The sequence below is a fragment of the Coffea eugenioides genome, chromosome 2 (assembly GCF_003713205.1).
Source record: "Coffea eugenioides isolate CCC68of chromosome 2, Ceug_1.0, whole genome shotgun sequence".
NCBI lineage: Eukaryota > Viridiplantae > Streptophyta > Magnoliopsida > Gentianales > Rubiaceae > Coffea > Coffea eugenioides.
In genome coordinates, this window is record NC_040036.1 from 57,786,742 (window position 1) to 57,858,830 (window position 72,089).

General features: G+C 41.5%; 4 protein-coding genes across 4 annotated transcripts; 2 read left to right on the forward strand and 2 right to left on the reverse strand.

Annotated features, from left to right (window-relative positions):
- Positions 1 to 9,521: 9,521 nt before the first annotated feature.
- Positions 9,522 to 10,319, reverse strand: LOC113759952. Its single transcript, XM_027302530.1, has one exon. The coding sequence runs from the start codon at positions 10,317 to 10,319 to the stop codon at positions 9,522 to 9,524; it is 798 nt and encodes a 265-aa protein (XP_027158331.1).
- Positions 10,320 to 22,360: 12,041 nt separating this feature from the next.
- Positions 22,361 to 24,842, forward strand: LOC113759953. The gene is made up of 2 exons (XM_027302531.1): positions 22,361 to 22,653; positions 23,819 to 24,842. The coding sequence occupies exons 1-2, from the start codon at positions 22,361 to 22,363 to the stop codon at positions 24,840 to 24,842; spliced, it is 1,317 nt and encodes a 438-aa protein (XP_027158332.1).
- Positions 24,843 to 31,682: 6,840 nt separating this feature from the next.
- LOC113759954 lies at positions 31,683 to 33,943 on the forward strand. The gene is made up of 7 exons (XM_027302533.1): positions 31,683 to 31,878; positions 31,958 to 32,220; positions 32,307 to 32,510; positions 32,806 to 32,907; positions 33,073 to 33,330; positions 33,460 to 33,632; positions 33,787 to 33,943. The coding sequence occupies exons 1-7, from the start codon at positions 31,683 to 31,685 to the stop codon at positions 33,941 to 33,943; spliced, it is 1,353 nt and encodes a 450-aa protein (XP_027158334.1).
- A 6,493-nt stretch (positions 33,944 to 40,436) lies between these two features.
- On the reverse strand, positions 40,437 to 41,198 carry LOC113759955. The gene has a single exon (XM_027302534.1). The coding sequence runs from the start codon at positions 41,196 to 41,198 to the stop codon at positions 40,437 to 40,439; it is 762 nt and encodes a 253-aa protein (XP_027158335.1).
- Between the last annotated feature and the right edge of the window lie 30,891 nt (positions 41,199 to 72,089).

Genomic DNA, 72,089 nt, shown 5'->3' on the forward strand with positions numbered 1-72,089 from the left:
GTTGAAGGTTTAAGGTGTTCAACAACCTCTTCTCTCTTGTTTCTTGGTAAGTGAAGCTTGAACACCCTCTTACACCCTATGAAGCTTAAATTATGCTTAGTAGTGCTTGAGTGTTGGAATATATGATTTATTTCTTGGTTTGGCTTGATTTAGTGAAGTTTTCCATTTTATGATGAATTTTCTGGTTTCATATGATTTTGATGGTATGGTTGTTTTTGATGGTTGGTAATAAGGGGCTTTAGCTCTAGTAGGTGCATATGATAGGAAATTGCAATCAATTTTGAATTTGGAAGAATTTCTGGAAAATTAGGGTTCTTGGTTGAACATTCTGTCCGAAATTTTAGGTCATAGATAGAGGCCGAATTGGACTTTTCTCAAAACATGAAAGTTGTAGGTATTGATGAGTTTGAAGTTCCTGCAAAATTTCAGGGAATTTGGAGTAGTATAGAGAGAGTTATGCCGTTTTTACTGTTGCTGTTTTTGGTGAACAGAATGTGCGGAACTGCGATAGTAATTGCCTAGTTTGACTGGATTTGGTTTGGATTTTGAAGTTGGTGTCTTCTGATGAAATGTTACTGGATGTCTTAGCTATCATATGCCTTTGGAATTTCGGCATTTGGACTTGTATAGACTGAGTTATAGTAATTACAATTTTCTGTGTTTTGCAAACCTGTTTTGGTAATTCTGGTATAGTATTTGGCACTTTCGACCTAGTTAAGCTAGGAACTGGATTGAGTGCCCTTCTGAATTGTTGTAACCCTGTTTCATAGCTTCGAATCGGTGGGTCTTACACCCCCATCCGACATTTGTAGTGAGAGTTGTGCCATTACCGCATTATGAGGTCAAATCCGGTTTTCTTATCAAGGCTTAGGTTAAAGCCCTTTCTTAATTTCTGGTTTGCTTTCATGCTGGTATATGTTTATAAAACCCTATTGGGGTTGTGAATTGGTGTTGTTTATGGCTCGGTATGGTTTCTTGTTTTATGATATTGTGAGCCTATGGAACGGCTCTTGACATGAAATGCTTATCTGTGTGTTGTTGGGTTGTGATTGAAGAAAAATAATGAAGCCTTAATGGCTGGAAAAGTAAGAATTTTAGGGGAAGTGCTGCCCGATTTTCTAGGCCGTTGGTTCCTTTAAGTTGGATTTGCCTTTTGGTAGAATGAAAGGCTTTTGGGTTGTTTGCGCCTAAGTCTTCATGTTACCTTTTTGTTTCCAAGAAAATCATGTTTTCCACCCTTGCATTAGTAATTATTTTGGCGAGGCATACGACTAGTAGTCGAGCCTCATGTGCATTGTGTTTACTCGATTCTGGAAGTAAAACCTTCAATTGATTTATTTTGATTATTTTAGGGTTTCTTGGCGATTAAGGCCAATCTGAAGTGAAAACTTTTGAAGTTGAGCCGGTGAGTGTACCACTCCCCTCCATTGCTGTTTAACTTGATTTCTGCTCTGCAATCTGTTTATTTGTTCGAGACGAGGGTGTACTTTATCACACTCGTTCTCTAGTCTGTTCATATGCCAATTTACTATGCAAAATTTGAATCTGTTATCTGTCTGCATCTGTTCGGCATCTGTTCGGATTTCTATGACCTATGAGCTCAATCCTGTGGCTAAGTTATTCGAGTCGGGCCGGCAAGGGCCTGGACGATTAGATAACGAACCACGGTAGTCTGTTCGGGGATTTTGGGTATTGAGACCCTTGATTCCGGGTATACTCGAGTATTACCATTTTTGTTCGTTTGAGGTGAGCGGGCCCGGTAAAGGGGTGTTTGGTGGACGGAATTCGGTGATAAGAGGGGTCTACGGACGCATTGGTTCTATATACGTTGACGGAGAGTCAACCGGTTAGGATCAAGTATTGCGCTGGAAATTTGGCTCCTGAGAGCCACCCGTATCCTTCTGATTTGAATCATTGGTTCCTTTGCTTTACATCTGACATGTGTATCTGATTTGTTAAATGTGAAATGCCATGATTTTAATGCTATCTGTTTGGTACCTCATTGAGCGCAAGCTCACCCCGTTCTGTTCCTTTTGTTTTCCTTACAGGAAAAATAAATACTTTTGGACTGGATTTGATAATCGGTTGCCGACTTGAGCTAGTTGAACATATCTTTTGTATAGCTCATGTATTAAAACCCTAAGTGTACTTTTGGGGCGTTTCTCTTTTGATTTGGCAAACCGTGTATATGTATTATCTTTTGAAAGCTTTTTGTATGTCCTTTTGGATTGTAATCGCTAAAGTTCAGATGTGAATGTTTGCGTGCTCTTTCGGTTGGGTTTTGACGGATCGGTTACTATTCATGACCGACTCCGGATTTCATTTTTTATTTTGGGTTATTTTACCATTTTGACCTGTTTACGCTCGTTTGTAAGTTCCGGATCGCAATAGATAGCTCTAATTTGATCCGTAGTCCTGGCGAGAGCTGGGCAGGCAGTCCGCTAACCCCTTTGGTTCGCCTTAGGGGAAAGTGGGGCTGTCACAATTGGTATCAGAGCCACTTCGCGTGGTCTCTGCGCGGAGTGAGACTGGGCCAAGTGGTGTTGTGGTCCTAATTTCATGAATATGTCTAAGTGCTCGTTTGAGCGTAAGTTATGAACCGGGCATGTGATAAGTGTACGAATCATTATCATAGGACTCGAGGAAGCTAGGTATGTATGTCGGGTAGGAATCTTTAATAAGGATGGTTTACTCTTGGGACCGGCCGGCTCGAGTTGTGAATTATCTTAGATGGGATTCTTGCGCCCGGATACGAAAGATATGAGGGCCTAGGTTAGAAAGGATTTGGTGAACTAGAAAGGCCATTCCTCGGTGGATCGTCTATGTTTGTACTTGACTTAACTGGCTGTATGTATGTGTGCGGCCTAATTTTGACCGACTTGTATATATGCGTTGATCTTGTTTGGACTGTATAAATGTGTGGTATCATAAAAGTTTTGAGTGTTACTTACATGTATCGTGCTTATTTTGGTTTAGCATTCTTGCCTAGACCGAGTGAAACTTATGGAAGGAACACGAAGTGGTCGGGGACGTGGGCGCGGAACTAGACAACCCACGCCGGTTAGGGAAACGGGGGAAACCTCTACTGGACCCAATCCTGAATCCCAAATAGACCCCAATGTGCAGATAGCTGCCGCTATGCAGCAAATGACAAACCTACTAGCACAAGTAGTACAACAACAGGGCCAAAACCCAAACCCTAACCCCGGGAACCCTGGTAACCACGTCGAGAGCGAGGATAGAGCTCTCGAACGTTTTCAAAAGTTTTCCCCGCCAAAGTTTATTGGGGGACCCGACCCCGACGTTGCTGAGAAGTGGCTTGAGAAAATGGTTGATATATTCGCGGCCCTACACTACCCTGACGAAAGGCAGGTCACTTTTGCTCGAGTATATTCTCTAGAGCAGCATCAGGTCCCTGACTCGTCTGAGGATGGAGAAGGTATGGTCCGTTGGGTACTCTAGATTTGATAGATTCCGTTAATAAGAAATTTCGAGGACGAAATTCTTTTAAGGGGGGGGAGAGTGTGAGAACCCGTAAAACCCTAATTATTTTCTTAGGGTTTAGTTCCCTTTAATTGCATGTTTTCTGCATTTTCTGGTTTAGAAATATTTTCTTAGTGGATTTTATGAGCAATTATAGTTTTAAGATGATTTTTTCTAGCATTGGAGAATTTTTAGAAAATTAAGAGTAAATAGTGGACGTGGGACCCACTAGTGCGAAAAGTTCGGAAAAATTCGGCCAATAAGGTTAAGTTTCGGATACTGTTTAAAATTTATCGGGTGTTAAGTGATAAGTAGAATGTGTGAAGTGATTGATGTGAGAGAGGAAAGAAAGATAAGAATGCATTTATGGAGGTGACAAGTGTCACCTCCTCATTGGAAGTTTTTTTAAGAATTACTATTCCCAATTTTGACTTTTTTGACCAAAGGATTATATATCAAAAAAATGCACAAAAAATCACCATTTTTCTTCTCTTGTTGGCCGGCCACCTTGAGCAAGGAAGGAAGAAACTTTCTTCACCATTCAAGCTTCTACTTGTTGCAAATCAACCAAAAACATTGGTTACATCCAATTCCATTCCATACAATCTTACCTTCTAGTGCTAGTAAGTTGTTTATTGAAGCTTGGTTGAAGGTTTAAGGTGTTCAACAACCTCTTCTCTCTTGTTTCTTGGTAAGTGAAGCTTGAACACCCTCTTACACCCTATGAAGCTTAAATTATGCTTAGTAGTGCTTGAGTGTTGGAATATATGATTTATTTCTTGGTTTGGCTTGATTTAGTGAAGTTTTCCATTTTATGATGAATTTTCTGGTTTCATATGATTTTGATGGTATGGTTGTTTTTGATGGTTGGTAATAAGGGGCTTTAGCTCTAGTAGGTGCATATGATAGGAAATTGCAATCAATTTTGAATTTGGAAGAATTTCTGGAAAATTAGGGTTCTTGGTTGAACATTCTGTCCGAAATTTTAGGTCATAGATAGAGGCCGAATTGGACTTTTCTCAAAACATGAAAGTTGTAGGTATTGATGAGTTTGAAGTGCCTGCAAAATTTCAGGGAATTTGGAGTAGTATAGAGAGAGTTATGCCGTTTTTACTGTTTGCTGTTTTTGGTGAACAGAATGTGCGGAACTGCGATAGTAATTGCCTATTTTGACTGGATTTGGTTTGGATTTTGAAGTTGGTGTCTTCTGATGAAATGTTACTGGATGTCTTAGCTATCATATGCCTTTGGAATTTCGGCATTTGGACTTGTATAGACTGAGTTATAGTAATTACAATTTTCTGTGTTTTGCAAACCTGTTTTGGTAATTCTGGTATAGTATTTGGCACTTTCGACCTAGTTAAGCTAGGAACTGGATTGAGTGCCCTTCTTCATTGTTGTAGCCCTGTTTCATAGCTTCGAATCGGTGGGTCTTACACCCCCATCCGACATTTGTAGTGAGAGTTGAGCCATTACCGCATTATGAGGTCAAATCCGGTTTTCTTATCAAGGCTTAGGTTAAAGCCCTTTCTTAATTTCTGGTTTGCTTTCATGCTGGTATATGTTTATAAAACCCTATTGGGGTTGTGAATTGGTGTTGTTTATGGCTCGGTATGGTTTCTTGTTTTATGATATTGTGAGCCTATGGAACGGCTCTTGACATGAAATGCTTATCTGTGTGTTGTTGGGTTGTGATTGAAGAAAAATAATGAAGCCTTAATGGCTGGAAAAGTAAGAATTTTAGGGGAAGTGCTGCCCGATTTTCTAGGCAGTTGGTTCCTTTAAGTTGGATTTGCCTTTTGGTAGAATGAAAGGCTTTTGGGTTGTTTGCGCCTAAGTCTTCATGTTACCTTTTTGTTTCCAAGAAAATCATGTTTTCCACCCTTGCATTAGTAATTATTTTGGCGAGGCATACGACTAGTAGTCGAGCCTCATGTGCATTGTGTTTACTCGATTCTGGAAGTAAAACCTTCAATTGATTTATTTTGATTATTTTAGGGTTTCTTGGCGATTAAGGCCAATCTGAAGTGAAAACTTTTGAAGTTGAGCCGGTGAGTGTACCACTCCCCTCCATTGCTATTTAACTTGATTTCTGCTCTGAAATCTGTTTATTTGTTCGAGACGAGGGTGTACTTTATCACACTCGTTCTCTAGTCTGTTCATATGCCAATTTACTATGCAAAATTTGAATCTGTTATCTGTGTCTGCATCTGTTCGGATTTCTATGACCTATGAGCTCAATCCTGTGGCTAAGTTATTTGAGTCGGGCCGGAAAGGGCCTGGACGATTAGATAACGAACCACGGTAGTCTGTTCGGGGATTTTGGGTATTGAGACCCTTGATTCCGGGTATACTCGAGTATTACCATTTTGTTCGTTTGAGGTGAGCGGGCCCGGTAAAGGGGTGTTTGGTGGACGGAATTCGGTGATAAGAGGGGTCTACGGACTCATTGGTTCTATATACGTTGACGGAGAGTCAACCGGTTTGGATCAAGTATTGCGCTGGAAATTTGGCTCCTGAGAGCCACCCGTATCCTTCTGATTTGAATCATTGGTTCCTTTGCTTTACATCTGACATGTGTATCTGATTTGTTAAATGTGAAATGCCATGATTTTAATGCTATCTGTTTGGTACCTCATTGAGCGCAAGCTCACCCCGTTCTGTTCCTTTTGTTTTCCTTACAGGAAAAATAAATACTTTTGGACTGGATTTGATAATCGGTTGCCGACTTGAGCTAGTTGAACATATCTTTTGTATAGCTCATGTATTAAAACCCTAAGTGTACTTTTGGGGCGTTTCTCTTTTGATTTGGCAAACCGTGTATATGTATTATCTTTTGAAAGCTTTTTGTATGTCCTTTTGGATTGTAATCGCTAAAGTTCAGATGTGAATGTTTGCGTGCTCTTTCGGTTGGGTTTTGACGGATCGGTTACTATTCATGACCGACTCCGGATTTCATTTTTTATTTTGGGTTATTTTACCATTTTGACCTGTTTACGCTCGTTTGTAAGTTCCGGATCGCAATAGATAGCTCTAATTTGATCCGTAGTCCTGGCGAGAGCTGGGCAGGCAGTCCGCTAACCCCTTTGGTTCGCCTTAGGGGAAAGTGGGGCTGTCACACTACCAACTACGACACCTGTAATGTCGCCTCTGTATCCCTGTTGTCTGTTGCCTTATCCTTTCTTTTACTAACTTATTTTTGCTAACCTGGTGGTATTTACTGCAGTGAGGAGGCTCTCCAAGTTGCTGGGCACGCCTTCCGAGCAAGTCGCCCCCACCCCGCAACCATAGGCGGCCAAGAAGGCCTCCGAAGCATCTCTGGCTCCAAGGGGCAGCTCGGCCCCCCAGAAGGAAGTGTCACACTCCTCGTCCCCCTCCAAGCAGGTCGCTAGCAAGAAGAAGGCGACCGGGCGACCGGGCAGAAGAGGGGCCGAGGGGATGAGCCCTCCCAGCCTGGGAAGAGGCTCGCGCCAGCTCCAGCGCAGCCCCCTCTCTTGCTGACGTCGGGGGGCGCCCCCCATGCGGATTCGACCCATCTGGGGGTTGGCTCCGCGGAGGAGCACGTACGGGAGACACCTCCCCTCAGCTTGTGGCATTTCCGCCATGTGGCCCCTGTGAAGCCGGGCCAGGCCCGCACCATGCACGACCCCCGTAGCTTCTGCCCGTCCTGGGAGTTTTCCATCAACGACTGAGCCCAGTTCCCCGAGGTGGCTCGCGAGTTGGTCGCAGGATCAGTCCTCCCGCGCGACAGGAGGTGGATGGAGCTGGCCGGCCCGTCCGAGCTCCAGGACATGTATTACACCGCCCAGGCTCAAGTAAGCTTTCTTCCATTTAGGCCACTTGTGTCTCTGATTTTCCCTTGGATGGAGTTGGCAGGCCAATGCCGCCGGGGCTGCCCTGGTGACCCGCTTCTCCGAGCTGTCTCCCAACTTGGAGAAACTGCAGAAAAAGAGTCGGGAGATCGAGCAGAGGCTTGCCCAGGCCCTTAAGGAGACGGACTCCCTTAAGGCCAAGTTGGGCAAGACCGAGAAGGAGCTGGAAACGGCTCAGGTCCAGCTCGCCTCCACCAGGTTAGAGCTGGACCAGGAGAGGACGGGCGTGGAGAAGCTGAGGGCGGACCACGCCATTGAGCTCTCCGGCACCGTCAGCCGGGAGCGCAAGAAGGCTGTTCGGGAGTTCATCTCCTCGGAACAATTTGCCGAAGACGTCGCCCTCCTCAACCAACCCATCCTTCAGGTCGGCTTCACGCGACCCCTGGACCAGGTGAAGGAGCTTGGCCTGCCTGGCTTTGACTTGGCCCCGTTCAAGGACTACAACCCTGCCGCCGAGGAGAAGTTAGACTAGCTCTTTGACGGGTATTGCAAGGGGCATGCCCTGAAAGACCTGGTAGGCCGGAGCGACGTGGGGGCCGAGCTGGCGGAGGTTCCCCTGGAGGAGGACGAGGCTCCCGGCAGGGTTTCCGGGAAGGAGCCAGTGGGTTAGCCCCCTCACCGCGGAACGCGAGAGGAATCTATTCAGGGCGGCCATCCTTCCCGTGAGCCGTTGGACCTCCTTTATGTTCCTCGGAGGGGCCATACCCAGGATGGCCTGGAGCTTATCCAGGTTGGCCCGGATCCCCTCTCGGGAGACTAGGAATCCTAGGAACCTTCCCGACCTTACCCCGAAAGTGCATTTCTTCGGGTTCAGTCGCATCCGGCTCTCCCATAGGATGTCCAAAATTTCCCTCAGGTCAGGAACGAGCTGCCGGTCGGTTCGGTTCTTGACGATCATATCGTCCACGTAAACATCCATGTTCCGGCCGATCTGGTTCTGGAATAATTTGTTGACCAGGCGCTGGTAGGTAGCTCCAGCGTTCTTTAGCCCAAACGGCATTGTCCGGTAGCAGTAAGCTCCTTCCTCAGTGATGAAGGAAGTCTTTTCCCAGTCTTTTTCGGCCATCTCTATCTGGTGGTATCCCTTGAAGGCATCCAGGAAACATAAAACGTCAAAACCCACAGCAGAGTCTACTAACCTGTCGATCCTCGGCAAGGGGAAACAGTCCTTTGGGCAGGCCTTACTGAGATCTGTGAAGTCCACGCACATCCTCCAAAACTGGTCCTTCTTCTTCACCAGGACGGGGTTGGCTAACCAAGTCGGGTAGTATACCTCCAGGATGATCTTGGATTCCAGCAGTTTGCCGACCTCCTTCTTGATCACCTCATTCCTCTCTGGGGCGAAACTCCTCTTCTTCTGCTTCACCGGCTTCAAGCGGGGATCAACGTTGAGGTGGTGGACGGCCAGGTCAGTTGGAAACCCGACCGTCCACGCGAAGTCCCAGGAGTACTCCCTTAGCAGGGCCTTCAGACCCTCCTTTTCCTCCGGAGGTAACGCCGCGCCGATGCGGAGGACCCGGTCAGGCCTGTCCTCTCTCAAGGGGAACTCCTCGATCTCGTCCTGGGTGCCCAACTGCTGGGCCTCTTCCCCCGGGATGTAGGGCTCCAAGCTGGTCGTCTGAGCGACCACCTTCTCTTGCCCCCGGAACACGGCCAGGTAGCATGCTCGGGCCGCTTCGAGATCTCCGTGTACCTCGGCTATTCCTCCCGGGGTGGGGAATTTGACGCTGAGGTGGAGCGAAAACGGGATAGCTCGGAGGGCTTTCAAGGCGGGCCGACCCAGGAACATATTATACGGGGATTGTTGTTTGACCACCACGAAGTTGACGGGGATGGTCCGGCATTTGGGCGCCTGCCCTATCGTGACCATCAGGGTGATCATCCCCTCCGGGTTGATGGGCGGCCCGGTGAAGCCCACCAGGGGTGTCCGAACCGGGGTCAACTGTCCGTCCTCCCAGCCGAGGTCCTTGAACACCCGGTAAAACATGATGTCCACTGCACTCCCTGGTCGACGTACACTTTTTTCACCTGATAGTTATTAGTCACGACGTCTATCACAATGGCCTCGTGGTTCCCTGACGCCAGGGGAACCGCATCCCTTGACCCGAAGGTGATTTCTTCGTCCATGCACAGGCGCTTCAGGGAATCATCCTCCTCGGGGAGAGGTCACCTGTTCTTCCGTGCTGCATGGCTGTCACCCCCCATGGGACCCCCAGCAATGGTGTTTATCACCCCTGTCAAGTTCTGAGTGTCCTGGTCGGGAGAGCGGCTCTGGGGAATGTCACGCCACTCAGGTCGGTCGCGACGATGGCCCTCGCCCTCGTCTCCACGGCAGACGCGTCTCGGCTCCTGACCCGGCCGACCTTGCTGCTCAAATCGTCCAAGGAAGCCGCGCTGGATCAGATCCTCGATCTCCTTCCGCAGGGACCAGCACCCCTCCGTATCATGCCCAACATCACGGTGGAAGGCACAGTACCGGTCCTGATTTCTCTTGTTCCAGGGTGTCCCCATCTTAGGCGGTCGTTCCCCCAGATCCTCTGCCTCCATAACTGCCAGGATCTGGGCTCTTGGCCAAGTCAGGGGGGTGTACCCCTTTTCCGGAAGCGGTGGCTGAGCGGAGGTTTTCTCCTTGGAGAGTCGATTGAAAACGTTCTTCTTGGCCGGGACGTCCTTATTTTTCGGCGGATTTCCCCGTCCCCTCCGATCGCCGAGCTCCCGATCCGACTCCTTCTTCAAGCGTGCTGCCTCTTCTGCGTTAGCGGCTGCGTGCGCCCTAGTCAAGAGCTCATCCAGGTCCCCAGGAGGCTTCTCGGCCAGCTTGTAGAAGAGCTCCTCCGCCCTGAGCTCGTTCATGAAGGCGGCCATCACCACCTTTTCATCCTTGTCTCGGATCTGCAGGCTCTCTGTGTTGAAGCAGGTCATGAAATTTCTTAGGGACTTATCCGGCTTCTGCCTGATTGCCATCAGGTGAGTCACGTTCTTCGAGTAAGTCTTCGAAGATACGAACCGGGCGACGAACTGCCTGGCCAGTTCGAAAAAATTTCGGATGTACCCAGGTGCCTGACCCTGGAACCAGAGCCGGGCTCTCCCTTTCAGAAACATGGGGAAGGTTTTGCTGCGGACTTCATCCGCAGCGGTTTACAGACGCATGTGCGTCAGGAAGACCGAGAGGTGGTCTTCCGGGTCAGTCGAAGCATCGTACACTTCGATGTTCGGGATCTTGAACCTCCGGGGTAGCGGGTAGTCCTCTATCCCCCGGGTAAAAGGCCAGGCTATGTAATTGTTCTCGTACAATTGCGGCTGCAAGATCTGCTCGAGTTCGTCCCGGACAGGTTTCCACTAGGGAAGGTCGCGCGGCCGGCTCTTGACAGATCGGGCGGGGGAGCGTTCAGGCTCATTCCGCGCAGGTTTTCGCGGGGTGGGATTTCTCGGTCGGCTCCCCGCGGACCGGTCGCGGGAGTATCTCACGCTATCCGCGACCACCGAGGCCCGTGGGCGAGGGGGAGTCCGTGGCCGTTTCCTTCTGGGGGGTTGGTCCCGTGACTCATTCTCCGAGGGAATGAGTGGTGATTCCTTCTCCTTCTCCTTCGCCTTGGAGGTTTGTGCGCCACGGGCTTCACCCCCCTTCTTCGCCTGTCGGATTATGTCTTCCAGCATAAGGAGGTTCGCCGTTACGAACTGAAGGATCTGCTGTCTCCGTTCCCATGAAAGGGCTGAGCCCCCGGCGTCCCGAGCCGTCTCGGTCTCCCTTCGCCGGGACCCCTCGCCGGCTCCGGAATCGGTGTTCTCTACGGTTCGCTTGGAATGTGTTCTCGCCATCAACACAACTGCACTTACCTTTTCGTTCCCACAGGCGGCGCCAACTGAAGAAGCGCTGAGCTTCCCCGGACCGAGCTGACCTGATGAGCTCGGCGTACTGATGAGAAGAGTGCATCCCAGCCCTGCGAAACAAACAAAAAATGGTCTCTAGGGTGACTGACAGGGAAGCCCCGAGGTTGTCCCCGAGGGCACTCCGACGGTCAAGTTAGTTTTCTGGTGAATGGAGCTCACTAGGAGTAAAACTGTTGAGCGTGTTTGGCCAATAGTCATCGTACCTTATGTAGTTGGTGTGCGTTATTATTTATACTTGCTCGAGAGTCCGACCTCCGTGCGTTCCCGGAATAGTCTCAATCCCGCGTTGAGGGGGATTCCTCCCGCCCTCAGTGGGATTGTTCTCTGGAGCCCTAGGGAGCCCTGGCGGCGGTGTGCCCTAGGATGGTCCCCATGGGCCAGGGATCCCAGCCCAGCTCTGGTCCTTCTGGGCTGCCACGTGTCTAGGCCCAGGACAGGGCCTCTGCACTAGGCATTATTTGTGACTTGGTCAGGGTTAGGCGAGTGTGCCCTTATTCAGACTCGTCCTTCCCTTCTTGAATGATCTTGTACATGTTTGAACTTGATTGACCTATACTTGTGTTTGTACTTGTGCTTGACTTGTAAGTGCTAAACGACAGCATGTATCACACTCAATCCGAGTCGGAGGTGCCTCTCATTTCGTCTCCGTACTTTTATCTTGATTAAGTCGATTGGAGATATTATCTCATCGACTATACTGACTGCTTGGGAACCCAAACCCCACTGGCTAGTTAATTGAGTCGAGCCGGCAAGGGCCTGGTCGATTAGATAACGAACCATGGGTCTCCTGTTCTGTCGAGTAGAGTGTTATCTCCTCGACTAATTGGTATGTTTGAGTATTACTACCAGTGTTTATCTTGGAGTTCGGGCCCGGTAGGAGGTTTGAATGGTGGACGAAGATTGGAGTTAACTGGTGCTCTACTGGACTTGTTATAATTCCATGGTTGATCGAGTGTCAACAGATTTTAAACAAGTGGCCACGGAACCTGCTCCCGAGAGCAGACTGTATCCTTTTACCTGAAAATGTTGGATATCTAATAGTTTGCTATTTGAAGTGTTATTGCTTATTTTTATAAACTCTTATGCTCGCTACTTTGATATTTCAAGTTTTATACAATGGTCAACTCGCTACTTGGGTTTGCGTGATGTTTTGGAACCTCACTGAATTTTGGCTCATCCTATTAGTTTTGTTTTCCTTATAGGTGATACGAGCATAGGCGTGAGGCTGGTACAGGCTGATGTCATCTAGTTTTGACTTTTGTGATTGTACTTGCGCTAGTTCTCCTTTAGGGTTGAAAGTTATCTAGAAGTTGAATCTTTTGTTATATTGGGAAATGTATGAATGGTTGAGATAGAACTGGGTATAAATGTACATCATAAGTTTGGAAACTGTTGTTTCATTTACTTTTGAAGTTGTAACCCATTTTCCGCCAAACCCTGGGGTACGCTCTAGGGGGAAGTGGGGTCGTCACAACTTCCATACTTGTATAATTGCAGTAAGTTGATTATTCTGGTATATTATAATGCTATACCAAGACCACTGTTAGGCAATGCCAACCAAGTTATGGTTGTATGATTAATGCTATTTCTGCACAAAGGATGTGAATAACGATTATTTTATCAATTTTGTGAAGCAGCTGTTTCCAATTATGAGAGGGATTCGAAGAAATATATTCTAGCTGTGTAGATAGTAAAAGTTTAGAATAGTCACAACCTAACTTGTTTCACTGAATTTATATTTTTTATTATGTCTAGTACTTATAAAACAATGTTAGTTGCTAATTTAGCTCAAGTGTTAGGCTGAACTACGTGATTTGATCATAGCATAAAGCTAAATAACGACAGTAACACAATTATGCTGTCATAATCTAGTAGTTTAACTATTGTAATTTTCTTCCTACATAATCAAATGCTCTATTGATTTTCTAGGATGTTAGTTGTATCTTCCTTACGAGAATCATAATATTGTATTTTACTCTCCAAATTGTTATAGAACTATATAGTTAATTTTATCTTAATTCTGAGTCCAAATATTTCTCATTGTGGTATTCGGAAACAACTCTTCCTGCTTTTGAAATTGATGAAATAGAGCTTAACATTGATGCAAAATGTGAACCCATAATATTTGATTATCATTCTCATCACATATGCACAATACAGACTAGTGGGCTTCGCTATGTTATTAAAGCCTGGTGCTTGAGCTCTTTCAAAGGAAAAAAAATAGAAATACATTTCAATTCTATGCGAATGTTTGTGATGCATCTTTCCTGTGTTGGCAACTAAAAACTTTATTCTGGTGCTTCAGTTTCCTTTACGCATTTTTTCCTTCTCCTTGGTGGTTTTTGTTATCCTTGCCATCAACCTCTTACTTGCTCGAGTCAAAATCTGCTTTCTTTGCTTTTCTGAGTAATTCACTACTTAATAGTTAGCCACCTTCATGTGTAAAATGCTAGTTTTATTATGCATTCCCCACCATTAGTGAACCTGATTTGTGCTTTAAAAGCTTTAAATATATCCATTGTCTGTTGCTTCGATCTTAAAGCTTCAGAGCTTTTCGTTTGTCCTTCCCTTTGTCAATTAGTTAATAATCTTAATACAATCCCTAGCTAACTCTCATCTCTCCTGCTTTCAACAACTAATAACTGAGTGGTGAGTTAAAAGGTACCCAGGAAATACAGTTTATTCTATCTTAATGATTTTTAACGTGCTTTCTTTAATTTCGAGTGTCAAGGGTATGCATTAGCTGCAGTAGGTTCGTGGCTTTTGCAGTAGATACATGAAATATTTATATCTAATAGGATCAAGAAATCAGGCTTTTCTGTTGGAGTCAAACTTTATTTGTTCAAGTGAATTTTTCACTACGGATTGGTTTTAGCCTTTAGTTTTCTTTAAAGTATTTATGTTTCTTTAGCTCTTACTGTTGTGTATAAGAAGTTTCATGTCCAAAATATACATATGAATATATGAATAGCTCATTTTTTTTGGGTGCTAAAAGTAATTTCCTGTCTCCTGTTTTTCTTTGTAAGAATAGCTTCCTGTGAAGTTGGATGAATTGAAATTAAATGTTAGTGGTAAGGTAATAACAACGTAATATCTGTGACAACCCCACCTATCCCTAAGGCGTACCCCAAGGTTGAGCAGACCTTCTGCCCAACTCTCGCTAGGACTCACTCACTCACTTTAAGAAAACAAGTTATAACTTCAAAAGTAAATGAAACATCAGTTCCCAAACTTAGAATGTACATTTATACCTAGTTCCATCTCAAAAATTCATACATTCCCATATATAATAAAAGATTCAAGTTCTAGATAACTTCCAACTCTAATCGAGCACTAGCGCGAGTACAATCACAAAATTTCAAAAACTAGACTACGCCAGCTTGTACCAGCCTCACGCCCATGCTCGTACCCCTTGTAAGGAAAACAAAACTAATAGGATGAGCCAAAACTCAGTGAGGTTCCAAAATATCATGCAAACCCAAGTAACAAGTTGGCCACAATATAAAATGAAAATGTCAAAGTAGTGAGCATAAGAGTTCATAAATTGAGCAATATCACTTCACATAGCAGTCATTAGGTACCCAACATTGACAGGAAAAAAGATGCAGCCTCTCTTGCAAGCTAACTCAGCCATAGCTTTATCAAATAGTAGTTGACACTCTGTCAACTTTCAAGTAGTATAACTAGTCCAGTAGTGCGCCACTTAACTCCACTCTCCATCCACCATTCAATCCCCCTAGCGGGCCCGAACTCCAATATAAATAGTGGTGGTAATACTCAAGCATACCAATTAGTTGAAGAGATAACACTCCACTCGATAAAACAGGAGACTTAGGGCTTGTTATCTAATCGACCAGGCCCTTGCCGGCTTGACTCAATTAACTCACCATAGGGTTTCTGGAATTCCAGATAGTATTCAAGTTATACACATGTATATCAAGTCAATAATAACCAATGAACATTAATAAGTCATATTAGGCCAAGTGCGATAAAGTATACCCTTACCCGTCCAAACAAGTCAAGTACTATCCAATTGCATTAGCCAAGTATTTCATTCAAGTATCAATTTCAATCATGCACTTGGAACACTCACCAATGAGTTATTGCTTTCCAAAGCCAAGCTCAGGTTCAACTCCGTGGCTAGAGTCCAAATCTGCAATAAAATACCGTTTAATAATTTGCAGTCAACTAGGGTTTCAAAATATGGAAGTTTCGCTTAAAGAAAATCAAGTAAATAGAACTCATTTAAGTAGTACTTATTTTACTTATTAAACCATAGAAAATTCATGCTCGCTCTTTTGGTTTCGATAAAGAAGCGATTAAAACGTTTAAGTTCGCAACTTGGCGGAAGAAACTAGAAAATCGTGTTTAAAGTGGTTGTTACTTTGTTTTTGAGAAATATACACTTTTGGCCAAAATTTTAGCTTATATATCACTCACAAGGTCAATTTAAGCATCCCTACATAACTAAGTCCCAAATCGCTCACAAGTCACACACTTATTTCCGTTTTCACTTACTTATCCCACGAAAGAAAAATGGGGTAGCATTTCCTTTGTGTTTACCAATTTTTCCAGCCATTTCAAGGCTTTATTTTCTTTCCAAATCAGCACCAAGTCAACCTACAAGTAATAAGATAAAAGTGACTCATAATCTAGGCCATAAAACCGTCATTTCTAGCATATATCATCATATTACCAAAGCTGAAAAATCTCAAATAAAGTTGGAAATTTCCATTTAGAATTTAAAAGGTCACAATAAAGCTACCAATCACCTCATAAGTCCATAGCCAAGATCAATACCAACATATTATAGTTAAACAACATAAATCAAGGCTGAACATCACAAACCCTAGCTGAAATTTCGCTAATTTTCACCAAGTCTAGAGTATCATCCATAATATTCCAAGATTCAAGTCATCTTCACCATATTTTGCAAGAATAAGAAAGAAAAAGGAAATTATTCAACTTATACCTTCAAAACCACTAGAAAAAGTAAAGAACCAAGCTTTCCTTTCCAAAAACTCTCCGCTACAAGCTTCCTTGCTTTCTCAGTGCTAGTTTGTTCGGTTTAGTTTTTGTAATTCTAACTCAAACAAGGCAAAATCAAGATGAAAATGGAAGTTTTTCTCCTCTCTTTTTTCCCACCAAGCTCTCGGCTAAGACAAGAAGAAATGGAGGAAAATTTGGTCCAAACGAAAGATAAGAAGGAAGAAAATTCCTTTGGTCAAACCTATCTTGGATTACCAACACTTGGCAACCAAGTTTTTCTTCTTTTTTTTTTCTTTTCCTCTTCACTACAACAAAAATGACTTTTCCTGACATGTGTAGACACCAAATTTTTGGTTTCGAATTTTATTTTATTTTTTAAATTAGTTTAGTTTGGATTTATTTGTTCAATTTTAGATTTATTTTGGTTGATTCCTGTCTCGTGTCTTTTATTGTATTTTAATTAGTTGTTTTTATTCAAATTCAATGTTTTCTTAAAAAAAAAGGGGAAAAAAGGAAAAAAGAGAGAAAAGGAAAAGAAAGGAAAATTAGCATTTCATTTTTATCTTAATTAGCATTTCTTCATTAGTTTTATTAATTAGTTATCTATATTTTGTTAAGTTATTATTAAAAAAAAAAAAAAAAGAGGCCACGGCATGCAAGCTGCGTATTGTCGCAGCTTGCAAAGGACAGTCGCACGTTTCATCTGATGGCCTGGGTTTGGAGAGAAATCTCCTCTTCCATCCTCACCCTTGAGGTGAGGGTTTATGGATTAGGGAGTCCTATAAAAGGGAGAGGAAACAGCAGCCGCAAGAGAGGTTTTTTAGAGAGTGGACGGCTAAGGGAAAAAACTGAGAAGCGAGAGACGACTGTGGAGGGAAACATAGAGAAGGTTGACGGCTAAAAAAGGAGAAAAGGAGAGAAACCAAAAAGAACGAGAGGGAGAGTAGAAAGTTTTGATCTTTTCTCAACCATAACTGAAAGGGAGAGAGAGCAAAGAGGAGAAGAGGTCTGGCACTACTTCCCCAAGGAGCAGAGGAGCTGTCGGAACTATTAGCCTTCACGACTGCCATCACTTCAGCCCTCCATCATCACCAGATCCTTACTGAGGTATTTCAGTCCAGAACCCATGCCAAGTTTGGATTTTTCTGTGTTTCCTGTCTTGATTCATGTTTAAGGAACGTATAGGGTGTTGACCTGGGGTTTAGAGATAGTAGTTTGGATTCCTCAGTGGGGGTTCTATGATGAACTTAAGAGGCTTTTGTGTTTATGACTGATTATTTGCGACAAGCGAGCCCAGGAAATTGCAGATGCTCTTCCTTTTATCAGATTTGCGCGACCATTGTTTCTGATTTTGTTTTCTCCTGGTTCGCATGATCAGTTTTGTGAAGTGTCGGTAGTATAGTATGCTTAGTTTTGTTTCAAACTTCCTTTTGTTGCTTCTTGCAAGTTTCTGGTTTGTTATGGCAGTAGACATTACCATGTAAATGCTGAAACTTTAGCCACTCCAAGCAGGTTCCTTTGCTGCATTTTATTTTCGGTGGTTGTGAGTAGCCCTTTTGGAGTATAGATGATTGTGTTTGAGGGTAGCAGCATGCGTTAAAGGTCATGGCATTGGGGGGGGTTTAATGGATGAATCCATAGACTTACTGGCTTTGTTTCACAAGCATGTTTCGGTTTTTTAAAGTAAATTGCAGAAGAGAAATGAAAACTGGAAAATTTTTCAGAATGTTATTCCAATGTTTGCATCCCTTTTTCTCTAATTTTTGTTTTTGAAATCCAGAATTTTCATGATGCAAAGTGAGAAGTTTAGGTGGTAGTTTTGTTTGTTTTAGCTCAGCTGGGACTTGACTGTGTCTGCAAACTGGGTTTGTGAGTGCCGCATGGTGTAGTAAAAATCAGCAAAAAGAAAGCTGTCATACCCTGAGTTTCCTTCGCATGTTTAAATGTTTAATAGGCTCTGGTTTAGATTGAAGTTTGATGCTGGGTTCGCATGTTTGGGGGCTAGAGTTCCTGATTTAGGATCTAATGCTTGCTGGAAAATGAATGGTTCAGGTTGTCAAACCAGTGTTGCACGCATGTTTTCCAGAATTTCTGCATGATATTTTGCTGAGTTTTGTTTGTTTGGTTTGGGATGGTTACGTGGTTAGTTCCTTAATCTGAGCTTGTAAATGAAATGCAGCTGGTTTCTTTCTTAGTTAGTTGCAGAAGCCTGCGCATAAAGCCTGCTGCAACGAGCTCAAAGCTCTTGGTCATGTTGCAGCAGCATGCGCGAATACCCTTTCTTTTCCTTAGATGGCCGAAGCTTTGGTTTTGTTTCAAACACTTGATTTGGTTTGTAGCTTGACTGAAGTGTCCTGTGCGTGATTGGGATAAACCTGTTTCAATAATGAAGCAAATAATTTCTGGTTGGATAAACCTGTTTGCATAATGAAGCAAATAACGTCATGACTGAAAATTGCAGCAATCTTCTTCCATTTCGCATAAAGGCTTCATAAGTATTTGCATAATTTCCTTCCATGTTTTGCTTGTTAGATGTGGAACTTGTTTGTTTTGTTGCTTAATCCAAAGTTTGGATAGATTTAGTCAAAGCTGCTTAGAATTTGTGTATGAGATGGAAATGCAGCCAGCGGTTGTTTTAATTTCAGAAGATGTTCATTGCAGAAAATTGTGTTTCCTACGTATGCATGCATGAAAAATCTTGAGAATTGCATTTTGGCCCCCCAAGTCTCTCCTTGTTCCACTAAGACCCAATCAATTAAATAATTTCATCAATTTGGTCCTTGGTAATTTTAATTTGTGCAACTTCATTGCTTGTTTGCTTCAATTAACTACCATGCTTTGTTTAAATTGCGCTTAAGTCATGACTTTAGGGACTTTATGATCAAGTGAGCTTTGTTTTGCACATTTCTTTTAATTTTTCTTAAATAAAGTGGTACCTTGACCTTTTTATTGTTTTGAAGCCATTTTACTTCATTTGATTACCATCGCAAGGGAGGTATAACTTCTTTTATCTTTTTTTTTGTCTCTCCTATGTGATCCAACGTGTTATGTGAATATGCATGTCTACTTCGCTTTCCTTGCCTTTCCTTAATTCCTTGCATTTATTTCATTTACTTTTGCTTTATTTAAGTTATTCATTATGGGGTATGTGTACACCTCTTGGTTTGTAATAGATAGGGCTTGGTGAGCAATTTGGTCCATTTTCCCCTTCCCCTTTGTTTTAGTTAGCAAATGTAATAGATTCATTAGCTTGGTTGCATGCCTATGTGTTATGTGTTATGTGTTAAGTGTTTTATTAGGCTCTTGCATCTAGTCGAGCATGCTAAGTGTTACGTGTTACGTGTTTATGAGTGTTTGGCATGTCTATTTGCTTTCCATAGCCATGGACGAATATGATGGATGAATGCACGTCACCACACTAGTCCAACGCTAGTAGTGGCCCCTTTTCCCGTCACCGCACTAGTCCAACGCTAGTTGCGGTTCTTTGTTCCGTTTCCACTAGTCCAATGCTAGTAGGAATTCATAGAAAGGGCTAGTCCAACGCTAGACCCAATAGGCCGTCCCTTTTCGTTAGTGCATACTTGCATGTTCACTACATTTCATGCATTTTCCTTAGTTTTTATCATTTGGCATGCTCCTCGAACCCCTTTTCCCCTCATTTTAGGATTTTTGCACCTCATGCTAATCATAGGGTACATTTGTTTGAAGAGTCCCCTTTCGACAAGGGAAACGAGCGAGTGTGGCTCTACAAATAGCCTTAGCACGCTAGTTCTCCTTTCTAATCAAAAGGAAGATTAAAGTCACAAAGTTAGGAGTCCCCGTTCCCGTCCTGATGCATTCCTCTAGTGTTCATGCATTTTATTCATTCGCTATCACATACACTTCTACTTTATATTATATCCCTTTTTCCACATTCTCACTTCACACTACTTTTGGACGTTTTCACTTAACTACTCACACTTTATACCATATCACTCGCACACATGCACTTTATGTTATTTTCACATTATCATTCTTTACTCACCTTACCTTGTAAATACATTTGCACACCTCCACTTACATCCTATTATTTTTATCACTTTTCTCACTTCACACAAACTCACATCTTCACATGGCATGCATTCCACTCATTTTTACGTCATTTAGGATTATATGTGACCTCTCCAAAGGATCATTATTGGGTTTCACAATTAATGTGATTGACACCACTCAACCTTTGAAGAGAAATTTCCCCCATGTCCCCCTAGGTCTAGGTTTTTGCATTCATATAGTCATATCCAACACGCGATACATACCTTGGGTAGAAAAATTAGGAAAAGTTGGGTTAAGTCACGCAACTAGCCTTGGCTAGGGTGAGGGAGTGCCTTAGGCCTTGCCTTTGCCTTCTCCCTTATCAAATATGACCCCCGATCCCTCTTTTTGGTTACGTAGACCCAAAAGTTCTTTAAAAGGGTTTATTTATTTTTTTTCATTCAAAAACAAAAAATCATTTTTGGGTGACTTGGTACACCCTAACTCTATACCAAGTGGCGACTCCATTTTCATTAAAAAACCCTTTTTTGAACTTTGTTTGGCCAAATCGTCGCATTCTTAAGTCCCATGGCCTTTTATTTTCACTTTCACACACGTTCACCTACACACCACACTACTTCCACACAACATTATCAAAAAGTGGGGCGCGACAACATGCCTATAAGGACACTTTCTGGTTTGTGTCATTATAGTAAATATATCATGACACTTATTACTAAATTCAATAATATGTATTATAATTTTTTTATTTTATCATGATATACAAATAATAATGTGCCTTTAGGTAACCTATGATGACACTCTGGAAAATGTGAGATGAACCAAAAAAAAAAATCGAAAAAACACAGAAAACGAGATCGTTTTATTTTGGCTCCAAAACACTTGCTGAAGTACTGTGAAGTTTCATTTTGCCGGCAAAAGGACTTGGTGAAAATTTTCTTCTTCTCATCTCTCTCACCTCTCAGCATACAAGCTATCTCGGCCAGTCCAGAATATTGGTAGCAATCGAAGCTATCTCCGTAAACAACCATCTTCATCTTTTCTAACCTCAACTTTAAATCCCTCGGCTAAGACATCTGGAAGGGCAGGCAGGGAGTAAAAGCTAAAGAACGGAGCTCTACATTGGGAAAGCGGGAAGATACTTCAGGTGCGCATATCTTGTTCCAAAATTGAAGTGGTAAACACAATGAAGCTGTTGCCCATAACCTGTTCGATAAAATGTCAATTCCCCCCTGTTTTTCATTTTTTTCTGTGAATCTCTTTTAATGTTAATCTATGAAACTTAGTTGTAATTGAAGCTCTGTTTAGGCTATGAATAGAAATCGACTTGGAAGCTCTTTGATGAAGATCAAAATAGCAATGGGGTGACTGGAATGACCTTTTTGCAAGACAAGTGCAAAAGTTTAAGAAATAGGTTGATGAAAATTAATATTTAAGGACTTAATTAATGGACTTCTTGTTGAACTGCACATTGGTCATGTGCTGGTTATGCATCCGTGATAGATAGGTTCAGATTGTTGTTGAGCAAGATTATTGAATAGACTAACAAATATTATGTCGTTATTGAGATGGGTGAGATCGAATGGTGTACCATTTGATTATGTAGGTGTGATTGACTCGAACTTCCACCCCTCCCAGTTCAGGATGACATAGCACCCTTACGGGTTCTGTTTTTTTTTCTCAATTTAGTCCTGTTTCTAGATCAATTAGCTGAATAGTCATAGCAACTTAAAAGAATCCTTGGACCAAAAAAAGATTATGAGTATAAAATAAAAGGCTAGATAGATTCTCTTCTTTCTTTCACATTTCACTGTCTCTCTGTGGTGAATGCTTTTTCTTCATAAATATCTGCTGGCGGTCTAACCGTGTCATAAACCTATGCCTTTTCTAAGTACTAATGTGTAGTTGTTGTTTTCATGCTCTTGGAAGCTTGTTGGAGGACATTTATTTATATTAAAAGTATGGATAAAAGTTGGATGGATTTTCCAAGAACAAGTGAAAAGTATGAGGCAGGACTTCAAATGTTTCTAAACTTTGCATTTTCTAGATCAAGTTGTGACGGACTGATTTTGTGTCCTTGCAAAGATTGCGGCATGGGTGTTTGTGTGACTAAAATGCAAGCATATGATCATTTGAAAGTGGTAGGCTTTATCAAGGGTTATAATAATTGGATAGCACATGGAGAACTTTCAAACTACTATGAAGCCACATCTAATTCTGAAAATACATCAATTGGGGTTTCAAATGGGACTAATGACATGCAAGACTTGGTCCATGATGTATTTGGGATACCACATGGAACAAATGAATTGAATAGAGAAGGGGACTTTCCTGTTTCAGAGGCTGAAATATTTTACAATTTGATTGATGATTCTCAACAGGATCTGTACAGTGGTTGCAAAAATTTCTCGAAGTTGTCTGTTATTCTTGGTTTTGATGATCACAAAGTACTTTGAAATGTTTATCTAACTCTCTTCAAATATAAGTGTTTTTTGCCTATCAAAGAATCAGGTACGAATATGTCAAGAAATGAAAATCAACCAAAAAAAGAAGCAAAAACAGGACACTCATGTCGGACGTCCGAAAGGAATCTGTCGGACGTCCGAAAGGATAAAGAACATCAAGAAGGAAGCTCTTTCGGATGCTCATAAGGAAGCGTCGGACGTCCGGAAGGATCGGACGCACGCCTCGGACGCACATCAACCGCGTCGGACGTCCGAAAAATTCCAAGAAGACTTGCCAACTCTCTGACGACGATCGGACGCTGATGCTGTCGGACGATAAAAACGCATCGGACGTCCGAACTACAACTTGGCTGTTTTCGGACGATAGGTTCGGACGATGATTTGGTCATCAGACGTCCGACAGCCCCAACGGCTAGCTGACTCTTCATCTGCCTTCTATCCGTTGGAAGCATTAATGAAGCCCATTTTTGGTCCCCTTTAAATACAAACTGTTCTGAACCAAGAAGGGACTTTTGCACACTTTGTTTACAAGATCTCAAGAGATATTTTAGCTTGAAAATAGTCTCCAAGACAAGATTTGTTCTCCAAGTGGTGTGAATTTCTTGTGAGCATTTCTCTTGTGGTTGAAAGTTTTATTAGTGTAGCTTTGTTGAGGGTTATCTGAGTGATTGTAAAACTTCTTAGCTTGACTAAGTGAGGCTTATTAGTGTAGCTTTGTTGAGGGTTATCTGAGTGATTGTAAAACTTCTTAGCTTGACTAAGTGAGGCTTAGGGCAAGGAGGAAGTGCTCCCTTCATTGTACATCTAGTTGATCATCTTTCATCAAAGAGAAGTTGCTCAACCTAGTGATTGGTCTTCAAGTTTGAGGAAAGCTTGGTAGACAATCGGTTTGATATTCTATCTTATTCTTTTTGTTTAATAAAATTCTCATTGCTTATCTATACTTGTTTTTCTAATCAACATTGCTCTTTTCTTCTAATCTACTTGGTTGATCATTACTAGAAAAGAAGGTAAATTTTTTATTAAAGAAAAAGTGCATAAATTTGATTAAGATTTTAATCAACCTAATTCACCCCCCCCTCTTAGGTTGTCTTTGGGCCTTACATTGTCTTTCATTATTCGTTTGCTTCACCTAAAATGCCTTGGTAAGATGAGTAACAAGATTTTTAATATGCTTGTTGAGCTGTTGAGAGAAGCATTTCCGGAGGCCATGACTAATTTGCCTTCTTCTTACTATGAGGCTGAGAAATTGATGAATACATTGGGGCTGGGTTATGAAAAGATCGATGCATGTCCTAATGATTGTTCTCTTTATTGGGGTAATGCTGAAAAAAGAACTTCATGTGAAACATGTAACGAGCTTAGGTGGGTTGCTTCAGAAAATGATCCAACTGGTGAAAAAAGAAAAATCCCTCAAAAAGTATTGTGGCATTTTCCTTTAAATGCTAGATTACAAAAACTATTTATGTCTTCTAAAATTGCATCTCAAATGAGATGGCATGAGGAAAAACGTACAAAAGATGGTTGTATGAGACATCCAGCTGATTCTCCAGCTTGGAAAACTTTTGACCATCTACATCTAGAATTTGCTAAGGATTGTCGAAATGTTAGATTGGGGTTGGCATTTGATGGGTTTAATCCATTCAACAACATGAGTTCTACACACAGTACTTGGCCTGTGGTTTTAATACCATATAACTTACCTCCGTGGATGTGTATGAAGCAACCGTACTTCATGTTGTCCTTGTTAATACCCGGACCATCCTCTCCTGGGAATAATATTGATGTTTATCTACAGCCTCTAGTTAAAGAATTGACCGAATTGTGGGATTTTGGCATTCGAACTTATGATGCATCCCAAAAAGAAAATTTTCAATTGCATGCAGCTCTGTTGTGGACCATTAGTGATTTTCCTGGATATGCAATGTTATCTGGGTGGAGCACTAAAGGTGAATATGCTTGTCCTGTTTGTCACAAGTTCACTCATGCTCGACGGTTGACTCATAGTTTCAAGCATTGCTATATGGGTCATCGTAGATTCTTAGATAGTAAGCATAAATTTAGAAAGCAAGCCCAATTGTTTGATGGCACCGAAGAATATGGAAAGTGACCACCTTTACAAACTAGGGATATGATTGTGAGTGAATTGGGAGACTTGCAAATTAAATTTGGAAAACTTGTGAAAGGTAATCCGAAATTGCCTTTTAATTGGAAAAAGAGGAGTATTTTCTTTGACTTTCCATATTGGAAAGATAATGTCTTAAGACATAATCTTGACTTCATGCACATTGAGAAGAATGTTTGTGAAAATATTTGGGGGACATTGCTGGATATTGAGGATAAAGCAAAGGACCATTATAATTCCCGCCGTGATTTGAGAGAAATGGGAATAAGAAAAGAGCTGCATCCCATTGAGACAGAACCTGGAAAGGTTTACTTACCTCCATCTTCCTTTGCAATGGATAAAAAACAGAAAACTATGTTTTGCAATGTGCTAAAAAAAGTGAAAGTTCCAGATGGTTATGCAGCTAACGTCTCAAGATGCGTTCGAGTAAAGCCACCAAGAATTTCGGGGCTTAAAAGTCATGATAATCATATCCTAATGCAGCAATTGATGCCTATAGCTTTGAGAAAGACTTTGCCAAAATCAGTGCGCTATCCTTTGATTCGATTGAGTAGATACTTCAGGCAGTTTTGTTCTAAAGTTATTTGTCCTCAAGATGTGGTTCGTTTGGAAAGTGAAATTGCCGTTATACTCTGCGATCTTGAGAAATGCTTTCCACCAACATTCTTCGATGTCATGGTGCATTTAACTATTCATTTGGCAACTGAAGTGAAATTAGGTGGCCCGGTATATTATCGTTGGATGTATCCTGTAGAGAGGTACTGCTTGTAATTCTAATTATGCCTTAAATGTTTATTACTTTTTTTCTTTCTTTGATTTGTGGAACTAAACAGAGAGTTTGGAATGATGATACTTTAGGTACCTAGGAACATTAAAATCTTATGTTCGAAATAAAAGTAGGCCTGAAGGTTCGATTGCTCAAGGCTACTTGGCAGAAGAATGCATAAACTTTTGCTCGTTGTATCTTGCGGACTATGTTGAGACAAAATTCAATCGTCCAAGCAGAAATGAAGAAGTACATAAGGAAATTGAAGAGGGTTTAGATATATTCTCTGAATCAGGACATCCTTTGGGGAGGGGCAAGCCAACAGTCTTTGATGCTCATATCTTGAGTAAAGCACATTAGTATATTTTATTTAACTGTGATGCTGTCACACCTTACATAGAGTAAGTTCAACTACAACTTGATGCATTAAAATTTTATTGTAGAATTCAATGTATGATTACAATTTTGACTCATGTACTTCTAGGCAGCATCGTAGATTGATAGAAGAAAGGGCATCCTCAAGTTCCACAGCATCTAAAAGAGCGCTTGCACAGTGAAAATTTTGCTTGTTGGTTTGCTGAACATGTAAGTAAAATTCTGAATATTAAGTACAATTTGGATTGTAGGACTTCAAAGTAAATTTGATCATCTTTTTTTTTTTTTTTTACAGATTGACAAGTTAGAACTTCCTGAAAATGTTTCGGTGTTGAGAGACTTGAGGTTCCTTGCTAAAGGTCCAGATGTTGTTGGAATCCAACATGACAAGTACGTTGTTAATGGATTTCGGTTTCACACCAACGAAGTTGAGAAGAAAAGAAAAACGCAGAATAGTGGTGTTACAGTCAATGCAACAACATCCAGTTTTGCAAGTATAAGGGATCAAAATCCAGTTTTGAGTGAACTAGTTTACTTCGGCGTCTTGAAAAATGTTGTTGAATTAATTTACGGAGGTCGTCGGGTGGTGTTATTCGAATGTGATTGGATATCAAATGGTTCGAGAATGAAACAAGATGCTGATGGGTTTACTGTAGTCAATTTTGCAAATGTGAGGCCTCATGTTGAGCCATTTATACTCGCTTCACAAGCATCACAGGTTTTTTATGTGGAAGATCCAACTGATAAGGATTGGCAAGTTGTTATCTCTACCACTGCAAGAGGTGGATATAACATGGGCACAACCATGGATGTTGAGACATATTTGCAAAGTGATGTTGGAAATCCTGTTGTTGAGAATGAAAATGAGGAAATTAGTTGGGTTCGTGAGGATGGACTTGGGATTGAAGTTGATTTGTCCCAATATAATCTGATTTAGTATCTTTTATAGTTGCTAAGCTTGTTGGCCCTATTAATTGTTATATGTTTCAATTGCTAAGGCTCTACTGCTGGCTGCAATTACTTGTCTACATTTCGTTGGTCTGAAATTACTTGAAGCTTGTGAGTTTTGGTTCGTTTGATTATTGTATACAACAACTAAATTTGAAGGGACAAATATGGTTTCAAATTTGCGGAATTGCAGATCATGGTGTTTATTCAAGCACTTGCCCGTACACCATACATGGTCTCAATTGAAATGTTCTGTGCAATCTCTAAATGCCTTTGTGTTATGGGAAATTGATATCCATCAAATTCACTTTCAAGTTTGATTATGATTCGTTAAATGTTTTAACAAAATTGTTATTATTATTTTTGATAATTACAATAATCATTTCTTTGTTTTGTTTTTTAAACTTTTGAGTGTAAGATATAATGCAATTTTTGCAAATCAATTCAGATCAAACATAAAACAACCCATTACTAATTTTAAGAGCCCAATGGGCTGGATAAATACTGGTCATTATTTTTTAAGCAATTCCATTAATTGTAAGCTGTAATATTAATGTAGAGAATCATTGTATTATGGCCAATTTTTGATTTCCAATCACCCCTCTCTAATTTTTGATCAATAGAAATAATTTGAAACTTTAATCGATAAATTTCTTAAATAATTTTTTAATACAATGGAAAAATTATTTTTTTAAAAAATAACAATTCAAAAAGTGAAATTCTCTAAATTTCCGGTCGAACTGATGTTTGATCGAATTTAATCGGTTTAGTCGAAATTTTGGATTAACCATTAAAGTGACTGGAGACACGATCGAACCGGTCAAGCACGATCGAATCGATCAAACCCCTCATACTGATCAAACGTTGTTATTGCATATTCTGTATATATACTCCATAACTAATATTTGATTGAAGGTTGTTCGGTTTAATTGAATTTTTGGATTAACCAGTGAACAAGACTGGAGACACAATCGAACCGGTCGAATCGACCGAACCGATCATTCCGAACTTGGATTGTTATTGCATATATGTCCACTCCATAACTGATCTTTGGGAGAGTTTAATCGGTTTTGTCGAAATTTTGGATTGACCATCAAACTTTCCACTAATCTAACGTTTATTAGTGGAAAGTTCAAATTTAAGATCTTGTAAGTGTTTAATAGCTTCTAATTAATAGCTTCTAAGATGTTGTAAGTGTTTAATAGCTTCTAATTAACTGATCTTGTAAGTGTTTAAGATCATTGAATATTCTAAGTGTTTAATTGCTTCTAATTAACGCAAAGTTACACAGCAATTGCTTTGGAATTGAAAACATTGAATAATATTATATAGTATAAATTTTATATTACATGTATAAAAAATATATTTATATATTAAAAACGAATTTGAAATCGAAATCGGAATTTGAATTCCGAATTCGAATTGTGAATTCGAAATCGGAAATTCCGATTTGAAAAACTCCATTACCAAATTCTTTCCAAATTCGAATTATATGAATTCGGAAAACCTGAATTCGATTTCAATTTCTGATTTACCGATTTCGAAAATTTCCTATTCCCCCTCTTTTCGATTTTGCACACCTCTAGTTTAATTGTTTCTAATTAAGATAAAGTTGAACGGCAATTGCTTTGGAATTGATTGTCAGTTGAATATTCTAAGTGTTTAATTACTTCTAATTAACGCAAAGTTACACGGTAATTGCAGTGAAATGTTCAATTTTAAGATCTTCTAAGTGTTTAATAGCTTATAATAAACACAAAGTTGAATGGCAATTGCTTTGGAATGGAAAAATTGAATATATATATGTTCAATCAATTCTAATCCTAACGTTTATCAATGGAAGAGTTCATGTATTCACAAGTTCATTTTTATGTTCCATAAACTAATTCGATTCAAATAACGGCTTGTTAGACTACAAGCCGTACATAATTGCTAGTAGCATAAAATAAATTGGGTACCGAAAACATTTTGATTAAATTCATGTTTTTTTTAGCTTCACAAAATTTTTAATTTAAGATATTTTTAACAAAATTCATGTTATAATTCATGTTATATTTATGTAAAATTCATGTTATATTAAATTCAACTTTAATTCATGTTATATAGCTGTAACAAAATTTTTAGTTGTTATTTTTGTAGTTGTTATATTATATTGTATGTAGTTGTAACAACATTTTTAGTTGTTATATTTTTAGTTGTTATGTAGCTTTAACAAAATTTTGCCCAAACACACAAAAATTAGCGCGGCAAATTGAAAAATTCAAGAGGCTTGACTAATTTACTTTGGCGTCATTAGTACCGCCTTTATTTCAGACATCTTCTCCCCTCTTCAAAATCAGTCCTCTCCCTTTGTCCTCTCTCTCTGTTTCAAGCTCGCACCACCAATTTGGATAAACCCGTCCATGAACTCGAACCCATTTGGGTAACTTTGTTGAGCTCGTACCATGAAAATCCCTAATTCGGCTGTTGCATTGGCTTGGTGGCAAGGAATGAGAAATTAGGGCTTCAAAGCTTAGGTGAAAGCTGGAGTTCAGATCTTTAAGCTTGGGGAAACCGAGAAGTTAGGGATTCAAGCCATAGTTTGAGGTAATTTCAGTATTTTGTGTCTAATTTTGCATTGCATGGTAGACATCTGTCTAATTTAGGTTGTTCGATTCCCATTTCTGACAAGCTCCTTCTCCGTTTCTGAGAAGCACATTTCTAGTTGCATAGGTTGAAAGCCTGGTAGAGATGCTAGCTGTTCTTCTTTCTTGTCAGATTAGGACAATGTGGCTTGTGAGAGCTGTCAAATGCGACATAGTGTTGTGTATTGTCAGTTGCTTTCTGTTACAACTTTAAAGAGTAAAGTCTAGCCTGTGGAAATCTACCTGGTTAGTGATTTTTTCCAGCAAAGTCCGAAAAGTTACAGTCTTTCTTACTGTAATAATGAAGTGACGCTTAGCATTACAGGTGTCAGTTCTTGGATTAAGGTTTGAACTTTACGAATTCCGCTGTCAACTTTGCCAGATAGGGAAAGTATCGGTATCATGTCTTTCTGACTATGTGCAGTAGTTTTTTTTTTCCCCTGTGATTCGTTTCACAAGAATGCATAACATGCCCCTTCCACCCCCTCCCCCCCAAAAAAAAAAAGGAAAAAAGAACCTCCTTCTCTCAGTATTTGGTCATGCTCTTCTTCACCCTTTTTGTTTTTGGGGTGTGTGGTGTGTCCTTTAAAACGGATGCTTAGAAAAGGAAATTGGGTAAAGATTAGTTATACTAATATTAGAAATTAGACACTCTAACAACTTAAAAGAATATCTTGGCTGAATCACTTTCCACATTAGAGCAGGGAATCATGGGGTATCAGTAAAAAAGTTAGTACTAAATGACCATCCTTCATTAGCTTTGATAGGCAGCAGTTAATATTGAAGAACCAGGCACGTGCTTTAACCAAAGAAAACTGCTCCATGCCTTTGGAGTTAATGGCTTAAAAATTACCTCATCAGCTTCATCTGTAATTTGAAAAGTGCTTTAATGGAAAGGTACAATGTAGTATTTGATTATTTGATTCATATCCGCATGCAGTAGAACTTTGAATGCAATGTTTTTTAATTTGCTGCTTATTTATATTGGCAGAATGCTGCTAGGTACAATTGTTCTGCCTTATTGGTCTTAGCATATAAAACAATAAGGTAGACATTGAGTTCCTTAATGGTTGAGCCTCACAAATCTTTTGATTCTCCATTTAGATTTCCACAGGCCAAACTTTGCCTTAATGCATGTCCTCATGAATCCTGGACTTCTAAATTGTTGGTGCTGATTGTTTATGAGGAAATTTCTAGTCACAAATGAAAATGATAGCTTTGGATTCTAGTATGATTGTTGAAAATTGTAATGTCTTTGCTAGTACTTGGTAGATATTGGGTTCTAAAATGCCTATTCTGTTAGTTTTGTTTTTCACCAGCAAATGATTGTGTACTGGACTGCTTGATTTAAGCAAGTAGGGGGTTTCCCCATGAATGATAGACTTCTTTTGGTTCTGCTCTGTTTTTACTTTCCATGGGAGCTTTTCAGTAACCTTTCAAATGGAACTACATGACCTGAGCAGATCTTGTGACGTGAGAACATTTTGTTGATAGAGATGATAGTACTAGGATTTTGAGAATTGATTTGTGGGTTTCGTCAAATTTACCCAACTGTAATCATCAAGTTCTTAAAGCTGTTTTCAAGTTCTGATTTATAAGCAAAAAGGTTTTTCAAATATAATTAGAAGCAAACTGCCCAAGTTTGATATACAATAGATTCAAGAATATTCGTTGCAACTCAAAATTAGTTCAATAAAAGTATGCTTGAGCTCGGCTTGCAGTGTAAGCTGTAGCCAAGATAACTTGTTCATTAATTTTAGTTTGTATACTTTATCTATTATCCCAGATTGATGCACTGCTATAGGTAGAGTGTCTGCTTCAATAAAGGCTACACATTTACATTTGTCCCTTTCTTCCCCCAAAAAATATATATATGGTGGTGGACCTGGTATCAAATAAATGGTGAATTATGCAGGTATGGCCCGTAGAGGTCGAAAATGTAAGCGCGCTGCAAATGGATTGAGAGATGAACCAATTGAGCAACCTCTCTCATGTCATGAAACAAGGTAGCAGCCTCCACTTGGAACAAGCCATGAAAATGTAATTGAACAAGTTCAAGGAGAAGCTGCTCAGGCACCTCAATCTCCAATTCAGAATTCTACATTGGGAATAATGCATGAATCAGGTGACCAAGTTACTCAACAAGCTGATGGAGGTTCACAGTCGCATGAGCAGTGCCAGAACTCTCCAATTCAACAATCTCCACTTGGAACAAGGCACGTACCAACTGAAGAAAATCCAAATCAGGATTCTCAAGGTCAACATTCCAATGACACCACCTTCATGTCATGCAACTCGGACGATGCAGGTATTACTAACTGTTTGAACCAATTCCAGAAGTGCATTTTTTATGTTCATAACTTGCACCTTTTTCTTATTTTATACAGGAAAAGAAACTACAAATGATTCAAGTGAAGTACATCAGAAAACCCGAGGCCCTACATTTATGAAAGAAATTTGGGGTCGGCCTAAGGACCTTGCACGGATTGAGATTAAACTCGATGACAATGAGATCCCAATAAGTGAGAAAACCTCTTTCTCTGAATTCTTGGGCAGTTTGGCTAGGAATGGTATGTATTGTCCAATAGATGTTGAAAGTTGGCTTAAGATGCCAAGGAAACTTAAAATGGACATGTTAGAAGTGATAAAGGTAATGGTAGCTTTTGTATTATGTATGCTTTCTACAAAAATTACTGTGAAGTTATGTTGATTTTCTAGTTCCTAACTACGTTTCAGGAAAGGTTTGCTTTGCCTATGGGACTAGAAGCTTGGACCTTAAGATCTATTGGCAAAAAATGGAGAAGCTGGAAGGCAGATTTAAAGGCTACATATTTTGATCCTACCGTGGCAAATACTGAAGCTCGGTTTCAAAAGGACATAAGGGTACGGGAAGAGCAATGGATCAAACTTTGGGCTTATTGGAAAAGTGAAGAAGCAAAGGTACAAATCAGCTACAACATTCTTCATAAAGTTGTGTTTATTCAATGCTGTAATCTTGCTTTTGATTTTGAAATTTAGAAACTAAGTGAGAGGAACAAGAAAGCTAGAGGGGAGAAGAAGATGAACCACACAACTGGAAAAAAGTCATTTGCTCATCTTCGGAACCACTTGGTGATATCTCATCCTTTTTTTAGTTGCTATTTTTTTTACTCGTACATGTTTCATTATGTTAGCTTGTTTTTTAATTATATGCTAAATGCTAAAACTATAATTAAAAAAATTCAATTTCTTATAGGCCAAACAGTTGGGAAGACCTCCTACTAGAGTAGAAATGTTCAATAAGTTTTATACCCATGCCGATGGAACTCCATCAAGTACCATGGTTGCTGAGAATTTGGTAAGGATCTGAGAACACAAGCCTATAAATTCTACCATTGTTTTCAGACAGGCTTTTGCAATAACAAGTGTTTTCCTTTATTATGTAGGAAAAAATGAATGAGCTGAAAAATCGCTTCCATCGGAGTCACAAGATCCAGTTGGTCGCAATGATATATTTGCCCAGGTGGTTGGGCAAGACAAACATGGTCATGTTCGCTTGTTTAGTGACGGTATGAATCCAACGGATTTATGGGAAGACATTCCTAGTCGTAACACATGTTACCGTATAAGTGTTCAACAACAGTCATCATTGGTCCGTTTGGAGGAAAGGCTTCAGCGACAAGATGATGAAATAGCTAGCTTGAAGAAAATGGTTTTAGTTCAACATGGAAGGGGCTCTCCAATTGACAGCCCGAGACATCCTCCATCATCATCTAACAATGTGTCAAGCCAAACTCCATCGCGAGCCACGTGACCTATTCGAGCAAGTATTTACAACTTTTAAACTTTCACATTTGTAATCTGGAATTTGGCATGAGTTTGATTCTTGTACTTGTTGGATCTTTACTAGGTAGGGAATATGGTTTCACTAAAAAGTTTGTTTGACCCAACAAAAATCGTGGCAAAGGGATATTTACGGAGTCTGAATCCATTGGATGAGGTCGGGGGACAAGCTCTTGGGCCAAACTGGTGTGAAATTCAGATACAAGTTGCAATGAGGCCACGTGAGCAATTGATTAGACCGTATGATTTGCAGCAAACAATTCAAGATGCACTTGGTGCACCAGTTGCTTGGCCTTGTCATTTGGTGAGATATGCACTTAAATACATTGTAGATTTTCTGGAATTTTAGTTCTAGCTATGATGATCTAATGATCCCCTTGGTCTTTGTGCACAGGTGGAAACAGCTGAAGAATGATGGGGACTTCATGGTAATGACTGAGGACTCTCAACAAAATGGAAAGTTTGGAAGCTACTTCTACTTCTTTCAACTTGTTAGGGATGAGAGTCTTTTAGTTTGTGCACAAGAAAGTCTTTCAAGTTATTGTAAATGACAATCTTTTGGTACTGGTTTGGAATTTTAGAACTTGCTTTTAATTAGCACTTGTTTGCGATTTTAGTACTTGTTATCGACTTTTAATTTAATGAAATATATTTGAATATTGACTTCTTCATTTAAATTGCTATATGCATTCTGCTCTTTGGGATAATTTTACAAGTCCCTTGGGATTCTGGTTGATGGAATGTACAGCAGGGAGGACTAATTGTAGGTTGCTTCCATATAAAAAAACACAGGGAAAAAACTCCTGGCAATTAAAAGTGTCAGCATAGCTTAGCTCGAAAAACACTAATGACAAATGGCCATGTCGTCCAAAACAGTGTAAATTCACATGGCTGCGTGTCCTTAAAGCCAAATATTAAGACAACTGAAGATGCCTTCATAAGTTGGATATCCTACTCATGTTCTAAAGCTATACGGACACTTTCGATTATCACAAAAATTGTTTTTGTTGGCAGAAGGAATGCTATAGCAGCATCGTTTTCCTGACACATTTGAATGCTGCTAAAGATTTGAGGCTATCCCCACATTGGAAGGGACAACACTCGCCCTAAGTGTGAGGATAGATAAAGTGTCAGTTTAGATTATTTAGACTGACACCCTTAAATGCCGCTAAATGCCATTTTTGTTGTAGTGCTTGTTTTTGGTCAACAATTTTGACTGACCCTAGGGTTAAATTAGGGAGGATTAAATGAAATAAAATCAAGGAGATTAAGGTGAGAAAATATTGATCAAGGGTGTACTCAACCGGTAACAAACGGCGCACGTCGGTTCAAGCCTAATTTCCTTAACTGCTTTGTACTTTTGTTTTAACTTATGATTCACCAACTTATTAGTAACACTTCTAATCACATGCTTCCTTTTTCTCAATACTCACTCTTATCCACCAAATTTGGTACATACACCTCACTAAGTGATCACACTACCAAAATGTGCAAAAACCCTAACTTACTTTAACTATAAAAATAAAGGAAAACTCTCGATTCTATTATTTATTACAACTATTGAGGGAGTAAATTAGTAGTAAAGGAATTATAAATTAATTTATTCAAAATAAAAGAGAATTTTAAGAAAATATGAAGAATTTTATAAGTACTCGCACTTTCTCCCCTTAAAAGAATTTCGATCTCGAAATTCATATCATTATTCGTAAATAGCTCAAGATACTTCTCTTGCATGTCCCTCTCTAGCTCCCAGGTTGCTTCCTCCACCTCATGGTGTTTCCATAAAACCTTAACCAGTGGAATTTGCTTATTTCTCAAGTCCTTCACCTTTCGGTCTAGTACTCGAAAAGGTCGTTCCTTGTAGGTCAAAGACTCGTCAAGCTCAATATCTTCTGGTGGCAAAATATGAGTCGGGTCCAAATGATGTTTCTTAAGTAAAGAAACATGGAAAACATCATGGATTCGAGATAAACTGACTGGTAACTCCAATCGATAAGCCATTTTTCCTACCTGTTAGAGTATATTGAAAGGTTTTATGTATATAGAAGCTTAGCGAGTGACCAGTAAAATCAGTAATCCAACCAGTTTTCACAACAATGCACTTAGATGATGTCATGAATCAGTGATCAAATGTACGTTTATTGCTCTTGTGAGTCAGTGAAATCATCATACTTAGACCTCCAACACTCAAACAGATCCAGTAACAGTCAAACAGTAATAGGGAGCCATCGGTGCTCCAAATAAACAGTGGTGGAGACGTTGGGTCTAAGCACCAGACTTCCTAAGAACTCATTGGAGCCAAATCATATCATAGGACACACACAAACGCAAATGATATGCAATCGAGTAACCAATGCAAGAATTAGTTAGAAAAGTAACTTTGGAAATAGTTGTGGAATCACTCACCAACCACATCTCATGAATCTCATCCATCATAACTCATTACTTTGCTCAAGTCCAAGCCCTTCATTTCTACCAAGAGTTATCTCAACTCAAAGCAATCGAATGCTCTCAAAGATTGGACAGCACTTCCCTTTAATTTCTTCATTTTCCATCCTACAATCAATACCAATTCCTCTCAAATCAACCACATACAAATGTTAGACTATAAAACACATCTTTCGGTACAATAACAACAACTGAACCTACACTTATCGGATTGAGACGATTCTTATGGCATTACGAAGCTAAGACATATACCAACATTTCTTATGAAGACCTCCAAAGACAAATCATGCATTTTCATGGACAAAAATGATATCTCAAAGAAAAATGGAAAACGGTCCGTGAAACAGGGCTTATGAGCAGTCAAGGGTATTTCGGTCATTTCACATGCTGCAGTACTCCAATCGATCTGAAATTTTGTAGGCAGCTAGCTAACTCATATACGTACAACTTTCATATTTTGAGCAAAGGCTGATTCTGATACGAACGGCACCAACCTTGTGATGCAACCCGTACAGACAGGAAAGGATCTAGAAGGTAGGATTCACGTTGATGAACTCGAACGCAGCGGAATCACCTAAACCCGTTGATCACATGGTCAACGAACCTCGGTATTGGTAGAAGACGCCACAATCTTGCCCGGTCCTGGATTGATAAGTCGAATTGAATACCTAAGAACGATTCTAAGATATTCAATGGTGCTTCAATGAAGCTTTGAGAGAACTCTCAAGTGTATTTTTATTAATCATCAAAAACTGAATGTAAAACAATGACTGAAGGCTATTTGTAGCCGTGACTAAGACCTAACAAAGCTTGGGAAATATGTAGGGAATTCAGCCTGCCCTTGGGCTTCCCTTTGGGCCCACACTAGCGACACAACATACGTATTGTAAGCTCCAAGAACGTTGCCCCCGAGCCCCTACCGGGGCGCGTCGCCCCCTCGACCCCCGACTCGCTGACCGGGCAACAAGACCCCCAAACCAGCTCGGCGTAGGGACTAACTACGTGACTCGCTAAAATGCTATTGACCCCAAGGCCCCCATGGCCTAGCCCATTGACTCAAAGACTAACAACGACTAAGGTCCAAACCACAAGCTAGTTGGATCTCTTTATTATTGTAAGGATCGAAGACAACCAAGTGAAAGCACAAGTGCTTGTGAGTAGAAGAGATAAACAATTTAAAGATCTCAAACGTAACAATAAGTAAATAGAAAGGAAAGAATTGCAAACCAATTAACTACCCAACTCCTCTTGAGTTTGTAGGTTAATTCAAACAAGCTACTTCAAGTTGATGAATTACAATCACTCTTGTGTACAAAGGAAGGTTCACCTCCTCCTTGCCCCGAACTCCACTCGGTCAAGCCAGGACGTTTTACTATCCCTCAGGACAACCCTCACAGAGCTACACTCATGAAAAATTCACTCACAAATGAAAAGCTTACAATGAACCTCACACCACTAAGACTACAAATCTTCTTTGATGAGTATTTTCTTACTAAAATCACTCTAGATCTTTTGTATCTTCAGTGTGCAAAAGTTGTTTGAAGTATCTGACCAACCACTATACATATAGGATCAAGAAAGTGCCTCATTAATGCTTCCAACGGATAGAAAGTAGCTGAAGAGTCAACTAGCCGTTGGAGTGTCGGACGTCCGATAGCCCTGTTTTATGCGTCCGACAGCAGGCAATGAGTTTAAGAGATTTTCTTCAATTCTTTCGGACGTCCGGTAGGTTGGTTTTCTGCGTCCGAAGGTATGATGTAAAAATGGGAATTTTTCCTCAATTCTTTCGAACGTCCGGTAGGCTGGTTTTCTGCTTCCGAAGTGTCGCAACGATTATCGGACGTCCGATCCTGACTTCTTGAGCGTCCGACAGCTTCAGCATACTTTGTCCCTTTCAAATGTGATTAATCTTTGAATCTGATTTGCTTCATAGCTGAAAGTATTTCTTGAAGAGATATTAGTATTATCCATTGTTTTGTAAACATCAAAAGCAAGGGACCAAGGCCAACAATTATACTATACTAAACTAATAATAGGCCATGAACCCCTTAGCCAACTCATAGGCTTCTAATCTTCAATGATGGCCGAAACTAGGACAACAAGCCTAGCTTCGTTGAGGCCCTCGATGGCCTTTGGCTCTCCACTCGACTCTCGGGCCGCACGAACCAATGTTTGTAGTGTCTCGTTCAATCTCTTCGCACGAGCTCGTGTCATAGGCCCCAATGGCACCTTCACTTGCTCCACTTGGATAGCTCCCTCGACCTCCTCATCATTCCCTTCCTCTTGCGAAAGATTTGTCCTCAAATCGACCTCATCATCTACAAGATAGGGACTTAGATCTGCAACATTAAAGGTAGCCGAGACATTATACTCACCTGGAAGATCGAACTTGTATGCGTTGTCATTGATGCGCGCCACAACTTGGAATGGTCCATCTCCATATGGTAGCAACTTGTTGCGACGCTGGATAGGGAAACGCTTCTTGCGCAAGTGTAACCAGACCCAATCATCTGGTTTAAACATCAAATGACGCCGACCCTTGTTGGCATGCTTGAGGTACTGTTGGGTGCGAGCTACAATGTTGGCCCTCACATGCTGGTGCAATGTATGGAAAAACTCGGCCTTCTTCTTGCCATCAAGGTTAGCACGCTCAGACAAAGGCAAAGGCATCAAATCCAAAGGAGTCAATGGGTTAAAACTGTAAACAATCTCAAATGGAGAAAACTATGTAGCACTATGGACTGTACGGTTATAAGCAAACTTGACGTGGGGTAAACACTCCTCCCAAGTTTTGAGATTCTTTTTAATGATGGCTCTGAGTAAAGTAGATAATGTACGATTAATGACCTCAGTTTGGCCATCGGTCTAGGGGTGACTGGATGTAGAAAATAGCAACTTGGTTCCCAACTTCCCCCACAAAGTTTTCCAGAAATATGAGAAAAACTTAACATCCCTATCAGACACAATTGTCCTAGGCACACCATGCAAACGGACAACTTCCTTAAAGAAAAGATCGGCTATGTGAGTAGTATCGTCCGTCTTATGACATGGAATGAAATGGGTCATTTTGAAAAATCGATCAACAATGACAAAGACGCTATCATGGCCTCTTTTACTCCTAGGCAGACCAAGTACAAAGTCCATCGAAATGTCAACCCATGGTTCGGAAGGGATAGGTAGAGGTGTGTACAAACCAAGGGGTTGGAGCTTGGACTTGGCACGGTGACAGGTGATGCATCATGACACGACTCGCTCCACGTCCTGCCTCATGCGTGGCCAATAGAAATGTTCCTATAAAGCACTCAAAGTCTTGGTGACACCAAAGTGTCCCATTAAACCACCTCCGTGAGCCTCACAGGTTAGTAACTCACGAACAGAATATGACGGAATGCATAATTTGTCATTACAATACAGAAATCCATCATGTATGAAGAATTTACCTTGACCCGACTTAGCACAAGACTTGTAGATATCAGAAAAATCAGAGTCGGTATCATAGAGTTCTTTGATAAGGTCAAATCCAAGGAGTTTAGCATCAAGTAAAGCAATCAAAGCATACCTCCTGGACAGTGCATCGGCAACGACGTTGGTCTTGCCAGCTTTGTACTTGATCACATAGGGAAAGGACTCCACAAAATTGACCCACCGTACGCGTCTCTCGCTCAACTTGTGTTGAGACTTGAGATGTTTTAGTGCCTCCTGGTCAGTGTGGATGACGAACTCCTTAGGCCGCAGGTAATGTTGTCATGTCTCCAGTGCACGAATCAAAGCATAGAGCTCCTTATCATAGGTGGAGTAGTTCAAGGCAGCACCATTCAATTTCTCGCTAAAGTATGCAAGCGGTCTTCCCTCTTGGATCAATACGGCTCCAATTCCTACACCAGAAGCATCACACTCCACCTCAAATATTTTATCAAAACTAGATAAGGACAATAAGGGTGCATGTGTGAGCTTGTGTTTAAGGAGTTGGAACACCTTCTCCTGAGTTTTCCCCCACTCGAACTTCACATCCTTCTTGATAATGGCGGTCAGAGGGGCAGCAATAGTACTGAAATCTCTCACGAACCGGCGATAGAAACTTGCAAGGCCGTGGAAACTCCGAACTTCACTCATGGTCCTGGGCACGGGCCAGTCACTGATGGCCTGGACTTTGCTCTCGTCCACTCTAATGCCCTGTGCACTAATTTTATAACCAAGGAAAACAAGCTCATTAGTGCAGAAAGTACATTTGCCAAGGTTAGCGAATAACCTCTCCCTGTGCAAAACATCAAGAACAGCTCGTACATGTGCTACATGTTCCTCAGGACTCTTGCTGTATATCAGAATGTCGTCAAAATAAACAACAACAAATTTACCTAAGAATGGGCGAAACACATGGTTCATAAGGCGCATGAATGTACTAGGAGCGTTAGTCAAACCAAAAGGCATAACTAACCACTCATATAGACCATACTTAGTCTTGAAGGCCGTCTTCCACTCATTCCCTTCCTTCATTCGAATTTGGTGGCAGTCACTCTTAAGATCAATCTTTGTGAAAATGACTGCACTATATAATTCGTCAAGCATATCATCTAAACGAGGTATAGGGTGACGCTCCTAAACTGTGATAGCGTTGACGGCGCGACAGTCTACACACATCCTCCAAGTGCCCTCTTTCTTTGGGACGAGAATGACCGAAACTGCACATGGGCTCATGCTCTCTCGAGCCCAACCTCTCTCTAATAGCTCATCAACTTGCCGTTGGATTTCTTTAGTCTCCTCAGGGCCCATCTTGTAGGCCGGTCTGTTTGGCAAGAATGTTCTAGGGATGAAGTCGATCTGGTGCTCAATCCCTCGGAGTGGTGGTAAGCCGCTTGGGATCTCATCTGGAAAAACGTCCTCAAATTCCTGTAACAAAGAAGAGATTTCAGGAGGTAAGGCATCGAGTGCCTCACGAGAGAGTAAAATCACTTCTTTACAATATAAGACATAAACAACTTGCCTGGATAAAAGTAATTTGCGAACTTCCCTGTTCTTTGCAAGCAAGCTAGGGCATTTGTCCAATCGACTAGATGTACTAGGGTTGGATGTCCTCTCGGCCGATGCTTTAATGATTGCCTTAGAATCGGGTGACTTTTTAGCCACCTCTCGTTCATGCTCCTGTTGCAACCGCAGTTGATCTTCATGCACCTGCTGAGGTGTGAGAGGAACAAGTGTCATCTTCTTGTTGTGGTGCAAGAAGGAGTACTTGTTGGTAAAGCCATCATGAGTGGTCTTCTTGTCATATTGCCATAGCCGTCCCAACAAAATATGAGAAGCTTGCACGGGAACGACGTCGCAAAGGACTTCGTCCTCATACTTCCTAGTCTGGAAAGGCATCACCACTTACTTGGTGACTTTGATATCCCCACTCTTATTGAGCCATTACAAACGGTATGGGCTAGGGTGCCCTAATGTGGGCAAGGAAAGATGATCTACCATGAGAGTGCTTGCCACGTTTGTACAACTAGCCGCGTCGATGATAAGGCTACATACTCTTCCCTTGACATGACATCGTGTGTAAAAGATGTTGTCACATTGGGCCTCATCCACTCTCTTGACCTGGGTCGCAAGAGCTCAACGGGCTACTAGAGTGACACCCACTTCTCAGTAGTGGCCTCAACCTCCATCTCGGAATCATCACCTTCATCAATCAATGGAGGCATCTCGGCGAACTCGTCCTCGTCGTCAGATACGACATCTTCGCTTGGTAGAACAACCATGGTTCGCCTATTGGGACACTGAGAAGCAATGTGCCCAAATCCTTGGCATTTGAAGCACTTGTCACGGCTTCGTGGCCTGGAGGGGTCGAATGGAGGTTTGGTGGCAGCCTTTGGTACCTGCTTGGGTGGCTCGGATTTAGGAGTGAACTTTGACACCCCTGCACTAGGCCGTTCCCGCTCGAAGGTCAGATTGCCCCTCCAAAGAGGCGTTGCCAAGAAGCTAGGGTTGCGAGGGTTACCCCTCCTCTTAAGCCTCCTCTCGATCTTGAATGCCTTATCAATCAACTCAGGCATATCCACGTAGTTTTGCAATTCCACCAACTCGGCGATCTCAGGCCTCAAGCCAGTAAGGAACCTCGCCATGGTGGCCTCTCTATCCTCCACAATATCTGTTCGAAGCATGGTGATCTCCATCTTCTTGTAGTAGTCCTCCACGCTATGGCTTCATTGAACTAATGTCTGGAGCCTCTGATATAGATCACGGTAGTAATGGCTGGTTATGAACCATTTTCTCATAGTGGTTCGTAACTCCTCCCATGTAATAATTGGTCGTTCTCTATTGCGGCGCCTACTAGTGCGCTCCTGCTCCCACCAGACAACAGCGTAATCGGTGAATTCGAGGGTTGCCAGTTTGACTTTTTGTTCATCGGTATAGTCCTGGCACTCAAATACCATCTCGATTCGCTGTTCCCATTCTAGGTAAGCGTCTGGACTAGACTTGCCTTGGAATGAGGAAATTTTGATCTTGACCCCCTTTAGTCCGTCATCCGTCCTGCGGTAGTCCTGCTTGGGCCGACGGATGAAGTCTTCTTCCTCGCTATTAAAAGCTAACTCCTCGAGAGGTGGGGCATCTCGATGGGCGGCGTTGGACCGAGCTTGAGAAAGCTCTAAGTGGTCCATCCGCTGGTGTAGGGACGCCATGGACTCCCTAAGCATGCATTGGAACTCCCCCATCATTGCTTGGTTGTGCAACTTGGAGTCAAATTTGGATGCGTCACTCTCCTCCGACATGATGTAGGTATCCTGTAAAAATTAGTAGAGAAGAAACAAGTATATATTCCTCACGCACTCCCTCACGTGTTTACACTCAACTCTCATGTATGTCACTCAAAAAGCACCCTAATAATCTCACCAATTGCTCTCAAAAGAAATTAGAACTCCTCCCAGGCAAACAATCAACTTCCAAGTTTTGGATCACGAGAATGTGGCAATCCTCAATGGAATAGGAATTATTGACTCGAGGGACAATGAAAATGGAAGGACTCAAATGAGAGGAATGGAAGACTAAGACAAGGACAGCAATGAAAAACAAAGACACTACTCAAAAGAAAGAAATACTTTTTTTTTCTCTCTGTTTTTTTTAAGATGCAAGTTGCCTTTGCTTGTTAGGAGGTTCGAATGGTAGCTAAGAAAAGGAAGTGGGTGGCGGCTATCAACCTACAATGTAGGGAAGTGTGGCCGAAAAGAAAAGGAAAGGAAAAGGTTAAGGGAACTCCTAAAATATAGGAAAGGTAATGGCTAAAATACAGGAAGGAAATCCCTAAAAGGTAGGGCAAGGTGGCGGCTGGAATAGAGGCTAAAAAGTAGGAGAAAATGTTGCTAAGGTGTAGGAGAGTAATCCCTAAAAAGTAGGAAGGGTGATTCCTAAAATGTAGGAATTATGTCTTGATTGGAAATCAAACACTCTTGGCAACCAACAAGATTAAGAAACCAATCAAAGAAGGTAATCTAATTAAGAACTTGGAAAGCAATCGTGCTTAGGAAACACAAGCAAGACCACGGCTGGTTTAGGTTATTAATACACCATGCAAGTAACAAATTAACCCACAAGACAAGCTCAAATTCGGATTTTCCCTAGGTGCAACACACAAGGCAGATTTGGTTGGCTCCCAAACAAGAACGAAGAGAATGGACAACCAACAAGGCGACACTAACAACTCTCCTCAGGCTCCTCCCCAACGGGTTACCCAAGATGTTCCCAAGAAACTTACTCCAAGGCCAAGGAAACCTTTTCGCGACGCCAAAGAGTACAAGAAACTTTTCAAAAGGCGAGTGAGACCAATTCCCAAGACTCACTCGGCTTGAGACTTTCAAGAAGTAGTGGACCAAAACTTTGAATTTTTTTTTTTACTTGTAGTTTCAGACGCACTATGTTGTATTTCGAATGATTGGCAATAAAATTCTGGAATTGGCTTGGCCGAAACAATTGCTTTGCTTGTTTTTTTTTAATGACAAGGCAAAAATAAAGGACGGCTAGGGTTCCTTTTTTTTTTTTTTTTTTTTGGACTTGGCTGGCCGCAAGTAATTTGTTTATGGCCGCAAAGAAAGAGAACAAACCAAATCAGATTACATGCACTTGCCAATTCATTCGAACTCACTTGGGTTGTTTCCAAAAATTTTCAAGACTCAACTTTAACGTTTCAAGAATTTCCAAATTTGATGTAAGAATCAATCAAGACTTCAAGATTCACAAGATTTGTAGTACAACTCCCAAGTAACGGTGTTCAACCCCCCAAAACAGTCCACAAAGGTCACGGATTGCAAGTAGAAAAATTCGGGTAGCCCACAATCGTTTCCACCCTTGAACACAAACCCTAATTTTGAACAATCAAGGATAAACAAGGTATGGCACCGCTTTTTTTTTCTCTTTTTTTTTTGACTCAAACCCTAGATACCCTAATGACTCACGGCTTCACAACAAGGTGCGGCAGCCCCCAACAACTCGACAAGCAAGACAAAGACACGACAACAACACAAAACAGAATTTTTTTCACTCAAAACAAGAGAAAAACAATTGCGGACTGACTTGGACAGATTGTATACACTTGGACAGAATTTTTTTGACTCAAAAACATGACAAAACAGATTCGGACTCACGTGGGCAGATTGAAGACAACACAGACAGAATTTAGCACAAAACAAGAAAAGGAAAACGATACAAACGAGAGAGAAAACAATGACAGAAGGAACAAGAAAACAAGAGATATACGTGATACCTTCAACTAGCTTTGATGCCAGCTGATACGAAAGGCACCAACCTTGTGATGCAACCCGTACAGACAGGAGAGGATCTAGAAGGTAGGATTCACGTTGATGAGCACGAACGGATCGGAATCACCTAAACCCGTTGATCACGTGGTCAACGAACCTCGGTATTGGTAGAAGACGCCACAATCTAGCGCAGTCCTAGATTGATAAGTAGAATTGAATACCTAAGAACGATTCTAAGATATTCAATGGTGCTTCAATGAAGTTTTGAGAGAACTCTCAAGTGTATTTTTATTAATCATCAAAAACTGAATGTAAAACAATGACTGGAGGCTATTTGTAGCCGTGACTAAGACCTAACAAAGCTTGGGAAACATGTAGGGAATTCGGCCAGCCCTTGGGCTTCTCTTTGGGCCCACACTAGTGACACAACATACGTACTGTAAGCTCCAGGGGCGTTGCCCCCGAGCCCCAACCGGGGCGCGTCGCCCCCTGGACCCCTGACTCACCGACCGGGCAACAAGACCCCCGAACCAGCTCAGCGTAGGGACTAACTGCGTGGCTTGCTAAAATGCTATTCACCCCAAGGCCCACATGGCCTAGCCCATTGACTCAAAGACTAAGAACGACTAAGGTCCAAACCACAAGCTAGTTGGACCTCTTTATTACACTATACTAAACTAATAATAGGCCATGAACCCTTTAGCCAACTCATGGGCTTCTAATCTTCAGTGAAGGCTGAAACTAGGCCAACAAGCCTAGCTTCGTTGAGGCCCTCGATGGCCTTTGGCTCTCTACTCGACTCTCGGGCCGCACGAACCAATGTTTGTAATGACTCGTTCAATCTCTTCACGCGAGCTCATGTCATAGGCCCCAATGGCACCTTCACTTGCTCCACTTGGATAACTCCCTCGACCTCCTCATCAGATTCGGTCTCTCTCAAGGACAAACATGTAGTAAAAAAATAGGGAAGATTACTAACCCTAAGCTGGAATTGCACATTAGCTGGAAAATTCCTTTAAGCAACTTAAACTAACTTATAAAACCTCAATATATCCCATACCAAAGCTATCAAACCATGGCCAGCCATAACTCATCACATGAGGATAGAAAAATAACCATAAAACTGAAATTTCCACAAGATTACTTCAAACTATGAAATATGCTCATAAAACTACCAAAACTACAACTTTAAACCCCACTAATTGGCAACTACTAGTAGCAAAGGGAAACTTTCTTAGCAAAATACCTTGAAACACCAAGAAAATGGTAGCTTAGAGCTTGCCCCTCCAAAATCACTCCACTCAATCCTTTAATCCTCCTTAGCAAGCAACTTTGATGGAGTAATTTGATGATTCAACGGTTTAAACTCAAGATTTGGTGAATGAAATCAAAGGAAAATAGAGTTTCCTCTCTTGGTTTTTCTCCTAAGAAGCTTGGTCAGTGTTGGTGAAGAAAGGAAAGTGAGTTTTTGAACTCTAAATAAAGTCAAAAGATAAAACTTAATCATTAAAAAAACTGGGCGACAGCAGAATCCGGCCAGAATCTAGTCGGATATCCATCTGGATAGTCGGCTGGATTCAAGTCAGTAGTTTCCCAAATTTTTTTCGAACGGCCAAGCAAATCCGGCCAAGTATCCAGCCAAGAACTAGCCGGATATGCAGCCGGATTCTATACAAACACTGTTCACCAGAAATTTTTTTCTTCTTCATCTTTCGGGGATTCACAATTTCCCCCCCTCCTTGAAAGAATGTCATCCTCAACATTCGAACTTGTACTAATCAGGTTAACATAATCCAAAAAAATCAGGCAAGTACTAAGAATCAGGTCAAGTACTAAGATTCACTCCAATCCCACATTAAATAGTAATGATCCAATAGATAACTAAACAGTAACCCAATAAAACATGCAAAAGGGCTCGATTCAACCAACTAGCCCGGAGTTGGAAATAAAGTCCCAGATATTCGAAAATCAGGACATGACTTAGCCTCAAGTCGAAAATTTTACCCTGGCGGTGCTGGACAGCACAACAAGTTAGCACAACGGCTATACTTCACTAGAGAGCTTTAGTTCAAAAAAAATTTCATCCCTGGTGGTGCTGGACAACACAACAAGTTAGCATGACGGCTATACTTCACCAAAGAGTCTCAGTTCAAAAATTTGTCCCTGGTGGTGCTGGACAACACAACAAGTTAGCACAACGGCTATGCTTCACTAGAGAGCTTTAGTGCAAGAATTTCATCCCTGGCGGTGCTTGATAACACAACAGGCATGCCTCGCCAGAAGAATGGCGGTGCTTGATAACACAACAGGTAATGCCCCACCAGAGAGGTTCAGTTCAAGAAGTTCATCCCTGGCGGTGCGTGATAACACAACAGGCATGCCTCGCCAGAAGAATGGTGGTGCTTGATAACACAACAGGCAATGCCTCACCAGAGAGGTTCAGTTCAACCGCTACAGAGGAGTAGTACCCGGTCTACAACCACACATAAAACATACAAGTTCAAAAGCAAGATCAATTACTTCAAGTTCATGGAGCACGGGTACGAATAAGAACTCACTCGCCTAACCTATACCCAGCAATTCCCATTCTCAAACAGTCACAGAATTCAAGTCCACTTACAAGTCATATACGAATCAAGTTACTGGCTCAAGCGTAAATGAAATACCATATATTCAGTCTAATCAGGTCCATTGAGTGTACGTAAGAGCACACTGGCCAAAACAGGTTCAAGTCTCATGTGAGCTCAGCTTAGTCGGTCTCTGGTAGTTCAAGTATTTCAAACCCCAACACTTACAAATCGGGTGGTGAAAACTTCAATCAAGAAGAATACTAGAAGAAGGATGCAAAACCAGAAGTTTTCTCAATAATTCCGGCCACCACCACAATCTATCAAAACCCTAGCCAAAATCTTATTGGACAAGTTCTAGATAACATTCATCATTTCAATCTCCTCACTCGGTTAAGTCTCGAGTACAATACAAAATCCTCTGTGCTCTAACCTGTGCCATTACAACTTATCTCAAATTCACTTATGATTCATATTCACATCATCATACCCTAGACCATGTTCCTTCCAAATTCACAAGCATTTCCTCAGCAAAAGTATCGAGTGTGCAAGTACAAGAATCCAAAACTAAGCAACTGTACAACTCAGGTAGTACGCTAGTACCAGAATCGGTTGATGTATGCTTGGGAGCAACCAAGTCATATCTTACGCTTACCACTTTCAAACCAGTCCCACAGTCCGGCATCCTAAACTTTAGCCTAGGATACACTACAGAGATCTAAAGTCTAAGCTCTGATACCAACTGTGACAGCCCCACCTCCCCCTAAGACGAACCAAAAGGTTCGGCGGACCGCCTGCCCAGCTCTCGTCGGGACTCACTCACTCACTACCATGCTCAAATAACGTACAAGGCACATCTCAAATAATACATCAATTCCTCCACGAATTTACATGTCACAAGCGAAGCGAATACTAGTTCCCAAGTGTGGAACGTACACATACATTCGTTCCAATTCCAAACATTTATACAATCCCCACTATTATACAAGATGAATCTAAATTCAAACTGTACGAGAGATATTCCATCCAGTCCCACGAATAACTTAATACAAGTGCTTCCTTTGCCTCGAGCCCTGTGGGGAGAAAAATATTTTTGAGGTGAGTTAGAAACTCAGCGAGTGACCAGTAAAATCAGTAATCCAACCAGTTTCACAACAATGCATTTAGATGATGTCATGAATCAGTGATCAAATGTACGTTTATTGCTCTTGTGAGCCAGTGAAATCATCGTACTTAGACCTCCAACGCTCAAACAGATCTAGTAACAGTCAAACAGTAATAGGGAGCCATCGGTGCTCCAAATAAACAGTGGTGGAGACGTTGGTTCTAAACACCAGACTTCCCAAGAACTCATTAGAGCCAAATCATATTATGGCACACACACAAACACAAATGATATGCAATCGAGTAACCAATGCAAGAATTAGTTCGAAAAGTAGCTTTGGAAATAGTTGTGGAATCACTCACCAACCATAGCTTATGAATCTCATCCATCATAACTCATTGCTTTGCTCAAGTCCAAGCCCTTCATTTCTACCAAGAGTTATCTCAACTCAAAGCAATCGAATGCTCTCAAAGATTGGACAGCACTTCCCTTTAATTTCTTCATTTTCCACCCTACAATCTATACCAATTCCTCTCAAATCAACCACATACAAATCTTAGACTATAAAACACACCTTTCGGCATAATAATAACAACTGAAGCTACACTTATCAGATTGAGACGATTCTTATGGCGTTACGAAACTAAGACATATACCAACATTTCTTATGAAGACCTCCAAAGTCAAATCAAACATTTTCATGGACACATCCCAGAGAAAAATGAAAAACGGTCCTTGAAATAGGGCTTATGGGCAGTCAAGGGTATTTTGGTCATTTCACATGATGCAGTACTCCAATCGATCTGAAATTTTGTAGGCAGCTAGCTAACTCATATACCTACAACTTTCATGTTTTGAGCAAAGGCTGATTCTGTGACGGCCCCACCTCCCCCTAAGGCGAACCAGAGGGTTCGGCGGGCCGCCTGCCCAGCTCTCGCCGGGACTCAGTCGTTCACTACAATCCTCAATTGAATTTCAAGATATATATATCAAATATACATCAAAGGTTCCCAAACTTTACATATCAAAAGCGAAGCGTCCACGCTTCCACTGCGCCACTCTGATCCATGATCCTAATTCTTATACAAGAGGAATTCCACAACAATAAAATCACAACAAGCCTTCCTTCGCCACGAGCCCTGTGGAGGGGAATAAAATATTTTTGGGGTGAGCTAGAAGCTCAGCGAGTAACCAGTAAAATCATTAAACAAATATATTTCACAATGTTGCATTTCGATCATTTCGATGATGTCATGATTTAGAGATCAAATGTACGTTTATTGCTCTCATGAGCCGGTGAAATCATTGCACTTGAACACCCAACGCTCAAATAGATCATTTAACATTAACATGGAGCCCCTTTTGAGCTCCAGATGAACATGAACATAAACACATGGAGGAGACGTTGGTGTTCAGCACAAGACTCCCCAAGTACTCATTTCAAGCCAAAACATGTCATGAACTCACATGCAAGCACGCATGATATGCAGTCGAGTAAATAATGCAAGAAACATTTCATAAGAAGTTTTAACAATAGTTTGGGGTCACTCACCTCCATGGCTCAGAGATCATCCATTAAATATCATTGCCTTGCTCAAATCCAAGTCTTAGATCACAAACTCAATGCAAACAAATCCCTTCAAAGTTCGGACAGCACTTCCCCTGAATTTACTTACTTTTCCAGCCATCACGGCTTCATTATATCCTCATCCAGTCCCAAAGGTACACACACAACAACAAGTTCATCCAATAGCCATTCAGCAAGCTCCAAGTAGTACTAGTACAAGTCAAGCTAGGGAAAAGTCCGGAAATGAAAGTTAAGCTCAAAACTAGAAAAACAGTTTTGGACGTCATTTTACGGTAATGGTACCAAAGGCGCTACGATTGTCGGATGAAGGTGCAAGACTGACTGTTTCGAAGCTAAGAACCAGGGCTACAACAATGTAGAAGGTCACTCAGTCCAAATCCCAGCACAACTAAGTCATATATGCCAAATACCAAACCAGAACCGTAATTGCAGGTTTACAAATTACACTATGCTGTAATCAGTCCAAATCAGTCTATACAGGTCCAAATGCAGAAATTCCAAAGGCATATGGTAGCTAGGACATCAAGCTACATTTCATCAGAAGACCTCAACACCCAAATCGAAAACAATTCCAGTCAAAACAACCCATTTCAGACGCAGTTCTAACATCCTGATGAACCCAGAACAGCAATAGTAATTTCGGCTTATCTCATTCTACACTACTCCAATTGACCTAAAAGTTTACAGGCACCCTTAAAACATCAATACCTACAACTTTCATGTTTTGAGTCAAGGCCAATTCGGCTTCTATCTAGGACCAAAAATTTCGGACAGAATGAAGAACCAAGAACCCTAATTTTCCAGATTTCTTCCAAAACAGAATTTACTTGCAATTAATCACTTTTTCCACCTCCTAGCTTCCTCAACTATCATTTCCAATCATCATACATAACCACATAATAACAATCATATGAGAACAGAAAAATCCAAATTAAATAGAAAGTGTCATCAATCTCAACCAAAATCATGAAATAACACCAAAGATCATCACTTTAACTCACTTAGGTTGCTCATTAAGCATTATTGGAAAGAGAAAAGGAGTTTCTTCACTACTCACCTTGATACCCAAAGGAATGGAGCAACCTTGCACTTAAATCTTCCAAATTACTTCACAAAACAACTCACTATCACTCCCTTAAGGGTTTCTATGGAACAAAAACAAGATTAAACGGTTGATTGGTTGAATTTGAGCAAGATTGAAGCAAGAGTTTGGAGAGTTTTCTTTCCCTTTTGTTGCTTGAAGAGAATCGGCCAAGGAGAGAAGAAAATAAGGAAATTTTTGGTCAATTTTGATATTAATTTGGTAAAGACATGAATAGTGGTCATACAAGTCAATCCAACCAAATGGTGACACTTGTCACCTAATTAATGAATCTCTATCTCTTTGTTCCCTCTCACACCAATCCAAATAACATCCTCTACTTATCCCTTAACACCTGGTAAATTAAATCCAGTATCCAAAACTTAACCTAGTTGGCCGAAAATTACCGAACTTTTCGCACTAGTGGGTCCCACGTCCAAAATACGCTTTTAATTTCTCAAAAACTAACTGATACTAGAAAAATCATTTTAAAACTATTTTTGCTCATAAACTTTATCTGGGGAATTTTTCTAATCAAGAAAATGTAGAAAAGGCGGGTATTTAAAAAATAAACCCTAGAAAAGTAGAAAATTTCCGGGTTCTCACACTTATACTTTTCGGGGCGTCATAATCTCCCCTCCTTAAAAGAATGTCGTCCTCGACATTCCCTCTTGTACTAATCAAGTCAAGACATCCCGCAAGAATCACTAATACTTCAAACCAAACCCACAGTCCGGCATCCTAAACTTCAAGCCTAGGATACACTATAGAGATCTGAAGCCTAAGCTCTGATACCAACTGTGACGGCCCCACCTCCCCCTAAGGCGAACCAGAGGCTTCGGCGGGCCGCCTGCCCAGCTCTCGCCGGGACTCAGTCGTTCACTACAATCCTCAATTGAATTTCAAGATATATATATCAAATATACATCAAAGGTTCCCAAACTTTACATATCAAAAGCGAAGCGTCCACGCTTCCACTGCGCCACTCTGATCCATGATCCCAATTCTTATACAAGAGGAATTCCACAACAATAAAATCACAACAAGCCTTCCTTCGCCACGAGCCCTGTGGAGGGGAATAAAATATTTTTGGGGTGAGCTAGAAGCTCAGCGAGTAACCAGTAAAATCATTAAACAAATATATTTCACAATGTTGCATTTCGATCATTTCGATGATGTCATGATTTAGAGATCAAATGTACGTTTATTGTTCTCATGAGCCGGTGAAATCATTGCACTTGAACACCCAACGCTCAAATAGATCATTTAACATTAACATGGAGCCCCTTTTGAGCTCCAGATGAACATGAACATAAACACACGGAGGAGACGTTGGTGTTCAGCACAAGACTCCCCAAGTACTCATTTCAAGCCAAAACATGTCATGAACTCACATGCAAGCACGCATGATATGCAGTCGAGTAAATAATGCAAGAAACATTTCATAAGAAGTTTTAACAATAGTTTGGGGTCACTCACCTCCATGGCTCAGAGATCATCCATTAAAAATCATTGCCTTGCTCAAATCCAAGTCTTAGATCACAAACTCAATGCAAACAAATCCCTTCAAAGTTCGGACAGCACTTCCCCTGAATTTACTTACTTTTCCAGCCATCACGGCTTCATTATATCCTCATCCAGTCCCAAAGGTACACACACAACAACAAGTTCATCCAATAGCCATTCAGCAAGCTCCAAGTAGTACTAGTACAAGTCAAGCTAGGGAAAAGTCCGGAAATGAAAGTTAAGCTCAAAACCAGAAAAACAGTTTTGGACGTCATTTTGCGGTAATGGTACCAAAGGCGCTACGATTGTCGGATGAAGGTGGAAGACTGACTGTTTCGAAGCTAAGAACCAGGGCTACAACAATGTAGAAGGTCACTCAGTCCAAATCCCAGCACAACTAAGTCATATATGCCAAATACCAAACCAGAACCGTAATTGCAGGTTTACAAATTACACTATGCTGTAATCAGTCCAACTCAGTCTATACAGGTCCAAATGCAGAAATTCCAAAGGCATATGGTAGCTAGGACATCAAGCTACATTTCATCAGAAGACCTCAACACCCAAATCGAAAACAATTCCAGTCAAAACAACCCATTTCAGACGCAGTTCTAACATCCTGATGAACCCAGAACAGCAATAGTAATTTCGGCTTATCTCATTCTACACTACTCCAATTGACCTAAAAGTTTACAGGCACCCTTAAAACATCAATACCTACAACTTTCATGTTTTGAGTCAAGGCCAATTCGGCTTCTATCTAGGACCAAAAATTTCGGACAGAATGAAGAACCAAGAACCCTAATTTTCCAGATTTCTTCCAAAACAGAATTTACTTGCAATTAATCACTTTTTCCACCTCCTAGCTTCCTCAACTATCATTTCCAATCATCATACATAACCACATAATAACAATCATATGAGAACAGAAAAATCCAAATTAAATAGAAAGTGTCATCAATCTCAACCAAAATCATGAAATAACACCAAAGATCATCACTTTAACTCACTTAGGTTGCTCATTAAGCATTATTGGAAAGAGAAAAGGAGTTTCTTCACTACTCACCTTGATACCCAAAGGAATGGAGCAACCTTGCACTTAAATCTTCCAAATTACTTCACAAAACAACTCACTATCACTCCCTTAAGGGTTTCTATGGAACAAAAACAAGATTAAACGGTTGATTGGTTGAATTTGAGCAAGATTGAAGCAAGAGTTTGGAGAGTTTTCTTTCCCTTTTGTTGCTTGAAGAGAATCGGCCAAGGAGAGAAGAAAATAAGGAAATTTTTGGTCAATTTTGATATTAATTTGGTAAAGACATGAATAGTGGTCATACAAGTCAATCCAACCAAATGGTGACACTTGTCACCTAATTAATGAATCTCTATCTCTTTGTTCCCTCTCACACCAATCCAAATAACATCCTCTACTTATCCCTTAACACCTGGTAAATTAAATCCAGTATCCAAAACTTAACCTAGTTGGCCGAAAATTACCGAACTTTTCGCACTAGTGGGTCCCACGTCCAAAATACGCTTTTAATTTCTCAAAAACTAACTGATACTAGAAAAATCATTTTAAAACTATTTTTGCTCATAAACTTTATCTGGGGAATTTTTCTAATCAAGAAAATGTAGAAAAGGCGGGTGTTTAAAAAATAAACCCTAGAAAAGTAGAAAATTTCCGGGTTCTCACACTTATACTTTTCGGGGCGTCATAATCTCCCCTCCTTAAAAGAATGTCGTCCTCGACATTCCCTCTTGTACTAATCAAGTCAAGACATCCCGCAAGAATCACTAATACTTCAAACCAAACCCACAGTCCGGCATCCTAAACTTCAAGCCTAGGATACACTATAGAGATCTGAAGCCTAAGCTCTGATACCAACTGTGACGGCCCCACCTCCCCCTAAGGCGAACCAGAGGCTTCGGCGGGCCGCCTGCCCAGCTCTCGCCGGGACTCAGTCGTTCACTACAATCCTCAATTGAATTTCAAGATATATATATCAAATATACATCAAAGGTTCCCAAACTTTACATATCAAAAGCGAAGCGTCCACGCTTCCACTGCGCCACTCTGATCCATGATCCCAATTCTTATACAAGAGGAATTCCACAACAATAAAATCACAACAAGCCTTCCTTCGCCACGAGCCCTGTGGAGGGGAATAAAATATTTTTGGGGTGAGCTAGAAGCTCAGCGAGTAACCAGTAAAATCATTAAACAAATATATTTCACAATGTTGCATTTCGATCATTTCGATGATGTCATGATTTAGAGATCAAATGTACGTTTATTGCTCTCATGAGCCGGTGAAATCATTGCACTTGAACACCCAACGCTCAAATAGATCATTTAACATTAACATGGAGCCCCTTTTGAGCTCCAGATGAACATGAACATAAACACATGGAGGAGACGTTGGTGTTCAGCACAAGACTCCCCAAGTACTCATTTCAAGCCAAAACATGTCATGAACTCACATGCAAGCACGCATGATATGCAGTCGAGTAAATAATGCAAGAAACATTTCATAAGAAGTTTTAACAATAGTTTGGGGTCACTCACCTCCATGGCTCAGAGATCATCCATTAAATATCATTGCCTTGCTCAAATCCAAGTCTTAGATCACAAACTCAATGCAAACAAATCCCTTCAAAGTTCGGACAGCACTTCCCCTGAATTTACTTACTTTTCCAGCCATCACGGCTTCATTATATCCTCATCCAGTCCCAAAGGTACACACACAACAACAAGTTCATCCAATAGCCATTCAGCAAGCTCCAAGTAGTACTAGTACAAGTCAAGCTAGGGAAAAGTCCGGAAATGAAAGTTAAGCTCAAAACCAGAAAAACAGTTTTGGACGTCATTTTGCGGTAATGGTACCAAAGGCGCTACGATTGTCGGATGAAGGTGGAAGACTGACTGTTTCGAAGCTAAGAACCAGGGCTACAACAATGTAGAAGGTCACTCAGTCCAAATCCCAGCACAACTAAGTCATATATGCCAAATACCAAACCAGAACCGTAATTGCAGGTTTACAAATTACACTATGCTGTAATCAGTCCAAATCAGTCTATACAGGTCCAAATGCAGAAATTCCAAAGGCATATGGTAGCTAGGACATCAAGCTACATTTCATCAGAAGACCTCAACACCCAAATCGAAAACAATTCCAGTCAAAACAACCCATTTCAGACGCAGTTCTAACATCCTGATGAACCCAGAACAGCAATAGTAATTTCGGCTTATCTCATTCTACACTACTCCAATTGACCTAAAAGTTTACAGGCACCCTTAAAACATCAATACCTACAACTTTCATGTTTTGAGTCAAGGCCAATTCGGCTTCTATCTAGGACCAAAAATTTCGGACAGAATGAAGAACCAAGAACCCTAATTTTCCAGATTTCTTCCAAAACAGAATTTACTTGCAATTAATCACTTTTTCCACCTCCTAGCTTCCTCAACTATCATTTCCAATCATCATACATAACCACATAATAACAATCATATGAGAACAGAAAAATCCAAATTAAATAGAAAGTGTCATCAATCTCAACCAAAATCATGAAATAACACCAAAGATCATCACTTTAACTCACTTAGGTTGCTCATTAAGCATTATTGGAAAGAGAAAAGGAGTTTCTTCACTACTCACCTTGATACCCAAAGGAATGGAGCAACCTTGCACTTAAATCTTCCAAATTACTTCACAAAACAACTCACTACCACTCCCTTAAGGGTTTCTATGGAACAAAAACAAGATTAAACGGTTGATTGGTTGAATTTGAGCAAGATTGAAGCAAGAGTTTGGAGAGTTTTCTTTCCCTTTTGTTGCTTGAAGAGAATCGGCCAAGGAGAGAAGAAAATAAGGAAATTTTTGGTCAATTTTGATATTAATTTGGTAAAGACATGAATAGTGGTCATACAAGTCAATCCAACCAAATGGTGACACTTGTCACCTAATTAATGAATCTCTATCTCTTTGTTCCCTCTCACACCAATCCAAATAACATCCTCTACTTATCCCTTAACACCTGGTAAATTAAATCCAGTATCCAAAACTTAACCTAGTTGGCCGAAAATTACCGAACTTTTCGCACTAGTGGGTCCCACGTCCAAAATACGCTTTTAATTTCTCAAAAACTAACTGATACTAGAAAAATCATTTTAAAACTATTTTTGCTCATAAACTTTATCTGGGGAATTTTTCTAATCAAGAAAATGTAGAAAAGGCGGGCGTTTAAAAAATAAACCCTAGAAAAGTAGAAAATTTCCGGGTTCTCACACTTATACTTTTCGGGGCGTCACAGATTCGGTCTCTCTCAAGGACAAACATGTAGTACAAAAACAGGGCAGATTACAAACCCTAAGCTGGAATTGCACATAAGCTGGAAAATTCCTTTAAGCAACTTAAACTAACTTATAAAACCTCAATATATCCCATACCAAAATTATCAAACCATGGCCAGCCATAACACATCACATGAGGACAGAAAAATAACCATAAAACTGAAATTTCCATAAGACTACCTCAAACTATGAAATATGCTCATAAAACTACCAAAACTACAACTTTAAACCACTAATTGGCAACTATTAGAAGCAAAGGGAAACTTTCTTATCAAAATACCTTGAAACCCCAAGAAAATGGTAGCTTAGAGCTTGCCCCTCCAAAATCACTCCACTCAATCCTTTAATCCTCCTTAGCAAGCAACTTTGATGGAGTAATTTTATGATTCAATGGTTTAAACTCAAGATTTGGTGAATGAAATCAAAGGAAAATGGAGTTTCCTCTCTTGGTTTTTCTCCTAAGAAGCTCGGTCAGTGTTGGTGAAGAAAGGAAAATGAGTTTTTGAACTCTAAATAAAGTCGAAAGGTAAAACTTAATCACTAAGAAAACTGGGCAACAGCAGAATCCGGCCAAAATTTGGCCGGATTCATGGTAGCAGTTTCCCAAATTTTTTTCAAACGGCCAAGCAAATCCGGCCAAGTATCCGGCCAAGAACTGGCCGGATATGTGGCCAGATTTTATAAAAACACTGTTCACCAGAAATTTTTTCTTTCTTCATCTTTCGGGGCTTCACATTGTGCAATAAGAATTAACATTTTATTTATTTTGTTTACCTAAATTGTTTATGAAAAATATATAATAAATAAATAAAAATAAGAAGACAAGTGTATTAGGGGATCGTTAGACAAGTGCATTAAGGGGATATTAGACAAGTGGAGTGCATGCAAATAGGACAAATGTCCTTATTCTTGGTTGACAACACATGCAATGAGGGGTTAGGAGGCTAGATACTTAGAGACCTAGGATAATTTGGAAAAAAAAGGATAGAAGCAAAAGGAAAAGCGACGGTAAAACAGAGAACAAGCTTCAGGCATTAGGGGGCCAAGAAAAAAAAGAAAAAAAAAACAGAAGAAAAACAGGAGGAAAGCTACGAGCTTGGAGAGAAAAAACCAAAAAACTAGAGAGGGAGGTTCGGGCAAAGAAAAAACCAGGCGAGAGGGAGAGAGTGATACAGAAGGCAGAAAAGATCAAAGTCTATACCAGGAGAAATGAGATAAGATGGAGAACATTTCTCGGAGGTAGTAGACGAATGGTTTATTAACCCAGAGAAAGAGTACAAGAATGCTGTGAAAGAATCAAGATGTTTGACAGAATGAATGAATGATCCTCCTCTCTTTCCCGCTGGCCCTTTTATTCTCGCGGCCTTCACCGACTTGATTACATGGCATCAGTTATAACAAACTAACTAACTACTACCCATGTGACCGCCTCTGCTAAACTTGCTCTACATGTGAATGTAATATGAAAATTACAATATTACTCCCCCTAACATTTGGTAATTACATTTGCACGTCCATTTCTACAAATTAGATATTTGCATGCCTCTTTCTACGTATCAAATGCTCCCCCTCGAGAAAGTCCTTGTCCTCAAGGACTGAAGGCAGGAAACCTCTTGTTCAAATCATACAAAAACTCCCACGTCGCGTCTTCAGGGAACGAATTGCTCCACTGTACCAAGACCTGAGTGGCAGCTTGATTCCCACGTTTAACTAGTCTTCTATCCAAAATAGCCGTTGGCTCCACCAGTAAGTGTCCTTGGTCAGTGGTTGACTCCGGTAGATAGGGTGTGATAGGTTGCTGGCCGACCTTTTTCTTGAGTAAGGAGACATGAAACGTCGAGTGAATCTTGGCTTGAGCAGGCAGCTGCAATCTGTACACCACCTTCCCTATACGTTCCAAAATAGGAAAAGGGCTAAAGTATCTGGAGAACAACTTCTAGCAGCTGGAAGACTTGAGAGAATGCTGTCTGTACGGCCGTAGCTTCACATACACCAAGTCGCCTACCTGAAACTCCTTATCCGACCTGTGTTTATCAGCCAGGTGTTTCATTCGGTGTTGAGCAGTCTTGAGATGGTGCTTGAGAGTGTGCAGTGCCCTCTCCCGAGCAGCCAAGCTCCTATCCACCGCATCCACTGTAGCTGAACCGGGTAAGTAGGGAATATGCACAGGTGGTGCTTGACTATAAACCACCTGAAAGGGAGTAGTCTTGATGGCCGAGTGAAAGTTAGTATTGTACCAGTACTCAGCCTAAGGCAACCATGAAGACCAAGCTTTGGGGTAGTCGCTTGTCATGCAGCGGAGATAATTCTCTAAACACCTATTCACCACCTCCGTTTGTCCGTCCGTTTGCGGATGATAAGAGCTAGAAAATTGCAGCTGAACCTGTAGAAGCTTGAACAACTCCCTCCAAAAGTGACTGAGAAAAATGGAGTCTCTATCACTCACGATAGTACGCGGCAGGCCATGTAACTTGAAGACGTGCTCCGTAAATGATTGAGCAACATCCAAGGCCGTGTAAGGATGTGATAACCCACAGAAATGAGCGTATTTGCTCAATCTATCCACTACCACCAATATGACCTGTTTGCCATGGGACTTTGGAAGACCCTCAATGAAATCCATTGAGATGTCAGACCAAACGTGCTCAGGCACTGGCAAAGGTTATAGCAAACCTAGATATGCCGATAGGTCAGATTTATGGCGCTGGCAAGTGTCACACGTTGTGATGACATCATAGACGTCCTTGTACATATGCTTTCAGTAGAAGGTGCTCTTCAACTTTTGATATGTAACTAGGATACCAGAATGGCCTCCAAAGGGGCTGGAGTGCTATAGTTCGACCAGCTCCCTCCTTAGTGACGCTTCATCTCCCACGACCAGCTTTCCTTTTCTGAGTAGCTGCTGTTTATCCCAACGGTAGTGTTTGTATTTTGAGTCAACCCCTGACGAAAGCTGCTGGATAATGTCCCGAAGCTTAGTGTCATCCTTCCAGGATTGCTCTATCCGAATCATAGGGGTAGTGGTGACTCTGCTAATAGAATGAAGGGTCGCGGTTGGATGTGGTTGTCTAGACAAGGCACCCGCTGTGACATTCTCACTGCCTTTCTTATATTGTACCTCGTAGTCATAACCCATAAGTTTGGATAACCATTTCTGTTGGCTAGGAGTAGAGATCTTCTGGTCCATCAGGTACTTGAGACTCTGATGATCCGTCTTGATAATGAAATGCCCCCCTAGCAGATATGGTCGCCATTTCTGCACCGCACTCACCACCGCCAACATCTCCTTCTCATATACGGACAACCCTTGATGTTGAGCTGCTAATGCCTTGCTAAAAAATGCTATCGGTCTGCCTTGTTGTAGAAGGATTGCGCCAATTCCAGTGTTAGAAGCATCTATCTCTACCACAAAATCCCTTGAGAAATGTGGAAGAGCCAACACAAGTGGTGTCGACATCGCTGATTTTAACTTGTTGAAAGCTTTGGTTGCTCCCTCGTGCCAACAGAAAGCATTCTTCTTCAGAAAATCAGTCAAGGGACGTGCCAATTTACCATAATCTCTGACAAATCTACGATAGTAGCCCGTTAACCCCAAAAAACCTCGTAACTCCTTGATAGTTACAGGCGTAGGCCATTGCTGAATACAAGCGATCTTCTGTGGGTCTGCACTCACTCCTGTAGCAGAAATTAGGTGTCCCAAATATTCGATTTGGTGAGTGACAAACGAGCATTTACTTCTCTTCACCTTCAACTGGTATTGGCCCAAAGTGTCAAACACCAAGCCCAAATACTGCAAGTGCTCACTCCCAGATTTACTATAGATTAAGATGTCATCGAAAAATACCAATAGAAACTTCCTCAGGAATGGTCTGAAAATATCATTCATAAGGCTTTGAAAGGTTGACGGGGCGTTGGTTAACCCAAACGACATCACCATAAATTCGTAATGACCATCATGGGTTGGAAACGCAGTTTTAGAAATGTTGTCCGGATGCATTCGGATTTGATGGTAGCCGGATCGTAAGTCCAACTTGGTGAAAATAACAGCTCCAAACAACTCATCCAACAACTCTTCAATAAGTGGTATGGGAAATTTATCCTTTATAGTTGCCTTATTCAACTCCCTATAGTCCGCACACATTCTCCAAGTGCCGTCCTTTTTTTTGACTAAGACTACTAGGGATGAAAAAGGGCTATTGCTAGGCCTTATAATGCCGCTACTTAGCATCTCCCTTACCAACTTCTCAATCTCTCCCTTCTGAAATGTTGGGTAGCGATAGGGTCTGACATTGATGGGTTGTGTCCCTTCTTTAAGAAAAAATCTATGATCATGTGCTATAGCAGGGGGCAAGTCAGTGGGCTCTTCAAACACCTCCTGGTATTTACGCAACATTGAGTCAAGTTGAGACTGGAAATGAGTTACCTTTGTGTCCCTTTCAATAGCCAAGTAGCTCAGCTTCACCTCCGGTTCCTCCAACTGCTGTACCGAAATAAAGCATAACTGGGCTGACTGAATCTGTTCTGGTTTACTCAGAAGTCTTTGCATCTGTTTCTTTGGAATCAGCTGAGTAGCTTGCTGCTTGGAACCCTATAATGCGACCTTGTTGCCCCTATGCATAAATTCCATCTTTAGCTCCGCAAAGTTCCATTTGACATCTCCTATCATGGAGAGCCATTGCACCCCCAATACTACTTCGCAGCCCCTAACAGGTAAGATTAATACGTCTCCTTCAAACTCTTGCCCTTGCATTTTCCACCGAAATTTCGGACAGAGACTGGTCGTAGTAAGGGCGTTTCCATCAGCTACTACTACCTTCACTGGATCCACCTGTATTGTCTTAAGACCGAACTTTTTCACCACCTCGAGGTGCAAGAAGTTGTGAGAGCTTCCACAGTCAATGAAAATGCTAAAGGTCTTCTTGCCAATACTGCCCTGCACTCTCATAGTGCTGAAATTGGGGACCTTCAAGCTACTCATGGCATTCGCGGATATTTGTGCTAGCTCACCTTCGGTCACAGCCTCCTCTTCCTCTTCTTCGTGATTGACATCTTCCCAAGGCTCCTCAGGCTCTTCTACGTACTCAATCTTGTATAGTTGCCTCCTCCTACACTGATGGTTGGGCCCGTACTTCTCATCACACCAATAACATAATCCTTTGGCCTGTTTCGCATCCATTTCCGACATAGTCAAGAATCGAGCTGACTTCTTGGGTTCTTCCTTCTTCCCACCAGGTCGGGGTAGTAACGGACTGTCATTGGCGCTACGGCTACCTGGATGACTGAAGTTGCCAGTCATACCCCTAGTGTAGGAACCATGGTCCATTGTATCTCCCCTGCCTTAGTGAGTTCTGAATTTTTGCCTCCTCCATCTTTGCTAATCCAACCGTATGCTGTAGGTCACGCGGCATAAACATCCTCACAGCTAGCTGAATTTCCTCCTTTAATCCTCTTATAAAACAGCTCACAACATATGGTTCAGGGAGGTCAACTCTGTTTAGCAATTCTTCGAACACCTCTTGGTATTCCCTTACTGACCTGATCTATCTCAGTCCCTTCAAGTCTCCCGTGGGATCATCATACAGGCAATCCCCAAACCTGGTCCCCAAGGCCTTCATATACTCTTCCCAAGTTGGCGGATCTCTGGAAATTCTCCCCTTCATATAGACTTGGTGCCATTAAAGAGCTTTACCCTCCAGATGCATGGCGGCAACCTTGACCTTCGCTTCGGACGGCATCTCATCCACTTTAAAAAAACTGGTCACATTTGTACAACCAGCTCTTGAATCCTTCCCCATCAAATTTGGGAAATTCAACACGAGAAAACCTGGTAGGAACCTGATAGCTTCCCCCATAGCTGTTCCGTTGGCCAGTCTCCGATGACCGTGGGGATCCTTGCTGTCCTTGACTCCTTTGATTGCAAACTTCTAGAACCAGGTTTTTGAGAGCTCCTACTTCCTTCTCAAATTGATCCTTCTACTCTTTTAGTAAATTCCTAATAGTTTCTTCAAACTTCCTGCTTTCCTGATCTCTAGTGCCTTCCGCCATTGTTCCGTTCTCCCACACTGAGCTAGGGTAAACCTAGCTCTGATACCACTAATACGGAAGGCAGAAAAGATCAAAGTCTACACCAGGAGAAATGAGATAAGATGGAGAACATTTCTCGGAGGTAGTAGACGAATGGTTTATTAACCCAGAGAAAGAGTACAAGAATGCTGTGATAGAATCAAGATATTTGACAGAATGAATGAATGATCCTCTTCTCTTTCCCGCTGGCCCTTTTATTCTCACGGCCTTCACCGACTTGATTACATGGCATCAGTTATAACAAACTAACTAACTACTACCCATGTGACCGCCTCTGCTAAACTTGCTCTACATGTGAACGTAATATGAAAATTACAACATTACTCCCCCTAACATTCGGTAATTACATTTGCACGTCCATTTCTACAAATCAGATATTTGCATGCCTCTTTCTACGTATCAGAGAGCTGGGAGTGGCTGGCTGAGGAACAAGAGAAGGCGAACCAAGCAAAGGAAAAGAGAGGGCTACGGGTCTGGAGAAGAAAAACTGAAAAAGGAAGGAACTGGAAAGGAAAAGAGGCAAAACTTAGTGGAGGAATTGCAGCTTGTTGCAGGCTCACTGAATCCACCATCATTACCTGCGAAATTTCACCAAGCAAGAGCACTGTAAGTTGTCCTTGTTCTTTAAATTTTAGTTCCTTTCAAGCTTTCAAAACAAGTTCTCCGTGGCTTTACTTAGTGCAATTTTCCTGTTAATTGTCCACAATTTTTGAACATACATGTTTTATTCGTTGATTGGGCTGAATTTCTATGTCTCTGACAAATTTGGGGCCGATTATAGTTTCAAAGAATTGCTGGAATTTTTAATACCCCTGACCTGTTCGATGAAATGCCTGATTGAAAAATATACTTGAAAGATGACTTTGCTGCATTTTGCTTGTGAGGAAAATGACATGGTCAACAAGTTCAATGGTAGAAAAGCAGAGTTTTGAGGGATTCTTACATGCTTATTTTTGCACCGTTTCGGTCTTTTTTCTTTGTCTTATTCTTCCTTGGGTATGAACCCCTCTGTTTAAGGAAAGACGGGTGCAATTTAGATGTTTTTCTTCCGCGAATAAAGAGTAAATGGTAGCTGATGTTCTTTTGATCTTTAATGGTTTAATATTCAGGATTGGGTTGTGTTAATCAAAGGGGGTTGAATTTGTTAAAGAGTTTTTGTTTGATAGGTTCTCAGGCTTTAGTTTGCGTAAGATTTATGCACGGAATAGGCTATCAATTGCAGAACCCAGAAATTAGCGTCAAAGAAGAAAGTTTTTGCGAAGCATGAATGAATAAATTTCTAAAAATTGCAGTTTAACCCCTCAATTTTTGTTTAATTATCCTATGACCCTAAAAACTTTAGTTTTCTTTCAATTAGGTCCTTATTTTAATTACAATTTGGTCCTTTTATTTTAGTTTTCTTTAATTTTAACCCTATCATTTGTAATAATTGGGATTTGGCCCCTAAAACTTTTATAATTGTTCAATTAGGCCCTTGTTTGTTTTAATTTGTTGAATATGGGTTGTTTATTTTCATGTAAATGTTTTAATTGATTCAATTTCGTGTTTATTTTTCATTTCATGTGATTATTTGTTGATTAAAGTGATGCCTTGACTCTTTTCTTTGTTTTGGAGGGTAAATAAGAAACATTTCATTTCTTTAGGTCACAATTCAAGAGAGGTACACTCTACTCTTTTATTGCGATTTTACTTGATCCTATGTGCTTCTATATGATTTTATGTGTGAAATTGCATGCTTTTTGAAGTTTTATTTTATTTTATTTTATTATTTCATATTATTTCTTTATTCGCTTTATTATTTTAATTTTGTATATTTATTTAATTTAATTTTGGTCATTTGAGAGGCATTTAAATGCCAAGATGTAATAGGTATTTATTTTATTATTTATTTTATTACTTCCCCCTTTAGATTGTAGTTAGGGCCCCTAAATGTAATAGTTAGGGTTTTATTTGCTTTATGTGTTTTGCATGCCTATGTATTTATATGTTACTCATTTTCTTAGGGTCTTGCATATAGATATCATGCATATGTGCTATGTGCTATATGTGTTTGATGTGTTTTGTGAGAACCCATAATTGCCCTAATAATTTTCCTAGGGTTTTTCCCCTTTAATTGCATGTTTTCTGCATTTTCTGGCCTAGGAATATTTTCTTGGTGGATTTTATGAGTAATTATAGTTTTTAGATGATTTTTCTAGCATTGGGTAGTTTTTGAAAAATTACGGATCGATTATGGACGTGGGCCCCACTAGTGCAAAAAGTTCGAAAAAATTCGGCCAATAAGGTTAAGTTTCGGATACTGTGTAAAATTTATCGGGTGTTCAGAGATAAGTAGAGGAGTGTGAGGTGATTGATGTGAGAGGTGACCAAATGATAGAAATGCATTTACTAGTGTGCCAAGTGTCATTTTTCCATTGGGTGGACTTTATGACTTACTATTCATGTTTTTGACCTTTTGACTAAGTGGTTAAATATCTAAAAATTACCTCAAAAATTCATTATTTTCACTCCTTGGTGGCCGACTTCCTCAAGCTCAAGAAGGAAGAGAATTGCTTCAAATTTCAAGCTTCCATTTAGCTCAATCTTCCAAACCAATTGCATCAACTAGTTTCTACTCCATAAAAGCTTTCCATTAGGTGCTAGTGAGTTGCTTAGTGAAGTTTTTTGGAGGAGATAAGGTGGTCTACCACTTCCTCTCTCTTGTTTACTTGGTAAGTAGTGATTGACTATCCTCTTACACCTAATGATGTTGAATTTATGCCTAATGGTGGCTATTGTGTTAGAAATTGTGGTTTATTTCTTGGTTTGAAGTGATTTGGTTAAGTTTTTATTTTTTTGAGGAATTTTCTGGTTTTATGTGATCTTGATGGTGTGGTTGTTTTTGATGGTTGGTAATAAGGGGCTATGGCTCTAGTAGGTGCATATGATAGGAAATTGCAATCAACTTTGGGTTTGGATTGAAATGAGAAAAGTTAGGGTTGATAACCCCCAATTCTGTCCGGTTTTGGATCATAGGGTTAGAGGCCGAATTGGACTTTGCTCAAAACATGAAAGTTTTAGGTATTGATGATTTTGAAGTGCCTGCAAAATTTCAAGGCATTTGGAGTAGTGTAGAGTGAGTTATGCCGTTTTTACTGTTGCTGTTCTGGGTGATCAGAATGTGCGAACTGTGATTGTAATCGTCTGTTTTGACTGGAATTGGTTTGGATTTTGTTGTTGGTGTCTTCTGATGAAATGTAGCTTGATGTCTTAGCTATCATATGCCTTTGGAATCAATGCATTTGGACCTGTATATACTGAATTGGACTGATTACAGTTTTGTGTGATTTGGGAACCTGCAATTACAGTTTTGGGTTGGTTTTCTGCATTTTTGACCTAGTTGTGCTAGGATTTGGACTGAGTGGCCTTCTACATTGTTGTAGCCCTGTCTCTTAGCTTCGCGATGGTGGGTCTTACACCCTCATCCGATGAGCGTAGTGCATTTTGTGCCATTACCGCATTTGGAAGCCAAAACCTGTTTTTGTTGTTGGGACAAATGAGTTCCATTTCTTGATTTTCTGGTTTGCTTATATACTTATATATGCATATGAAACCCTATTGGGGTTGTGTTGGGCTTGGCTTTATGACTCGTTATCGAGTCTTATGGTATTTGTTTACATGTTCTAGGACGTGACGTTAGTGCACGACGTACTAGGGACGACGGTGCATGAAACCTCACTTGCTTAATTGGTTAGTATACTACTCACTTGGATTTATAATGTGGCTTTGCTATATGTGATTGTGATGCCTTGAAGGCTTATTTGGCTATTGGAAATGATTAGGGTGAGGGTGTACTTGACCGCCCTCATTCCTTTTATTCTTGTGACCGATTGTTTACCGTTTCACTGTATTACTGTACTGCTATATGAATTCTTGGATTTCATTCATGGAAATTGTTTGGGTGTTGGTTGGACGAGTATCCAACGACCCTACTGTACTGAGCTCGACCCCGTTGGCATTCAATTGAATCGAGCCAGCGAGGGCTTGGTCGTGAACATTGACTAGCCACGGGGACTGAAATGGGAATCTTGTGGTAATGAGACCCTTGGTTCCGGTGTACTCGAGTATCACCTAAAGTTACTGCTTGGAGTGCGGGCCCGGTTGGGGTATGATGGGTGGAAGGAATGGAAATGAAGTGAAGTCTACGGTTTGGTACTTTTAACATTGACGGAGGGTCAATGAGGTTGGATCAAGAATGTAAGCGTGGAAATGGGCTCTTGAGAGCCGTCCGTATTCTTTTACCGACTTGTTTTGCTTCTTATCTGAATTTTGCAATGAACGTTTATGCTTAAGTGATCTTGGTTGATTGTGTGATAGTTGCTCACTGAGCTTTAGCTCACACCATTCCATTTGTTTTCCTTACAGGAAACTAATCACTTTTGGAAGCTTACACTTGTTGGTTGCCAAATTGAGCCATGTATATGTCTATTTTGATAGCTCTTTGCATGAAACCCTAATGTGTATTGGGTTCATCTTTTGAATGGCAAACCGAATATGTGTATCCCTTATGTATAGCTTTTGACATGCCGTTTTGGTTGTAAATGTTGAATTGCTATGTATTAATGTTTGGTGGGATTTCGGATTCTAACACTCCAGGCACTATTCATCGTTTTCATTTTACTTATTATTTTTGTTATTTTGGTTCTTGTGGCTTGGCCGAGCGCGCTTTTATTTTCCCGAAACGTTCTAGATCGCGTGTAACTGCCCGTAGTCCTGGCGAGAGCTGGGCAGGCAGTCCGCTAACCCCTTTGGTTCGCCTTAGGGGAAGGTGGGGCTGTCACAGGTGGTATCAGAGCCTAGGTTTGCATTAGCCTGGGTGTTATAGGACTGTTTGATTTGAGGGTTTATTGTTTATGGCCTTTAAGCTTCTATTTATGGTTAATTGCTCTTGTGATGTAGGATGGCCGGACAGGGTGATTCTAGTGCTAGTCCTTCGGGGGCGAGACCTCGCAAAGTACTCCCCGTGATCCCATATCAGATACGGCCGGGAGGGGCCGTCATTCGTTGGAGCCCGTCTAACCGTCTTCGACGGTGCCCGTGTAAGGAGAAGTATGCCTACCCGAACGCCCTCGTGTTTGCTCTGGATAAGGAGCGCAAGATGTTGGCTAGAGAGAACGCTCGACTTGAGGTCGATGCAGTCCAGGATAGGGTGACGAGTAATAAGCAAGCTGCGCGTATTAAGGAGCTAGAATACGATGTGGTTGAGGTCGAGGATCGAGTTGACGACCTTTGCGCCCAACTGAGGGAGGCACGAGAGCGCGAGCTTAAGCGAGCTCGTAAGGTCAGGGGTCGCGCTGAGGCGATCCTTAATCTTTGTGACGATGGCCTTGAAGAGTGTAGCGACGAGGCTTCGTGTGCGGAGGCCGACCCTGGGGAGGAGTCTACCCCGTCGCCTGGGTCCCAGACCCCGGCAACTGACTAGGCCTTGACTTTTAGGCTTCTTTTGGGATAGTTTGGTGGTTTTTGTATGTACATAGGGATAGGGATAGAGCCTTAGCTAATCGTTTTGGGTCGTTAGATTAGCTACGTGTAAATCTCTTTTGATAAGGCCAATCCTCGGGAGATTTTCTATGTTTGTTTCTGACTTGCCTGTACTTGACTTGACTGATTGTATATATGTGTGTGGCTTTTGGCTTGTATATATGTTAGTGATCATGTTTGCCGTGTTTCAATATGTGTTAATGTGCAAGTTTTGAATGTTACTTACATGCCTGTTACTACTTTGGTTTAGTACTCTTGCCTAGACCAAGTAAAACCTATGGAAGGTACTCGGAGTGGTCGGGGACGTGGGCGCGGTGCTAGACAACCCACACCGGTTAGGGGTGCGGGGGAAACCTCGACGGGACCTGATCCTGAACCCCAAGCCGACCCTAATGTTCAGATAGCTGCGGCTATGCAGCAAATGACAAACCTGCTAGCACAAGTAGTGCAGCAACAAGCCCAGAACCCAAACCCTAACCCTGGAAACCCCGGAAACCCTGGCCATCATGTCGAGAGCGAAGATAGAGCTCTCGAACGCTTTCAAAAGTTTGCCCCGCCGAAGTTTGTTGGGGGACCCGACCCGGACGTTGCCGAGAGATGGCTTGAAAAGATGGTTGACATATTTGCAGCCTTACACTACCCTGATGAACGGCAGGTGACTTTTGCCGTGTTCCAACTTGAGGGGGCGGCCCGTTCCTGGTGGAACGTGATTCGCCAGAAATGGGAACGGGAGCAGACGCCCAGGACTTGGATGAACTTTATTCGAGAGTTCAATGCAAAATTCTTCCCTCCTCTGGTCCAGGAGAGGAAGGAGGACGAGTTCATTAGACTCCGCCAAGGGACTCAAACTGTGGCGGAATACGAGAGTCAATTCACCCGCTTGTCCAAGTTTGCGCCTGAATTAATCATGACTGAGCAACGACGGATTAGGCGCTTTATTCAGGGTTTGAATGTTGAGATTCAGAAAGACCTCGCGGTGGCTCACATCACTGCGTTTAGCGAGGTTGTAGAAAAGGCCCAACGTGTTGAAAGTGCACGGTTACAGGTCCGGAACTTCCAGGCGAAGAAGCGTGGCTTTCCTGGAAGTAGTTCTGGACAGGGTGAGAAGAGTACTCCTGCTAAATTTGGCCGAGGAACGGGAGGTGGTCGACAACCTGGTTCAGGTAGAGGGACTCCATTCAGGGGTGGCCAAACTGGGCGAGGACCGAGGGGAAACACTCAGAGTGGATCGGCTTCCGCACCTCGCGGTCCCTGCGGGCATTGCGGGAAGCCAAACCACACCGAAGATAACTGCTGGAGGAACAGGGTAAATGTCTGCGATGTGGAAGCACGGACCATCAATTGGCTACTTGCCCGGTCCTGAAACAAGATGGAAAGGGAAGCCAACCATCGCCGAGGACCAATACTGGACCAGCGAAGGGAGATGGGTCCAAACCGAAAGTGCCAGCTAGGGTGTACTCCTTAGAGCCCCATCAGGTCCCAGAGTCTTCGGAGGTCGTAGAAGGTACGATCCCTATTTTCCACCGCTTTGCCAAAGTTTTAATTGATCCTGGTGCCACTCATTCGTTTGTTAACCCTGATTTCATGTGTGGCATCGATATAAAACCTGCTAGTTTACCATATGACCTAGAAGTTAGTACACCTACGGGCAATCAACGTTTGGTGACTAGTATGGTTTATAGGGATTGTGATGTCTGGGTAGGTGAAAAGAGATTTTTAGGCGACCTGATAAGTTTGTCCATTAAGGGGTATGACGTGATTCTAGGTATGGACTGGCTAGCCAAATATAACGCCCAACTGGATTGTAAAACGAAGGTGGTAGAATTTCGCATTCCTGGCGAGGCAACCTTAAGGTTGTATATAAGGGGTAGGTTAGCCTCATCCGCTTTAATTTCGGGCATTCGAGCTAGGAAACTGATAAGTAGAGGGACGCAAGGATTTTTGGCCTTTTTGATTAACACCCCTACTGATAAGTTAAAAGTGGAAGACGTGGTTGTGGTGAGGGGCTTTCCAGACGTATTTCCTGATGAGCTAGTAGCTTTACCTCCAGAACGGGAGATAGAATTCCAAATAGATCTGTTACCTGGAACCTCACCTATCTCAAAAACCCCTTACCGAATGGCGCCTGCAGAACTTAAGGAGCTTAAGTTGCAATTACAAGATCTTTTGGAGCGGGGATTCATTCATGAGAGTGGGTCTCCTTGGGGAACTCCTGTCCTATTTGTGAAGAAAAAGGACGGAACCTTGAGGATGTGTATTGACTATCGGGGTCTGAACAATGTTACGATCAAGAATAAATATCCACTGCCCCACATCGACGAGTTGTTCGACCAGCTGCAAGGAGCAGTGGTCTTCTCAAAGTTGGACCTCCGACAAGGATATTATCAGTTGTTGATTAGAAAGGAGGATATACCGAAAACTGCTTTCAACTCGAGATATGGGCATTACGAGTTCGCCGTTATGCCCTTTGGACTGACCAATGCTCCCGCCGCCTTTATGGACCTAATGCATAGGGTTTTCAAACCCTATCTAGACCGATTTGTCGTTGTGTTCATTGATGACATTTTGGTCTACTCTAAGACACGCGAGGAGCATGAGGAGCATTTGAGAGTGGTGTTGCAGACATTAAGGGAACATCAGTTGTACGCCAAGTTTAGTAAATGCGAGTTTTGGTTGGAGAAGGTAGCATTCCTAGGGCACGTAATCTCCCACGAAGGTATATCGGTGGACCCGGCAAAGGTAGAGGCCGTGACAAATTGGAAGAGACCAGAAACTCCCACGGAAATTCGTAGCTTTCTAGGGCTAGCTGGGTACTACCGCCGGTTCATTAAAGATTTCTCCAAACTAGCAGGACCTTTAACTGACCTGACGAAGAAGCATGGTCGGTTCGTTTGGAACGCCCGATGCGAAACAAGTTTTCAGGAATTAAAGAGAAGATTGACCACGGCTCCGGTATTGGTCTTACCAAATGGAGTGGACGGGTTCGCGGTGTATGCAGATGCGTCGCGAGAAGGCCTAGGGTGTGTTTTGATGCAGAACCGTAATGTAATTTCTTTTGCCTCTAGGAAGTTGAAACTTCACGAGCAGAATTACCCGACCCACGATCTGGAACTAGCCGCGGTTGTGTTTGCTCTGAAAAAGTGGAGGCATTACCTATACGGGGTGACCTTCGAAGTGTACTCGGATCATAAAAGTCTTAGGTACCTTTTCTCCCAGAAGGAACTGAACATGAGGCAACGACGGTGGATGGAATTTTTGGAAGATTACGACTGCACAATCAACTACCATCCGGAAAAGTCAAATGTGGTAGCCGATGCCTTGAGTCGTAAGGTGCAAGTAGCAGGATTGATGATTAAAGAATGGGATCTATTAGAATCCGTCTGTGAGTGGAGACCCTGTCTCGGGAGCCATAAGGTGCTATTTAGTAATGTTAGGGTGACCTCCACTCTACTGGAACGCATTAAAGAAGGGCAAAACGAAGATTTGATGGTAAAGAAGTGGAGAGAGAAAGTGGAGAAGGGAGAAACCACGGACTTCAATTTGAGTCCTGAGGGTATTTTGAAATATCGAAACCGAATAGTGGTACCGAAGGTCGAATTATTGAAAACGGAGATTCTGGAGGAAGCTCATCGGTCCAAGTATACAATCCATCCGGGCAGCAGCAAGATGTATCAGGACCTGAAGGGAACCTATTGGTGGGACAATATGA

What these genes read in the sequence shown, in the direction of transcription:
- LOC113759955 (XM_027302534.1), bottom strand. Translation starts at nt 41,198, where the DNA reads ATGCCTTTCCAGACTAGGAAGTATGAGGACGAAGTCCTTTGCGACGTC.
- LOC113759953 (XM_027302531.1), top strand. Translation starts at nt 22,361, where the DNA reads ATGGGTGTTTGTGTGACTAAAATGCAAGCATATGATCATTTGAAAGTG. An exon ending in GATGATTCTCAACAGGATCT is followed by an intron (nt 22,654 to 23,818) that starts GTACAGTGGTTG and finishes CCCCCCTCTTAG; the next exon opens with GTTGTCTTTGGGCCTTACAT.
- LOC113759952 (XM_027302530.1), bottom strand. Translation starts at nt 10,319, where the DNA reads ATGGCAATCAGGCAGAAGCCGGATAAGTCCCTAAGAAATTTCATGACC.
- LOC113759954 (XM_027302533.1), top strand. Translation starts at nt 31,683, where the DNA reads ATGCATGAATCAGGTGACCAAGTTACTCAACAAGCTGATGGAGGTTCA. An exon ending in CCATGGTTGCTGAGAATTTG is followed by an intron (nt 32,908 to 33,072) that starts GTAAGGATCTGA and finishes ATATTTGCCCAG; the next exon opens with GTGGTTGGGCAAGACAAACA. An exon ending in CGTGAGCAATTGATTAGACC is followed by an intron (nt 33,633 to 33,786) that starts GTATGATTTGCA and finishes CTTTGTGCACAG; the next exon opens with GTGGAAACAGCTGAAGAATG.